This window comes from Rattus norvegicus, chromosome 2, assembly GCF_036323735.1.
Source record: "Rattus norvegicus strain BN/NHsdMcwi chromosome 2, GRCr8, whole genome shotgun sequence".
Lineage (NCBI taxonomy): Eukaryota > Metazoa > Chordata > Mammalia > Rodentia > Muridae > Rattus > Rattus norvegicus.
Genome location: NC_086020.1, coordinates 139,487,220 through 139,559,308, shown reverse-complemented (window position 1 = coordinate 139,559,308; position 72,089 = coordinate 139,487,220). Strand labels below are relative to the sequence as shown.

Here is a 72,089-nt window from a genome sequence, read left to right as displayed (position 1 = left end):
GATAAAGTTTGTTAGATTTTTCTCCACCCAGCCTCACTGTGCACAAATGATTTCTTATAATTCCTTAAGGAATTATTTTTAAGTTGTTACCTAGTTTTGGAAGAGGACAAATAGTCCAGAAAAAATTGGGTTGGATATTAGCATAGAATTAAAAACTATTCATTGCAGTTGGAGAGTATTAGCAATGTTTATTTTATCCGTGTGAGTTGTAGGCCCTTTTATTGAAATTTCAATCAATAAATAAATTTCTGAAAATATTATTAAAGATTATATAAAACAGGAAACATTTTGAGAGGCAAAAACGCTCTTCTACTTCATAAAAAGTGCAATTTGTAAGCTCAAAAGAAACAAGTGATAATCTAATTTAATTAAAGATTTGATAGACATATTATGTTTCATTTTCAATACTTTTAATTGGTTTTTTTTCTGATAATTCAGAAGAATGTTTCCCCAGAGGTTTAAACTATTTCTCATGCTTCCTATCTGAAAAATTTAATACTCTTTTAAAGGCAAAACCAGTTATATATAATTTATTTTTCATTTCTAAAGCAATGAAAATGGCTTTTGATTTCTGAGGAGTAGGTAGAAACACAATAAGGATGAAACAGAGTATCCAGGCCCACTAATATCCAAAGTTTCCAGCTTTATTAATGTCCCGAGTTCAGGGTATCCAGTCTGTCACTGTCTCAAGACCAGTATATCTAAACCCACTAATGTTCTGAGACCAGGATAGCCTCTGTTAATGTCCTGAATCCAGGGTATTCCAGCCATTAATATTCCTGATTTTTGTTAATCTCCCCAAAAATTTCCCTTACTTTATACATGAGGAAATGAAAGAAAAGTAACTTTTTAATCATGGCAGAACTTAAAAGCATGGCTCTCCAATTACCAACTGGATGGTCTAAAATACAGGTGCCACTAGCACCTGAGTCACCATGGATGCCACAGGCAAAAGGCTCAGTCCCAGGAAGCTCCCTTCTTTTCAATCCAGCCATTCCTGTCCCTGGTTTAATCCTTTGCTAGAATCACTCACTTCCCTGGGAACTCTCCCCTCAAAATCTCAACAGTTCTCATACGATTGTGATTGTCGATGTGTTATGAGGACTCCAGCTCATGGCCAGCTGAATGCAAGACAGACAGAAGACAAGGGACGGGAGGAGAGCCCAGCCCTCCACACTCTTCCCTGGAATGCTCACTCCCATGTGCTCCCTGACCTGGAAAAGTTCAGAGCCAGTCATGGCGGTGTTTAGATGCAGTCTGCTCTAACACTCAGGAGGCAGAGGTAGGTGTGTCTCTGTGAGTTCGAGGCCAGCCTCCTCTACATAGAGAGCTCCAGGACAACCAGAGCTATTTCGTGAGACCATGTCTCAACCCATGCCCCTAAAAGTTACAATCTTTTAACCATGAGTTAGTCTTTCTGGCCAGAGGCTTTTGTCCAAAAGAGACTCACCAGTTACGTCATAAATGTATAAAAGACACAGATGCAGAGCAGCGGAAATCCCAAGAATTTTAGGAGCTGAGAGTCTGGGGGGGGGGTGGTGGTGGTGGAATGTATTTGTTCCTTCACCATAGAGTCTTAGAAGGATGTGCTGTATTTAGGTAAGTTATTGGACATTATTACCACAGTGCACAGCGACAGTGTGGAGTAGGACAGAGATGCCCAAGGAGTCATTTTCCCATTGTCTTTACAGTCCTCGGTGTTAGCGGGTTTTCTCACCGATGACTTCACCCGCCTAGTGCTTTGTCTAGTCTGAAGCTGGTCAAAAGCACTCCTTCACTCTCTTTCTGGAGAGAAAGAGAAGAAATGGAAGAGGGGGCGAAGATTTGCTTCCGTGATTTCGTGATTTCGATTGTTGACTTTTTCATCTGAAAAGCTATTGTTTATGGCTGCATTTGTTCCTGGGTTTGGCCTACACATGGCAGGAGGATACGAAGAGGAAAACCCAGAAAGGCTCTTTTAATAAGGCGAGGAGTGTGTTCAACCAATGCCAATTACAGAGTTCAATCTTCCTGTTTTCTTCTTTCTCTGATGTATTTGTCTGGGCTTGGAAGGGTCTCTAAGTCATTCCTGTTTTTCAAATGTGTTTGCATGATGCCTGCTGCCAGCCTCTTACTAATAGCCGCTTCCTGGGTAAGCGACCCATATGTATGCACCACGGATACATCATAGCACTTCTAGAGCCATAGTTCTCTTTAGCCACCCACAGTATTGTGAAAATCTTGTCAGATAACTCACAGCACACAGTGACACTCAGCAAGTTGTTAGATGCTATACACAAACAAAAAATAGATTATGGAATCAATTTTCATTTCCTTGTTTCTAGGAAACTGGTGGCCACCCCTGATTCTCTAGTATGGCCCCTTGGTCCCCACTCTTGTGTCTCTGGAGTCATCTGTCTTTAGAGCACCTGCGTTTTGCTTCAGGGACCACAATTCATTCCAGGAAGGACCTCTCCTATGTGCGACAGGTGATGCTCTCTACATTTTCCTGGATTACCTTCTCTAGAGGCCATTCCTTCCAGCTTTCTCCATAGAATGCTGTGTCCCCATGACACCGTTTGACAGACACTGTTGCTTCTTCTGCTGCAATCAGAATCTGGCACAGGGTGCAGCTGTGAGGAGAGACTCTGGCTTTAGAACAGCAGGTGATTCTGGGCCTCTGCACCCAGCTCCATATTTTCTGGAAACACATTAAATGCGCACCAGCTTAGAGAGATCCTTGCTTAATGGTTTCCTAATTCTGTCTTGAATGCCAGATTGCATTTTCACGTACTTCGTTACCTACTCCTCTTCAAAGCACCTCGATGCTGGGGCTTCCTCGATGCTGGGGCTTCTGCCGAAGTGACCAAGTTGCCGGATCACCGTGGCCAATATGTGCCTGGTTCCTAAGCTATCCCACAGGCACTGCCAATCGCCGCACACCCACTTTTAAGGTCAGGAGGAAATGCAAAATGCTGTAAGCTATAGCTCCTTCCAAGATATTCATAAACCATTCATGTGATTGATTAAAAATGACTATATCCTAAGGTAAGGGGAAATCTATTTAACGTTGACTCGCTGTAACACGGATTGATTTGACCATAGGATCCTTTTGTCATTAAGAGCTGCTAACGAAGCTCAGTCCAGCACTAGTGTTCCAGGGAGCAGCTTCTGTGAGATGCCGCAGCACAGGGCACGGATCTAGTCTCCTTCACTTAAGATATTTTTAGAAACGGTGCTTCTGAAGTCACCACGAAGAGACAGTCGGCTTTATCCCCCCTGGAATGCATGTAAGATCAGTAAATTTAGCTCCTAAGTGGTTTACATGATTATCTGATAAATCTGCAGTGCATGCAAATTACCGCAGAGTCTGTGCAGCATTAGCCTGCTGTAGAAGATATTAAGCTGTGGGTGAGCAACTAAGTAGTTTAATGAAATCTGAAAGCAGAATGGATAGCACAATGCTACCGACCAGAATGTAATTCTCCCACCACACCATTATTCCTGTGAAACTGATGTCATGGTGTATAGTCTTGGAGTGAAGCCATGTACCATTCGCTTACCACCACCTGGATTTGTAGAGTGAAGCTCTAAGGGATGTGGTTTCCCAGGTTGGCATAAAGGATAACCATGGTGCTGGTTGGATTCCCGCTTTGCATGGTCAGAAATATGACATATCTCTGTGCCTTTAAGAGTATCTGAATTCTAAGGGGTACATGTGACTGCTCATATATCAGAGTGATAAATCTAAGCTTACAATTTGTTCATTTAGAACCGAACTGCTGCTTTTTAAAGACAAGTAGTTTTTTTTTTTCTACAATGAAGTGGAAATTTGTAGAGAGTGAGTACCCATGTCTGTGCGCTGCCTGATGATTTTCAGAAAGATATTCAGAACTCACAACACGTCACACTGTATCTTTTTAAAGTTTGCATTTTGTGTGTCTGAGTATTCTGTCTGCATGCATGTGCATGCAGTACCCACCAAGGCCAGGAGAGGGTGTCAGATCCCCTGGAAGTGGGGTTCACAGATCATTGGGTATCTATGTTATTTATCTGTATTTTTAGGTTCATGTAAAACTTTCTCTGATGAGAAAGGTTCTTGAATAGAAACAGAAGCCTTGCTCTGTCTGTGAACAGTATATCAGGCGGACACCTCTGCTTAGTTCAGGTCACGTGATTTATTCTTGGAAAAGTTTTTAAGTAATTAGATGTATAGTTTCTTAGGAGAATTTCTGGGATATTGTGAAATCCACAGAGTGCACGTCTTAGCTGAGGAAACAGCTGATGTCATCTACAGAGCCCAGGGATGACAGTGACGGAGTCATCATCTCAGAGGTTGTCTGGCGTTGCTATTTGGATGATTTGCCTCAACCTTTGCATGACTTGTGAATTCTTTCCTATGGAGGTAACTAATGAACGCTCGTGCTGGCCGAGGTCCAGGCTAGCAGAAATCACACGATGCTTTCTCAAATGAGTGGAGCCTCTTCGCTTTCTCATGCATCCCATTGCTTTTCATGCGTCCTATGTCCAGTAGAGCGTCGTAGGCAGCAGTGAGGTCCAACAGGAGGATACACGCTACCTCTTTCCAGGATTTCGTGCGCGTGGTTTACCACGGCTGCTTCTGACTCTAGAGCGTCACTGTCTTCTCCGCGTAAACTTGTTCATGGAAACTGAACTTTGTCCGCTTGAACCTCTGCTCATAGGTATTTCCTTGACTTGCCGTTACGATAGCTGTTCCCGGAACAGAGTCTACCGCAGTAGGCACTCAGCGAACATTGGTTGAATAAACACATGATAAACAGTGTAGGGTACCCTTCTCAGATCCTTCAAAACTCAGCTAAGACACAGACTTCCCGAAGCGTTTTTTCAAATCTCCCTCAAGTCTAATCAGACACACCTTGTGTGAAGCTCTCAGACCAGCGGGCTATTACTGGTTTGTGTCTCTCTCCCTGGATTGTAACTACCCATGGGCAGAGCATATTACAGTCACAGTGGCTCGGCGCCTGAGGGCTGCCTGTCCAAGGAGGCTCCCAAAGACAAGCGCTGAAAAGAACGTGGGTCCCAGCAACGATCTCCAGTTTATAACTCTTTAGTAACAAAGACCCTAAAACGTCTATTTCCCAGGTTCTCTAGATTCACAGGTCTTCTTGGAGGATTGAGTCACAGTTTTGATGCTTTTTGTTAGCCTTCTGGTACACGCCATGGCTAAATGTTTTGAAACTTTCAAGTCTTGACCTACTTCCCATAATTTGCTTAAATTTTAGGTTGGCATGCAAAACAATAGGTTTCATTATGGCCTTTTTACACACACACACACACACACACACACACACACACATACACACACATACACACACACACACACACACACACACGCATGCACACACACACACACGCACACCCTTTGTTTGTATTCATCTCATCCTGCCATCTTCCCGCGTCCCTGCCTGTCTCTTGCTGAGTCCCTCTCTTTTCCCAAGTAGTGTCTATCTTGCTTTCCGGGATTTTTTCTCTCTCTAAGTATTGGTGTTGATTTTGTCTTAACTAATCCATCTACCAATTTTGTCTGACAGACTTGGAAAACCAGCACAGGTCCCAGCAAAGAGAGCACTGTCACCTGAGATGTAGAGCAGCTCCTTCAGATCACCTGTGCATCGCTAACCGAAGCCTGTCCTCGCCAGGAACGTCGACGCCCTGACCCCGGACTGGAACTGTGCACTACTTCATTAAAATCTGTATGTCTTGCTTGCATTCTGGGTTCTGGTCCTGCAGAGGACAGCTGCCTCCTACTCCCCTGAGGGTGGATTTCTTCTCCACAGAAGTTTTCTGCCTCAGGAATTAAGTGGCAGGTCCTGTGACTTCTTTTCCTCCCAGAGATTCAGCCCCGTGGACAATCCGTCAGCGAATCCAACCACTGACTCTCCCTCGAGACACATCTGCTCTCATGTGAAAGGGCGGCTGTCAGTCTCTGCGTGGTTGTCAGTGACCTAGATATACTGCCTGCTTCCAGCACAGAGTCAGCTTCAGGCCTCACCCTAAGACCACTGGTAGAATAATAAGGAGCTCTGCATCTGTGAACACTCGGCCAGCTATGGCTTCGTGGTTATCAATTAGGGTATTGATAAGACTGGGAAAAGCACTCACATATGGGGGCCACAGCTGTCAGATCGGATTAATTCTCCCGATATGGAAGTGAGTGATTGTCAAATGCCTCTATGCACGCACGGCAGCACGTGTGACTGGCTTTGAGACGGAGGTTTCTGCCTCCCTCCTGTGCTGCAGAATAAAAGATGAATTACGCCACTTATACCTGTCTTCGCTTACAGCCTTCGTCTTCAGAGCCTTTTCGTCTTATTCCTATCTCTTTCTCCCACTCCGTACACACTGAATGCGAAATTACCCGTTTCCAATGAAGTTCCTAACACAACTGTAAATTAGCTACACTCTGACAGGATGGTAGTCGAAAGATGAGTGTAAGTGTATTTTCTAGTAAGGTATTACAAAGAGCATGCAAATCAGACGTTTGAATGTAAATGAAAGTTCTTCTTGGGGGAAAATGCGGTTCCTGTGGTTTGTGCAGGAAGGCTGAATGCTTCTCTTCTCACCTTCCGGAAACACGTTGAGCCTTCCCAAGCAGGAGGTTGTGTAAAAGCAGGTGGTTGTGTAAAAGGCCGCATAGAACAGGACATAGAATGGGCCTTTAGAGCCACTCCACATTGAGACAGCCTCCCAGTCACCTTTATTCATTCGGAGACAGAGAGCAGCTCCCTAAATCTCTCCTGATCAGCAACTTTCTTAGGACTCTGAAGAACAGAACCAGAAGCCAGGCAGAATATATGGAAACTGGTGAGGAGAACTGGCAACCAGCTATTCTTCTAGAGTTCTTGTTAGAAGCAGCTTGTCAGTGGCTTTCTAAACGTGGGTTGCACAGAAGAATTACAGTCTTCACCGATGACTTACCAAGATTCAGAGACAGAGTGATTTTGCTTTAAACTTTAAGACAAGAATACATCGTATCTGGTACAAGTTTGTTTAGAATAACACAAGATTTATTTCCTAGAAAAACCTCTTATTCCTCTGACCTGTAGGATGTATGGATTTATAGACGACTATCTACCCGTATCTTTGCAAACAAAGAGAATTGTACCGATGTTTGGAGGAAATCACTCCCCCAAAATGAACCTGTGAGAAACTGTACTAGAAAATAAGAATCACTTCTTGGAATTGTGAGGAGAGATTCTGAAGCGAGGACACATTAATCAGTTATCTTCCATTTTTAGCGATTTCACAATCCCCAGTGTGGTACTGTGAGTAGGAAAGGACCCCACGGGCAGACTCGTGTTTGGACATTAGGGAGTGGCACTACTTGACAGGGATTAGGGGGTGTGGCCTTGTTGGAGTAAGTGTGGCCTTGTGAGAGGAAGCATGTCACTAGGGATGGGCTATGGAGTGTTGAGTGCTCAAGCCAGGCCCAATGTCTATTCTTCTTGCTGCCTATCAATCTGGATATAGATTTCTCTGCTATAGCACCATGTCTGCCTACATGCCACCATACTCCCAGCCATAACTATAATGGACTAACCCCCTGAAACTGTAAGCCAGTCCCCATTAAATGTTTTACTTTATTAGAGTCATGATGTCTCTTCACAGCAATAGACACTAAGAAACTCAATCTCAGCATAGCAATTATTTGTATCTTATTGAAATTCCCATAACAAAAAATTTGTCTCTGTTCTAGGACTTAGGATAATTCTCAGCTGATTGCCAGAAACCAGTGAGCACCAGAGAGAAAATTCTGAGATGCTGACACAAATGCTGGTGTATGTGAACAGACGATGTGTAATTCTGTAAATAGTTCCCTTTTATGATATATTTTGGAGACTTAGTATAGTGTATTGCGCAACTCTAGTCTGCAGAGAGTTGAGGCAGGAGGATCACGAGTTCAAGGCCAATCTGGCCTACATAAGAAGATCCTACCTAACAAAACAAAGCAAACGTCATCTTTAATTCTTTTGAAAATGCAAACAGTTTGCTTGTCTACGTGCTGCCATTCTATTCTGTCAGGCGCTCTAGGGGAGACTTTGTTAAAGGCTCCCCAGCATCAACACTGCTCATATTCACTCACGTTCATTCAGCAGAGTGTGAGTCATGCTTCTGGGTGATCAGAACACACACACGCATATTGCTTTCAAAAATAAGCCATTTCCTAAAGTAAGAGCAGAAAGACATATCACTTTAAAAATAAGCTATCTCCTAAAGTTGCAGAAACAGGAGTATCTCATTAAATCCCCTTTTCTTTTCTCTTTGGTATATGGGTGATGTGACGTTTTCAAGGTCTTTAAAGAAAATACTTGTAACTTTGGAAGACTTATCCCAGAAGTCCCCCTCAGGAAATGTAGGTGAGGATAGGGGAAAGCAATGAGAAGGGAAAAGGAGAAGCAGTGAGAGTTCGTTATCTTTGTCTAACGAACTGTCTTCGAGAACACAGTCCTGTCTGCTTGACTAGACTGAGAGTTACCCAGATGAGTAAAGCACGGTGCAGGGATGCAGGGTTGCAGCGGTGCAGGGGCACTGGGGCGTATGGGTTCAGGGGTGTGCCTATGAGAGTGAAATTCTCTAGAAACTAGAGAGTAAACCCTCTCCGAATGAGAGCAGAACCCACGCATGGCATAGGTCTCTCAGTGGAATAAAAGGCAGAATACACATTCAGAGGTGGGACTGCATTAGCATAACCACTCAGGACCAGTGCCTACGCTGTTAAAACTCTGTGAGCTTTACACAGGGGAAAAGAGCACTCTGTGTGCTCAGTCCCTTTCAAGAAAAATTCTTTTCAAGATGTATTTTTCCATGCAGAAAAAATTTAACTCGGAAATTCATAGGAAGAGATGATGGCTCCGGCAAACCTTGACCCAATCATGTAAAGTGGGATTATTCACGCCTCTCTGCCCAGGAAGCTATTCCGGATCCTTAGATGAAAATAGACGTGCGAAGTGTACTTATAAATAAGTAAAGATTTTTACTGCTAAGATCAGCACAGAGGCACGTTGGGGCTTTTGTGTCTTGGAATTGCTGAGTCGGCAACATAGATGGTGTGTGAAGACAGTGTGAATCCTGAGAGAGCTACACTCCCCTCCCCTGGCGGCAGCACCCCTCCCCCTCCCTAGCTCCTCCGCAGTCGGGCTCGGAATCCTGTACAAAACTCTCTGCCTCACAGCAGGTGCATTGTAAGTGTCCTCTCTGCAGAATGGACTCCCAGCACATTTTAATATTTATTTTCAGCCATTCAATAAGAAATTGACCCTATGGGTGGGTCATATATAGTTGTCCATATATACAACTAAAGTTGGTCAAAGATCTTTTTAAATCTAATTTCTCTACCTTTTTTTTTTAATAAAGAAGGATGCATCTGGACTGGTGATCGAGAGAGCGCAAGGACACGAACACTTTGTGAGTGACGTGCAAATCATTAAGTTGCAGTCCCACCTCTGAATGTGTATTTCCTTTATTCCTTGCACTGGATGTTTTATAAAACAGAGTATCCTGGGATGATCTTGTACCAAACATACTGAGCCGATGAAACTGGACGGCGGCGTTTCCTCTTTCCTTTTTAAATAGACTTCAGCTAGCCAGCAAGGAGACTATAGACGTCTGTGGAGACAGACTTCAGAATGTATGGCTTACCTTCCGTAAGACCTTTTATCTCCGTGACAGAATACCTGGTGGAACAACTTACAGGAAAAGGAAGATTTATGTGGGCTCCTGTTTTCAGAACTATCAGCCCATAGTCCTTAGCTCTGTTGGTTCTGGACCCGAGGTGGACCAAAACATCGTAGTACTAGGAGCTGAGCTCCTGAGTTCGTCGTAGACAGGAAGTGGAGGAAGAAAATGCCTGTGCCAACCAACAACCCCCTTCTGCCTTTTATTCCACTGAGAGACCTATGCCATGCGTGGGTTCTGCTCTCATTCGGAGAGGGTTTACTCTCTAGTTTCTAGAGAATTTCACTCTCATAGGCACACCCCTGAACCCATACGCCCCAGTGCCCCTGCACCGCTGCTACCCTGCATCCCTGCACCGTGCTTTACTCATCTGGGTAACTCTCAGTCTAGTCAAGCAGACAGGACTGACTACCAGCTCTCATGCACTAAGAGCAGCCAATCAGAAGGGAATGCTTTGGGTCTGCGCAGGTCCAGTGACCACAAGAGAGAAGGTAGGCAAGGGAAACTGCTTAGCAATGACAAGACATTGACACCGAAAGTTGTTTGTGCCAATTAGTTTCCTTTTCCTGTAACAGATATCTTGGATGAGCAGTTTGAGGGAGGCAAAGTTTATTTTGGATAACAGTTCACAGTCAGCCCCTTGTTCTTGTATCTATGGTGAGGTAGTGCACCATGGCACAAGGTCCTGGTGGAGGCCTTCTCTGGTGGCCAGAAAAGAGAGAGGCTAGGAGAAACGAGACAGCCACTCTATCCTAGAGGGTCTATGTTTCTGATTTTGGAGCAGAGAAAAACGTTTAGGAGAAATCAGTGTGGTTTCTCACTGACAAAGGATGCATCTGTTGCTAATACTAAGATACATTAGGAAGTCCATGATCTATCTCATTTTCCTCAGAACCAAGGTAAGGTAAAATATCCCAGCTGTAGGATCACACACTGCTTAAAGTCCGTTATAGTTCATGTACCTTTTAAAATTTTTATTTCACATAGTTCAAGCACAAATGCCATTGAGCTTATAGGTGTCTGTTTCAAGCTCCCTGATTTTCTGACACCTCATTCAACAGCCGAGTTAATGACTTTTTTTTTCCCTAAGCAACTCTATGAGACAGCAAGAAGATCCCTGAACTTAGAGACAGAACTGGGTCTGGTGACTGCTGCTGATTAGCTATGCTGCTTTTATGGCTCATATAAAGTATAAAGTCATCAAGTCATACATAATATGGGGAAACCAGATAATACCCCTGAAAGCATTTGTATCAACTGTCAAGCAAGAAACAATTCTCTGTCTACATCAAACGTTGTTTTAATTAGCATTAAGCTGACCCTGGCACTGAGCTGGGTGCTTAATAAGTCAAATATAATATATATATATATATATATATATATATAGAGAGAGAGAGAGAGAGAGAGAGAGTTGCATATTTGACCATTGTATGAATGCTTCCTTTCAAAGTGTGAACTCTTCAGAGTGAAAACATGATTCTACATGCACATTTACTTGTGTCTTTAAAGGGGTATCTTGCCCTCGCGAATTAATTATAAAAAAGAAAAAAACCCCGAGTATTAAACAAGAGAGGCGAGAAAGCAGGTCCTCTTCAAGAGAGTGAAGTTGAAGGAACCCATCCCAGCAGGGGAGCCTGCATGTCTGGTAGCCAATGGGAGCTGGAGAACCTGCTCCCTTTCTCCAGTCATCAGAACAACTCACCAAGTAAGCTCCCCATCTTTTCTCTGCTTCCTAGGCAGAGAGTGTTGAGGAAGGGCAAGGAGCAGCCATGTTCCCTACAAGTCACTTTGTTCATTTGGGTCTAACTCTCAACTCCATATGTGGAAGGGACCATATGGAGGCTTTCAGAATATGTCTGTTCTCTTCTTTTTTAAAAGTTTACTTATTGTTTTTTATTTCATGTATATGAGTGTTTACATGCCTGCATGTGTGTGTGTGGGGGCATATATATATATACACATATATGGTATATATGACTATATATGCATCAGATGCATGAATACCCATGTTTGATGGAAGGAGATGTCAGATCCCCTGGAACTAGAGTTACAGATGGTTGTGAACTGCTCTTGAACCCCGGTCCTCTGTAACAGCAGTCAGTGTTCTTATCTGTTGAGCAACCTCTTCAACCCCTTCTGGTCTTATCTTTAGGGAATTTTCCATTAAAAACAAAACACTGTGTATCTTATACAGTACCTATAACCTTGCATTAGTGATAAAAATCTAACACTAGTGTCATGACCATTGAGGGTCCTTTTACTACTGCAGTGCTAGAGGCCCAAAGTCCAAAGTGCTAAGAGGACTGGTTTCTCCTGTGGCCATTTCTAATAGGCTTGTAGATGGCTGTCCCCTGTGTGTCCACATGGCCCTTGTCCAGTGCCTGTTTCTTTCCTAATCTCTTCTTATGAAGACAAGAGTCCTGTTGAGTTAGGACCCAATCTAATGATCTCATTAACTCAATTACCATTTCTCAACATAATATCATATTCTGAGGTATTAGGAACTCAGCGTTAATGTATGAATTGAAGAAGTGGGATTCAATTTGGCCCATAACTGTTATGATGTCCTGGATTTTAATATAGCCTGCTTTTTATAATTTCACATTTCCAAGGACAATTTACTGTTAAATCCTTCTGCAGGTTGGAGTTCAAACTCATCACAGTTCGACATTAAATCACCTTGCCCTAAGGACTTAGAATTTTAAAGTTCAACCTGAAAACTTGGGGGCTCTCAGAGACTGAACCACCAACCAAAGAGCACACGGGGGCTGGACCAAGGCTCCCTACACACAAGCAGCAGATGCACAGCTCACTCTTCACGTGGGTTTCCCCAGCAACTGGAGCAGGGGCTACCCCTAGATCTGTTGCCTGCCTGTGAAATCTGTTCCCCTAACTGGGCTGCCTTACCTGGCCTCAGTAGGAAAGGATGTTCCTAGCCTTGAAGAGACTTGATGTGCCAGGGTAGGGTAATACCCGGGGTGGGGGTGCCCACCCTCTCATAGGAGAAGGAGAGAAGGTATGGGAGAGGGAATGTGTAAGTGGGGAGACTGGGAGAAGAGGCAGCAATCACAATGTAAAATGAATAAATAAAATTAATGGAAGGGAAAAAAAGATATTTAAAGTTCAAGGTTCTTGTCAGGTTAAAACAAGTTTCTCTTCTGTGGTCTTCTGACTAAACAGAGCTTGAAGAAAGCTAAGAAGCTCAATTTCCAGATGTCAGATCCCCTGGAACTGGAGTTACAGATGGCTGTGCGCTGCCTTATGTGGGTGCTGGGAACTGAACCTGGGTCCTTGGCAAGAGCCACTTTGGCAGCTCCTTCTGGGATTTGATCTGTTGGAACGGTTGAACTTTCTTCAGAGCCTCAGAAATTATGACGTCAGATGTATCTCTGCTTCATATTTTGTGGAAACTATTGCTGTATCATCTTCTCATGTTTCTTCATCTTTTCAAGGTAGGACGTGAAGGGCAGACAGCCCTTCAAAGATTGTGCCAAAAATGTCCATGTATGTATATATGTGTACATGTGTGTATGTGCATGTTTGTGTGAGTGTGTGTGTTTTGCTTTATTTATGGTTACACGATTACCCATATGAGACCACATTTGTGGCTTTCCAGAGTGAAAACCTGGGCTTTTATTATTCTAATACACTTTACTTGTTTGCCAAAGTGTGGGACACCCGGATACTGAACTGTAAGCACACACCATTCTGAAAAGTTCACGTTTGTCCTTGGTTTCTCTTTGGTAAAGTTTGCAGAGCACTTTTGTTTTCAAAATCGATCTTCTTGATCTAAATGAAAACTTATTTTTAAAACGTTATCTACACTAACAATGGCCTTCTTCCTCCTTACCTCAATTCTGAATAAGCTAAGAGAGAAAATGGAAGATAGACCAGATAGACATACATGGAAGGTGGCTCTCAGTCCCGTCAAGTTGGCTTGACAGCTGCATACCAAAAATAAGCACAGCTCCTCACCCAGCTAGCACTCTACACTACCAGTCTGATTGTCTCCCCACCAGTCCTGCAGGGAGAAATCCCATCTTAGCCCTAGCAGAGTTGGGCAGAAGGCCTCCATGATGGTGGTGTTCCATGACCAAGGGACTGATTTGAGCATGCCGGGAGAGTGAGTCTTTCCGTACCTACCCACTCAAGATGATCTGTTAGCCTTGCCTTGAATTCTATCTTTGGGTGAGATGAAGGGCAGAGAAAGAACAGAAATCATATCAACTTCCTTCACAGAAAGAAAATGGCAAACACTGCGGTGGTGGGGGGGGGTGTTAGGCTCTGTAATGGCTATACTTGATTGTCAACTTAATCTGGAATTAAGTAAAGACTCAAGTTGCTGAGTATACCTGTGAGAACTTGGCCAGGAGACCCACCCTAAATCTGGACCACACTGTCCCTTGGCAGCCTACAGAAAGAACAAGGAAGAGAGCAGCTGTCACTCTTTGCACACCTGACCTCATCCCAGACTGGCATTAGAGCCTACGTCCTTGGGATTCTGGCCTATAGTGAAGACCAGTTCACACCCAGTCTTCTGGACTGAACAAGTACTGGGTTCTTGGACCTTCCACAGCTAGACAGTCATTGTTGAACTAGCTGGACCACAGCCTGTGAGCCATTCTAATAAGTCCCATACATATAAAAATTCATTCTATCAGTTCTCTGGAGAACCCTGACTAATACAAACTCCCTCGTGTTGATACTGTATTCATTTAGGACATTATTGTATTTGACATCTTTTAAAATGATGATGGTAATTTCGTAACCACTAAAACGATGCTATACAATGACAGGAAAGGGAGGAACTCATCGTGGTCCTTTTTGGATGCTCTTACATTGACCAAACTCATCACCCTCCCCATGAGCAGTTCTTCCAGTCAGTTTCAGCTCTACTTATTTTGTAAGTAACGTTTCCTCCTCCTCGGGGCAGACACAAGCTCCATCTCTTTCTTGGTCTATTACTGACTCTCCCTCCCCCAGGGGCCATCAATTATCAATAGCTCCTCAGCTAGAGTTTGTGACCCTCAGCATCCATGCTTGAGCCTTCCCTGGCTGGACCAGACCTTGTGCCTGCTCCCACACAGTCTCTGTGAGTTCACATGCTCTACATGCCTCTTGTGCCCATAAAACACTGCTTCACTGTGGTTGTCCACTACCCATGAGCTTACAACATTTCTGCAATGATCCCTGAGCCTTGGGAGGAAAGGATGTGGTATATATGCCCACTTAGGGCTGATCACTCCGCAGTCTGCTGATGGGCTTCTTTCTGCTTAAATTTTAATGAGCTGAATTGCTCCATTTATTTATTTATTGTTGTTTGTGTAGATGTAGATGTATATGATACATACGTACATCTATACATAGTGCACATCGCTATTCTTTGCCTCTTACTTTCCATATCTCTCTGACCCTCTAGCAGTTACTCTTCGTTTTCACATATAGCCCTCTTTGTGCTTTCCTGTCTCTGCCTCTCTGCCTCTCTGTCTCTGTCTCTGTCACGCGCATGCTCACGCACACACAAACACACACTCATAAGTTAAGTCGAGATTACATATGTGATATATTGCCTTTCTTGCTAACAAATAATCCTTGCCACCTTAGAATGTGCACACTTTGCTCATACCATGTCACTGTGTTGATTTATCAACCGATTTAATCTGCTGATACTTAATTTTTCATCCATACTTAATAGAGACAATGGTTTATAGTCTTTTTATACACATGATCACTTTAAGCATATTATATTAAATCTGAGCTGTTTGAGGAAGAGGGCTGTTGAGTTTCCTACCTTTTTCTGGTATTGAATGTAGTTTAATAAATGATAGGATATCTTTCTTTTAGTGTTTAAGTAAGACTCAGCCGTGAACCCATCTGGTTCCAGTATCTGTTTAATGGGAGTTCATTAATCGCCCTCTAGTCTCTCTGTGGCAATCGGTCTAATAAAGTTTATATTTTAATTTGAGTATTTTATACTTTTTTCAGGAACTCTTTTCTTCCATAAGTTTCAAATATTTTGCCCTGATGTTACATATATTATTTCATCCTTCCAAATTATTGCACTTACCTGGCTTTACTATCATATCCTATTATAATAATGTTAGAAGCCTGAGTAGTGGAATGCACAAGCCCAGATGTCCAGATGTTTCAACAAACCAACTGCTGTGCCCTGGCCCATGGCAGCCCAATTGCTAGCATAGCACTCGGCCCAGAGAACTAAGTAAGTTCATTGTCTCATGCCTGCTGTGCTAGTCAGCTCAGGTTGCCATGGCAAAATTTCATATCCTGGACCATAAACAAGATTTTCTTTTTCATGTCTCTAGATGCAGCGGTTCTCAACCTTCCTAATGCTGTGACCCTTTAATACAGTTCTTCATGCTATAGTGATCCCCAACCATAAAGCTATATTCACTGCTACTTCATAACTATAATTTTGCTACTGTTATGGTTATGTGAATATCTGATATGCAGGATGTGTGACATACAGCTCCAAAGACGTCACGACCCAGAGGTTAAGAGCTGCTGCTACAGGCTGTGAGGTCTAAGTTTAAGGAACTAGCTGATCCCAGTCTAGGAGGAGACCAGAAACATACTTTTTTTTTTAAAGCTTTTTTAAATGTGTATGAGTGATTGCCTACATGTGTGTATATGTACCATATGTGTGTAGTACCCACAGAGACTAGAGGAGAACATTGAATCCTCTTGAGCTGCAGTTACAGATGATTTCGAGAGTCCACATGGATGCTGTCCTCTGCAAGAGTAGTAAGTGGTCTTCACCACGAGACCATCTCACTGGCTCCTCATGCTTATCTTATAAAGGTATGAATTTCATCGTGAGGACCTGATCTGAACCCATTCACCACAAAAAGGCCTCTTATCCACACAACACTGTATCAGAGAGAGAACGTCCATCCTCGGGTTTGAGGGTGACACAATTTAGTCTAAAGCCACAGTTACTGTCAAACCCGCATGTTGTCTGCCTTCCTCCTGGTCTGTGTGTTCAATCTCTTACTCTTGATACTTATGAAGGGGGCCATGCCTGAGAGTAGCCGGCAGCAATGTGGGATTAACAAGTTGGATGAAGATGCTCTTGCTGATTGAGATGAAAATACCCCTCAGATGCCATGTGGCCCGCTGGAGCCTGCAATAGCGTGGGTTGGTGAATTTTTTTTTTTTTTAATATTTACTGCTACAGAACCCAATCCAATGACTTAGGACATAATGGCATGTGTGAAATCCTGGCACAGACACACACAAGCCAAGAATGTTATAAGACCACAAAATGCAGACTGGATTGATTCTCCACAAGCCCAGCTGAACCTGACAAATTGTCCCCAGGAACTCCAAGAAGAGGTGGACATGTAAGCACCTTGGCTGGGGACTTCTGAACTCTATGGTAAAAATTCATGTTGGTTTAAGCTGCTCAGTACTCTGTGATGGTGTTTCCGGGTGACTGACAGTCTCCACACCTGTGCCTTCTGTTTTATTGTTTTATCCTTGAATCATCCAGCCCCACTATTAAATGTGACTCATACCACATCTAGGTTTAAAGGGGCTAATGAGACTGTTTTCCCCCAGTTATCACAATGCTCATTACCCCCATTTTCAAGATCCCAGACAGCTGTAACTATTTGTGATACGGTCCCCCTTCCAATGAGGTTGAGATTTCTATTTTTTTTTTTTTTCGGTTCTTTATTTTGGAGCTGGGGACCAAACCCAGGGCCTTGCGCTTGCTAGGCAAGCGCTCTACCACTGAGCTAAATCCCCAACCCGAGGTTGAGATTTCTATTACTGCCTAGACACCCCATGTTCTCCTTCACTTTCATTTTTATTTCTTTGAGCAGCCTCCTGGCTATCCTTCTATCTCAACCTAATACTTTAAGGTCAAATTTAACATTACAACCAAGCTCATTAGTTAATCCAATGCTTCTTATCTCTCTTTCCTCTGAATGTGTACAAAACTTGTCAGCTGTATTATATAATCTACTGGTTTATTCTAGGCTGTTGGAATAGCTTATCTGTGTGTATCTTGGTGATTACTCTTTAAGGTGAACAGCATTCCCACTGCTTAGACTCCCTCAGGCCTAGCACAGTGATAAGATATGTAAAAGTCTCTAATTAGTTTGTGCCTACCCTAGGAATACTAAGTATTGTGCCTATCACATGCATAATAAATATTTAATTTAAACAGACAGGTGTGAATCCTGGCTAATGGTGGCTCTGTATGAACTCATTTTGGCTTTGATCTCATTCTTTTCATAGTTTATGACAAGGACAAGGGAAAGAAATTTCATCTAGTTAAAGGGGTAATAGTGTGTAGAAAACAATGACCCACAGGGTGAAATGTTGTAGGCCAGCAGCCCATTATCATATGGGGACTCAATGGAGCAATAGAGTTCCTCTCTGCATTCATAGAAGTCTCAGCTTTGCATGAAAATGGCTACTTCTATGCCTGCTTTCAATGTTCCCACCTTTGATGCTTCTCACTCATTGTGAGTTCGAGTCACTGGAGAGGAGGAAGCCTCACTGAGAAACTGCCTCCATAAGATCAGGCTATGGGAAGGCCTGATGGGAAATTTTAAATTAGTGTTTTGTGGGGGAGGAGAGGCCACATCCATTGTGGGTGGTGCCATCCGTGGGATGGTGGTCCTGGGTTCTTAGGAATGCAGGCTGAACAAACCATAAGGAGTAAGCCAGCAAGCTGCATCCCTTACCTCCACCATGAGTCTTCATGGGCTCCTGCTTGGCCAGTTTGAGTTCCTGTCCTGATTTCCTTTCATGATGGACTACTGTGTGGATTGAACCTTTTCCTCACCGAGTTGCTTTGGTCATGGTGTTTTATGGTAGCAATTGTAACCTTAGCTAGGGTACCCCTTTTCTAAGAAGGAAACATGGAATGAAGGACCCTTTAACAAGGCCTTCCTTCCTTCCTCCCCCTAGACCCGCACCTCAACACTGCTTTCCAGTAGCAGGCAGATAAAGAGAAACTGCTAATCTCCTCCAGGCTTTAACTTTCTTCAATCTGCCTCCCAGTTCAAGGTAACTCCTCAAGAAGACTGGGAGAAACCCATTTCCATACACCAAGTCCCTGTCCTGGAAAATGACAACAAAAAGTATTGCCACATCTAGAGATTTCTCTCAGCTCTCTCCACTTCAAGCTAATTAGCAGTGGACTCTTGTGACTCTGGAGCACCACCCAGATTGGGGCACACCCTGATTGGTGTTTTTTCTCTGCTCTTTCGACTCCTCTCACTCACTTCCCCGTTGCCCTCAGACAAGCCCACAAGCACTGCAGCTCCCTGTGGGGTGCCTTTCTTTTCTTTCCTTTTTTTTTTTTCACAAAGAAATATACATTTATAGAAAGATGCTCAAATGTACACCACAAAAAATGCTACCAGAGATTATCTCTGTAACAGAATGTGGTATTCTCTGCAGCTTTTTTTTCTTTATCCACACCATCCATTTTTTCTACAGTATAAATTATACATGTACAACATACCCCCCAGCATAGTATTTTATTAATTATTTGGGACTTTCATACAATGCACCCTGATCACACTCGCTTCCCATTCCCCCAACTCTTGTGCCCTGCCCCCTAAGAAACCTCACCGAGCTCAATTAGTGTTGTCCACACACTCACTGAAGTGTAGTCAAACTCTGAGTGGCCAGCCCCTTAAAGAGAACTGAGTCATGTACCTCGCCCAACCACCTTCCCCTGGAAGCCATCAACTGTGAAGAGCTACTCTTCAGCATCTTTAAATTACCCTCTAAAGAACCCTCTTCAATAACTTCCTGTCTGGACTATTTCTTTTTGGGTGTGAGGGGATGAGGGTGTCACAAAAGCCTTTAATTCTCAGGATTTAAATCTGCAGTCATAAACACCACTACAAAAGAGGCTTCCCTGCCCATAGCATTGGGTGGCAGCATGGAACATGGACTTTCACATGGGTTCCAGCAGCAGCACAGACAGATCATGGCCATCAATATGGTCTCCCATCAGCAGCCCATAGCACATGGTTTTCAACAGCGGCACAGACCGCCGGTATCAACATGCCTTCTGTCTAGAGCACAGATCTTATACATCAACATGGCTTCCAGGGGCAGCATGGACCACGGACTTAGACCACGGCTTCTGATGGCTGCACAGATTATTGACATCAACATGGTTCCAATATGGTTTCAGCAGGCAGCAAGTATCACAGACATCATCATGGCTTCTAGTGGCAGCACAGATCACCAGCAGTAGCATGGCCTCCAGCAGCAGCACAGTAGTGCCTCAAGGTGGCTCAATCCAGAAAATGATCCACTCTGACATCCTGCTCAGAGTCAGGCCTATCTTGCAGCTTGGCAGCCTGTCCAGGGGCGGGACCTTCGAGAGCTGCATCCTGTTTGCAGCCTTCAGTCAGCGCCTGGTGCTCTTCTCCCCGCAGCAGGGAGAGCAATGGGGGCAGTAGCTGCAGCTGTGGGTCCATGTGGCACGCCAGGCCTGATTTATCTGAAGCATGTTAAGACAATATTGATTAAACTTCTGTATCCCTCACGGCTCCAAAAAACCATTATACAGAAATAGCCACCACCGTTGCCCCGGTCACGCCGCCTGACGCCCGTGCAAGGCCTCGGCGGCCTCCATGCCCTCTTGCCGCCCTGCATCCCCCACCTGCGTCTGCCTTTTTTTTCTAGCTGCCCTCATGTCCCACTCTTTACTTCATACAGATGTCTCCTCAGATGTCACCCACCCCTGTGTATTAAAACACTTGAAAGGAGGCAGGGGTCTGACAAACACGAGATAGGAAAACCGTAGGGTTGTACCGGGTACAATGAGCAGGGAGTGTGGCAAGATCCTGTCTTACAGTTTCCAGGGAGCAAAGGCAGAGTTAGAAAAGCTTGGCTTGAATAACTTCAGGAAAGCTCAGTGTCTTAGTTAGGGTCTTATTGCTGTGAACAGACACCATGACCAATGTAAGTTTTATAAAGGCCAACATTTAGTTGGGGCTGGCTTACAGGTTCAGAGGTTCAGTTCATTATCATCAAGGCGGGAGCATGGCAGCATCCAGGCAGGCATGGTGCAGGAGGAGCTGTGTTCTACTAAGAACAGAGGCTAATTTTAAAACATATGGCAATAATAGCAAATATTTTTCGGGAGATGTAAGAATGTAAAGCTAATATTTCTAAACTAAATAACACTGTGATACAAATTATGTAAATCTGCATTCACAATCTTTTATTATTACTTCAGTTATGGTTTGAGATATATAACTAAACAACCCATCGAATATTATTTATGTCTCTGAAAATGTGTGTGATGGCTCATTTTATGCCACTTCTACTCAGGGTAGAATTGTCTGAGCAGAAGGAGCTCAATTGAAAAAATGCCTCTGTAAGATCCAGCTACAGGCAAGCCTGTAGAGTATTTGCTTAATCAATGATTGATAGGGGAGGGTCCAGCTCATTTTGAGTGGGGCCATCCCTGCACTGGTAGTTCAGGCTTTTATAAGTAAGCAGGCTGTGCAAACCATGATGAGGAAACCAGTAAGCAGCACTCCTCCATGGTCTCTGCTTCAGCTCCTGCCTCCAGGTTCCCACCCTGTTTGAGTTCCTGTCCTGACTTCCTTCAGAGCTGAACTATGAATGTGGAAGTGCAAGCCAAATAAATCGTTTTCTTTTCAAGTTTCCTTTAGTCATAGTATTTCATCATAGCAATCGTGATCCTAACTAAGACAATGTGTATATTCAGGTTGGACAAAAATAATTTGGGGAACATTCCATCAAGATTGCCTCACATTCAAGTCCACTAAAGACTTGAGTCTCCTTATGTCAGGGTATGCCGATGTCATACAAGAGACATTTTGCTAAAAAATACTTTTTGTTAAGTAGTACATTCCAGAATGGATGATGTCAGCCACAAGAATATTAGTTTCATAGCCAATGCCCCATTTTATTTTCTAACCATGAAAAAGAAAAAAAAAGGAGAACTCATGGTCTTCACACCAGGATAGATTGAAGGGTTGAACAAGCAGAGATCACCTAAGAGAGAGTTAGCGTCCCTGTGGCAACAACTACTCATGAAGAGTAGCTAATGGCCTCACTTTGAAAACTACGGAGAACAAAATGATGCTAAAAGCTGAAGCTTAGAGAATGTGAAAAAGAATGGTATGACCCGTGGGCTTGAGAAAAGGCTTGTGTTTGGGCTATTGCCTGTCTGATAACTAGATCATATATTTTCAGTAGGGTGTGCTACCCGAACGTCCAAATGGTCCTGAAGAAGGAATGAGCTGAGCCAAGTGGATCTCAATGCATCAACATCATCCTTAGGACATCCATAGGAGGGTTATGTGTGTCAACCCCAGAGGAGGAATTCAGCTGGTCTGGTAAGGCCATGGAATCTTTAAACAAAGTGTCATGGCTTACATTTTGCAGATCTTAGGAAGAAGTAGATACTAGGCTTGGTATATTTGAAGGAGTTTTTGGTACTCCATAGTAGGACAGCTGAAAGGAAAATGAGGTGCTGGTACCTTTAACAAGTCAATTAACTTTGTTCCCTGTAGCTTGATGTCAAGGCGATACATGACTGGGCAGTAGAGAGTTGGGGGTGGAGTGGGGCAAAGCTTTTGTAAGGTGGGAGAGAGGAGGAAGGAGGGAAATCAAGATGGAGACAACAGAACAGGATGATCCAGATTCAGGTGGATTGGGACGATTTTTTCTTGTCCCAGGTAGGCTGTTTAAATCTTTATTAATTGGCAGTGAATTCGTTGTGTGGATGAATTATGGATTGGGAATTTAACATGTGGATCTAATTGCTAAACTACACGTTTCTGGAACTTTGACTTACTGGGCTAAAGAGGACAGCGTGTGAAAGGAATGGCTGAGAGGCAGTGGGAGCCTGCAGATCTGGTTCTGTTGCTGGAGGTGAGAGCGAGCAAGGAAGTGCGAGTGCCAGGGGTGATAACCACACGGCAGAGTAGCAGCCGGAGCAAGTGGATTTGGCTCTTGGGAACTGATAATTTTTACCACAACCGTTCCCCACGCCCATTCCCCATTCGTTCATCTTTTTCAAATACATACACGACATTTCTTTATAAGATTGACGCGAGCAGATAGAAGCTGATGCATACAGAATGTTCAGAGCTGACTCTCGTCTTCCTTCTTTTCTAAAGTGAATTCTTGAAAACTGGTTGCTTCTAATTCACTTGGGCAGTGATTCGTTTATATTAGATACTTTCCCTTTTTTTATGAAAAAAAAGAAAAAAAATCGTGACGACTGGGCTAGGAAGATGGCTGGGTTGTTGAATCTTTGCTTCCCTTGCAAGAGCAAAGACCTGGGTTTGCGTCCCCAGAATCCTTATACAACATGTGAGTGTACCTGGTCAGAGCACAGAGAACAGGGGTCTGTGGACTGCTAAGCCATCAATGGGACACGTGCATTGTATCAGAAGCTCGCAGTAGTGCAGTGGTTCTCAACCTGTGGGTCATGACCCCTTTGAGGGTGAAATGACTCTCTCACAGGGATTGCATAGCAGATGTCTGATATATCCATATCAGATATTTACTTTATGATTCATAACAATAGCAAAGTTATAGTTACGAAGTAGCAACAAAACATAACTTTATGGTTGGGGGACTCCACAACAGGAGGTGTTAAAGGGTTCACAGTGTTTAGGAAGGCTGGGAACACTGCAGTAGACGGAGGCAGAAAGATCATGAGTTAAAGGTGGTGGTGGTCGGGGAGTACTATGCTCATATTCTCATGAACTCACAGCAGCTGTGGTTTTCTCAAAAAGGCTTGCACCAGATCAAGATGCATCCGCAGCTGAGGCAGTCAGTGGCTGGCGGAGGGAGAGCCAATTTTCTTCAGGCCCATAGTATGGATCGTGTGCCAGCAGATGATCCCATACCCCTGTGCATATACAAAGCACAATTAGATTCAGTGGATTTTCTTTTAAGTGTAATGAGAATATGAGGTAGGAAGGGAAATGTGGGTGTCTGGAAGAGTTGTAGGGGAAATGGAGAATAGATATAATAATACATTGCATTTATGTATAAAGTTCTTAAATAACTAAAGTATGTATTCTTAAAATCTGGGCATGGTGACAAAACCATAGTCGCAACCCTGGGAGTATGGAATCGAGTGAGTTCTTGGAGCTTTCTTGCCTGCCAGCATAGCCTGCTTGGTGAGTTTCATGTCAAAGAGAGACCTTGTCTCAAAAATAGATGGTGCTGAAGAATGACCCAAGGTTGTCCCATGCCTCCATATCATACATATCCACATACATGCACACTTTCACATACATGTACAATCACACACATGAAAACAAGAGTAATTATCAAGAATAGTTTTCTTGCTGATCCTGCTGCACATTAAGTTTTCTGGGGGCTCAAAGAGCAGTAACAGCCATCATGCCTTGACATGGTCTGTGACAGATGGTACCCATTTAAACTTCCAAGACAGACAGTAATTGCTTGTGACTCCAGATGGGCCGCAGAACTTACTTTTAAATACATACATATCTCTGTGACCTGCATGTGCATGAGATTCCTGTGAATTACATTTTTTATACACTATAGAACTCAAAATGCTTCATTTCCAAGCTATACACGTGATTCTGTTAGGAAAGTAATAATATTTCAAGCAAGGAATTGAATCTGTGTGTTTTAGCAATGAGAAAGAAAGGAAGAGGAAAAAGGAGAGGGACAGAAGGGAGGAAGAGTGAGAGGACGGATGGGATGGGGGAGGTGGGGAGGGAGGGATGGAGAGATGGAGGAGGAGGAGGAGGGAGAAGAAAGACCAATGAATTAGACTAGAAAGAAAAGCCTAAAGAGGTCTTTGGGTAATGTGTGGTAAAACTGCAGTATGAAAAGTCAGTTGAATTAAACATCTAATCTGCATATTTGCATTTGGAAATGTTTCTATTGGCATTCGTGTCTTGGCAAATGCTAATTTTCTCACAGTAGCAAGAATTTATCATCTGCAGCTCCAAGAAAAAGAGCCAAACACACGTGACTGGAAATCCCTTCTTACAGGCATTCAACTGTAACCATAGACAAAATTGTGTAATATCACCCAGAAATAATCATTGTTGCTGGTTCAGGTTTGACCTCTTAGTTTTTCATTTATTTCTACTTTCAGTGTGTTGGATTCAAGAGAAAGGGTCTCAAGACAAACACTGTATTAACTTTTACTGAAGGAATGTTTATTAGAAGATGCTCCTTCCCAGATCTTGATTTCTGTGTATTTCATGAGCAGAGGTACTGGCTTCTTTTATCCTGAATTATATTTTCAAGGTTTTTGATATAACAGCACCAAGGAAGCTAGAGATGCTATCTCCACCCATGGCAAAAGATAGATTTATTTATTGCCTGATATAATAGAATAACATGTTATGATTTTGTCCTTGTAATATCTTCTCATAGCCTACGTTCTGAAGCCTTGGTCTGTGGCATTCAGGGAGGTGGTAGCATTCTTAGGAGGTAGGAACTAGTGGAGAAAAACTGGGTCCATAACCTTGTGGAAGGGAGATTAGATCACCTGAGGCATGTCACTTTCAGGGATACTGGGGACCCGGCTGTCTCCTTTCTCTTCTCTGCTTTCCGGAAGACCCGAGTTCGTGAGCAGCTTTGCTCAGCGCTGTTCTCACATGGTGGGATTTTGCATCACCACAAGCTTAGGGGCAATGGGACCTGGCGATCAAAAGACAAAACAGCAGAGCACACAACACAAAAGAAGCTTTCTTCTTTTAGGCTGATTTATGTCCGTCATTATTTTACCACACCCACAGAAAGCTGACTATCGGGAAACATTAGCTTCCAATGGTTCAGGGTGTCCACTTCTTCCTGCATATCCACTTGACAAGCCTTGTAATTGTATCTTGTATATTACTTAAATTTCATCAGAAACTCTTTTTCAGTAAGAAACAGTTGTGTCAAAATGTCTTATTGTAATATTACCTAGATTTTAATTTGTTCATTTTTTTTGGGTTTCATGTATTTTGAAGTTACATGTGATTTAATTATCATAAAATATTTTATTTACAGCTGGGAAGGACTTCCTCATTAAATACGGCTATCTTTGTTATTAATACAGTGTATTTTTTACAGTTAGACTTTGTACTGTTGTGAATATGTCCCTATTCTTACATTTTAACTGTCAGATTAGGTTTTGTTTTTTAATCAGCACAGCTGTCTTTGTCTTTTTAAAGCAGTTTACATCTAATATAATTACAGATCTATAAGGTTAAAGATAGCATCTTACTATGGCTGGATTTAATACTCTGCCCCCACGTGTTTTATAATGAGCATGCTTAGCTCCCTCTTTGATTTGATTTGTGGGCAGTAGGCTCACAGAACTAGGCTTCAGAAGGAAGTGAAGTAGAATGAATGAAGGAAATGAAGACTAAGACGCACAAAAATTGTGTGGCCTGCGAGAATCATGACACATAATAATGAGGTTAATTTTTTTAAAACATCCATGTTGCCAGTGGTTTTTGAAGAGTGATGAGGACATGCTGAAGCACATGACCACATATGTTTTTGATTTTTCAAAAGAGGAACTTAACATTACTTTCCTTTTGATACGGGTGTTGGGGAAAATTCTGAAATTAATGTCTTAGAAAGAATGGCTTGTAAGGCAATCTTCTTGTAAGGAAAAATAAGTGGTGATTACCAAGCTTTAATGTGTTAATTTGAAATGCCAAATAAAGTTATCTACACTTTCTCTGTGAAAGGATCACTAGACCAGCAAAACAGAAAGTGATAGATAAATAATTCTGCAACTCAACAAGCTGTTTGACAAGACCCACTGGACATTCTGGAAAAGCACAGGCTGGAAGACATTGTAATTGCTCTCTTTTAAAGCTGATTAACCAATGGTTGCTAAGTCTGCCCATTCGTTATCTTGGACCTCATGTGGCTCGACACTTTAGGCAATGACTCGCATAAATATATAGAAATAATGCTATAAAACCATGTGAGGCTGTAAGGGAAGAAATATGTGTTGAGCGATGGAAAGGGATTCAAAAGGATCTTTCAGGTCACTCATTGTGCGGGGATCCATATATAAGTGGGGGTTCAGGCATTGCCACTCCAACCGTACAAACATTGATCTCAGTTAGGTAAGAACAGTTTATTAAACACGTACCTTAATACTGAATGTTCAGGACTGCAGAAGGACTGGAAGCCTAATTGAGGCACTAGTCTGCTCCCGGGATAGACTTTTTATAGGAGAAACCAGGTTTGAGAGTTTAAGGGGCAAGGAGGGGAGCAGTTGGCTCATGAGGCAAAGTATTATCAGCTGACCTTGAAGCTGATTGGTCCTGAGTAAGGTGAGGTGGGGGATGGGTGATGAACAGGGGAATTTCAGAACACTGAGATAACAGAACATGAGTATTATAATCATAACTTTTTTGGCTTATTAGTAGTCACTGTGTCTGTCACAAAACCATAGTGACCTTATATGTAGATGCAGGAACAGCTGCCTAGTGGTCAACTCTGACTCAAGATACTTTAGACTTAACAGTTCATATTGACCTTTGATGTGATGGGTCTTATGCAAAGCCTCATGGACCTTCTTAAGATTAGCAAACATCATACAGACGAAACAGGGTGTGTGGTTAGGAAGTCCTTGCTCTAAGCTAAGTCACTTCTCTATGTCAGTGACTGGCAGGCATGTTACAGCAGCAATATGAAATAGCTGACAGACGTAGAACAAAATGGCTACAGCTGTTCTGGGCGTGGGTGTCAGACCATAACTATATGTGTATATGTAAATGTATGCCAGGGATTCGTTCTTGCCCATGGGATGGGTCTCAGTTTGGGCCAGTCATTACTTAGCCATCCCTGTGGTCTCTGACTTAAAGCTCCCGAACACCAAAGAGGGCAAAAGGAAGGATGCTTGAATCTCACTTAGAAGAGGAAAGAAAATAGACATTGGAGGTGGATGGAGGGAGGGAACTAGGTGAGAGAGGGGATGGGGAGGGGAATGGGGAGGAAGAGAGAATGAAAATCAGCAGAGGGACTAGGAGAGGGGGGCATCTCTAGGACGTGGCAGAGATCTGGGACGCTCCAGGGAGTCTATGGGGGTGACTCTAGCTGAGACTCCTAGCAGTGGAGCCTAAAACAGCCACCTCCTGAAGCCAGGCAGGACGTCCAGTGGAAGGATAAGAACACCAACTCCCTCCCATAAAACTTTAGACTCAAAATGAGTCCTGCCTACAAGATGCGCGGGAACATAATTTTTAAAATCATTTATTACTAGAGGCACAAAAAATGTTTCTCTACTCCATTCTTCTTGTGGCCAATCCCCATTTTAGGCCTAATTTCCATTATTTTTAAAGCTATCTTTAGGAGCTATGTTGGCAACTTATCTCAAGATAAGGCTTCACTCTGTAAACTTGCTGTGTAAGCCAGACTGGCCCTGAACTTATGGCAATCCTCCTGCCTCCAAGCTGTGGCGCTCTCTCCACCTCCATCTCATTAGTGCTAGCGTTAAATGCATGGGCCACCAGCTGTGATTTCTGAAAGCCTTGGGAATTTCTTTTTGCTCCTTAAGCCCTCAAATTCCACATCTTACGATAATATTTACTTTATTTTTTCCAAGGGGTGATGTCATATCCCTTCCAGTTCACATTCTTCTCCTCTCATGGTGTCCACCTCTCTTGTGTTTGGGGTGAGGTGCTATCATCGTTCATTTTATTTATCTTTTTTTTTCTTGCATATTTTCTTTATTTACATTTCAAATGTTACACCCTTTCCCAGTTTCCCCTCTGGAAACCCCCTAGCTCATCCTCCCTCCCCCTGCTTCTATGAGGATGCTCCCCCACCCACCCACTCCCTCCTGCCTCCCCGCCCTGGCATTCTCCTACACTGGGCATCAAGCCTTCATGGACCAAGGGCCTCTCCTCTCATTGATGTCCGACAAGGCCATCCTCTGCTACATATGTGGCTGGAGCCATGGGTCACTCCATGTGTACTCTTTGGTTGGTGGTTTAGTCCCTGGGAGCTCAGAGGGTCTGGTTGGTTGATATCGCCGGTCTTCTTATGGGGTTGCAAACCCCTTCAGCTCCTTCAGTCCTTTCTCTAACTCCATCATTCATTTTATTAAGGCTGTGGTGCGATGATGGTGCTGAGGGCTGAGCCCTAAGTTCCACTATGGTTTGCATTGTTAATGGCCCCTGAAAAGCCCTTCTAATGTCTAAGGGTTGTCCTTGGCTTAAGGCATTGAGCAGAAATGGTACGTTACTAGAGGTGGAGCCTATAGGAAGGACTTCAGTAAAGGGAGCCCAGTAGTTTCCTCTCCTCTCTTTGGCCCTCTAACCATAAGATTGACAGTTTAGGCCTAACATATACTCCTACCATGATGTATGCAACAGGGCTAGAGTGATGGCCATCAATATGGACAAAAAACCACTGACTAAGCCTACACACCAAATACTTCCTCTTCGTAAGTAGGACTTAGGTATTTGCTATAATCAGAGAACGCAGACAAACACACTCCTTAACAATGTTTTTTGTTGCCTGGAGTTATAGGTGATCAGTTTTGTTTGCTTAATTTGCCATGTCAGTCAGTGATGTATCAGGGGCGACTGGAACAATCGCCCTCTGAATTAGCTGCCTACTCTGTCATGTAGCTTTCTGTTGAGATTTCTCTCCAGAATCGTCTGTTCTCTTGCCCCAGTCAGACCCGCTTTTCTCAGGGACTGCTCTTTAGCTGGGGTGGCAATATTGTTACCACCTCTGAGTCCCAGAATCCTCTTGGCTTCGCAGAACTCCGTTTTTCACTTGGCTCGCTTTCGTGGGCTGAAGCAGATGTTGCTAGGATCTTAGGACAAGGCCTAACAGAAGATGTTTTGAGGCCTTAAAAATGCCTTATTTTGTCTTCCTCCTAACCTCACACTTAATAAATTCAAAATAAAAAGTTATTTTCCCTTATCGACGGAAGGGAATTGCTGGGTTCCCTGTGACTCACACGTTGAGATGCTGTTCTGACTGTTGGTACATCTTCTCATGTCATGGGTGTTATTTTGTTGGTGAGCAGAGGGACTGGTCCACTGCGGGGCATTGCTCTGCAAACATGGTGGCTGTTTTATTTGTGTATTTCCAACTCTTTGACCAAGACATTTCAGTGGTCTGGTCAACTTTCCCAGAAATGGATCTTCCTGTCTTCTGCTTGTGGGGGTGGTGGTGGTGGTGGCGGCGGCGGCAGCGGCGTTGGTGGTAAAATATTCCTGACAGGCAGTATCCATGCAGAGGGCCCCCGCTATTGCTCAGTCCCATCCCTTCTACATAGTCCCCTCTTTACACGTCACCTCTCTCTGCTCTTCCTGATTCCCAAAGATCCAGTGTTCCTGGCTCAGTTTCTCCCTGGATTATACTCCCATCTTCTGCCATCTCAAAAGGAGACCATTTCCTACTGCGCAGGCCAAAGCGGGGCTCATTGGTCTAACTGCTGTTCACATTAAAGTGAAAGTCAATTTCCAGCTTTTATACTTAACCGTTCCACCAAGTTTAGAGACATTTGAACATTTACATTGGGAAACTCAGGCCTCAAATTAATCCGTTTGTTCTGTTGCTAATTTGTATTTGTATAATCCCTCCCTATTGATAATTTAATTACAAGTTCACTATAAATTATAAAATAAACTCAAATTAATCCCTCCGTAGTGCTAATTTATATTTCTACTTTTGTTGGTCTAGAACATTTAAAAATCAATCACTAATTTGTCTGCTTTGAGGCTTCCAAGTTGTTGAGGCCATTTCACATCTACTCTTCACTCCTGTTTCGCCTGTCATTTGTCCTTTAAAAAACCTTTCGATGACATTTTAATAGCAATTCACAAGACAACAGACATAGTGTGTGTGCATGTTTGGTTTGCTATGTTTTCTTAAATGGTTTTCATTTGTTTGTTTTTTTTCTGTGAACTTCTCAGGACCTAAATGATGCCTAATTTCTTTGTTAAAAATAATCTGAGAATGACTTTATTTTTTTTTCTTGGTGCTATAACAAAATACTTGAAGTGTGGTACTTCACTCAAACCAAGGAGGTTTAGGGTTTATTTAGCTCACAGTTTGGAAGGTGGAAAATCTGACCAACACAGGGCTGATTCTGATGAGTCAACCTTCCTTAGTATAATAGATGATGTCATTGTGTATGACTGTGTGGTATAGAAAGACAGACATACAGACAGATAGGCAGAGAGATATAGAGGGAGAGGAAGAGGGAGAACCACAGGGTCAAATAAAGAAAGCTAGAAAGAAACTCCAAAGTTAGGCTAATCTTTTAAAAGAATATCCCACTCTTGTGTGGGGTAAGTAACATTTGCAAGTTGATTCACTTTTACTGGTGGCGTCTCAAATTAACCCTGAACCCCTAAATAATCTACTAACTCAATATCACCATATTAGGGCTATCTCAAGCTTAGGAATCGTTGGGATGAGGGCTATCTCCAACTCAAGCTCCTGGGGGGTTTCCTTTTGTTTGCTAACACTGCTGTTATTACAAGGGGTCTCTAGATTTCTTTAGTTTACAGCTTGTTTCCTGTCACACTTCCGAGGGCTTTGAACCATCGTGGCTCTGAGCGGCGCCTTTTCCTTCCTGTGTTGTTCTGGTGGCAGATCTAAATCGGGAAAGGAGGAAACATCTGAGCCAACGGCAGCTCCTGTTTTGGGGTTACTATTGCACTGTTAGGTGAAGCATGCCCCACACCAAGTATGCAGACTGTGGGATGTGCAAATGTTTGCTTCTCCTGGGACAGCGTGCCTCACCAGACAGTTGTCAGGGACACGTGCTGCATGTGTAGGGAAAGAAGTAAGGGAGAGTTGAGATCAGCTCTGTTGAGCGTGAAGTCCTTTTTAAATCCAAGTTGCTAGTTCCTTGTAGGGTCCGTATGGTTAGGAAAATTATTTCTATATGTGTCAGGCCTATGATTGATAAGGAGTTGGGGTTACATAAATGTAAAATGTTCAGAGTCTTCCGGCCTGACTCCGCAAGTCACTGGGACGTGCTACCTGGAATCTCAAAAGGCCTGAGAAACACTGATGTAAGCCCACATGTTTCCTGGTATAGGAACAAATAGGTCTTCCACCCTAAGTAGTTTGGGATAAAAGCAATCTGTATACAAGTTTTCCTTTACAAAGTATTTCAAAGTAATTTTTATTATTGTGTAGAAAAGAATTTATATCTAGGCACACCTTTAATTCCAGCACTTTGGAGGAAGAGATGGGCAGATCTGTGTAAGTATGAGTCCAGTATTGGTCTACAGGACAGCCAATGCCACACAGTGAACCTTGTCTTGAAAATCCAAATATCAAATATATAGGAAAGTCTCCACATATTCTAACACCAAGTAGATTTGCTCTCAGAATTTTTCTGTGGGAGAATTAATGATTATAGTAAAGAGAAACAAATAAGTACTTATATTAAAAGACAGAACATAAAATTAGGCTTTCTAAAAAAACAAGTTAAGGGATATTTCACACACTTTTAAAAAACAAATGAAGATGGGGCTGGAGAGATGGCTCAGGAGCGAAGAGTACTGGCTGCTCTTGGGGAGGGCCCAGCCTCAGCTCCCTGCACATATTTGGAAGCCTATTATAATTTGTAACTCCAAGTCCAGGGTATTCCATGCTCTCTTCTACCCTCTGTGGGCACCGTACACACATGGTACACATACATGCAGGCCAAAACGCATACACATAAGATAAATATTGAAGATACGATTTTCTAAAAAAGAAGAAAGAAATGTTTTCTTTTTAAGGGCAAGGTATCTGATATTGTGAAGTAGGTATTTGCTGGTTAACTTGGCAGGCTTGGAGGCTACACTGAGCTGATGTTATTGGACAATTCCATGGTGTTTCCACCATCCTGTGGAGGGAGGGCTGTTTGCCTCATCCTTCAAAGAACCATTTTCATCAAATGCAAAGAAATAAAAAAAAACCTTTTTATATCAAAACACAGACTCTAGGAAATAACACAGACTCTGTGGGAGACATGCTCTATTGTCTGTCATCAGAGGACCTCAAATACTTTTCTATGCAATCGGGATGATAACAACTTGGTCATGTGACCAGCGGCCATGATTGATATAATTCCTAGCGAGAACAGTGGCACCAAATAGGAGGGACAATCTCATCTGTAAGCCTAGAAACAGATGTTGGTGTACAAGGACCCTAAAGCACAACACTTAATGTCTTTTTTTCCCCATATTTATTAAATTGGGTACTTCTTATTTACATTTCAAATGTTATTCCCTTTCCCAGTTTCCAGGCCAACATACCCCTAGTCCCTCCCCCTCCCCTTCTACATGGGTGTTCCCCTCCCCATCCTCCCCCCATTACCACCCTCCCCCCAACAATCATGTTCACTGGGGGTTCAGTCTTGGCAGGACCAAGGGCTTCTTCTTCCACTAGTGCCCTTACAAGGATATTCATTGCTACCTATGAGGTTGAAGCCCAGGGTCAGTCCATGTATAGTCTTTAGGTAGTGGCTTAGTCCCTGGAAGCTCTGGTTGCTTGGCATTGTTGTTCATATGGGATCTCGAGCCCCTTCAAGCTCTTTCAGTCCTTTCTCTGATTCCTTCAACGGGGGTCCCATTCTTAGTTCAGTGGTTTGCTGCTGGCATTCACCAATGTATTTGCCATATTCTGGCTGTGTCTCTCAGGAGAGATCTACATCCGGTTCCTGTCAGCCTGCACTTCTTTCCTTCATCCATTTCATCTAATTTGGTGGCTGTATATGTATGGGCCACATGGAGGGCAGGCTATGAATGGGCGATCCTTCAGCCTCTGTTCTAAACTTTGCCTCCCTATCCCCTCCCAAGGGTATTCTTGTTCACCTTTTAAAGAAGGAGTGAAGCATTCACATTTTGGTCATCCTTATGAGTTTCATGTGTTCTGTGCATCTAGGGTAATTCAAGCATTTGGGCTAATATCCACTTATCAATGAGTGCATACCATGTGTGTTTCTCTGTGATTGAGTTACCTCACTCAGGATATTTTCCAGTTCCATCCATTTGCCTATGAATTTTATAAGGTCATTGTTTTTGATAGCTGAGTAATATTCCATTGTGTAGGTGTACCACGTTTCTGTATCCATTCCTCTGTTGAAGGGCATCTGGGTTCTTTCCAGCTTCTAGCTGTTATAAATAAGGCTGCTATGAACATAGTGCAGCATGTGTCTTTGTTATATGTTGGGGCATATTTTAGGTATATGCCCAAGAGAGGTATAGCTGGGTCCTCATGTAGTACAATGTCCAATTTTCTGAGGAACCTCCAGACTGATTTCCAGAATGGTTGTACCAGTCTGACCCCACTAACAATGGAGGAGTGTTCCTCTTTCTCCACATCCTCGCCAACATCTGCTGTCACCGGAGTTTTTGATTTTAGCCATTCTGACTGGTGTGAGGTGGAATCTCAGGGTTGTTTTGATTTGCATTTCCCTTATGACTAAAGATGTTGAACATTTCTTTAGGTGCTTCTTAGCCATTCGATATTCCTCAGCTGTGTATTCTTTGTTTAGCTCTGAACCCCATTTTTAATAGGGTTATTTGTCTCCCTGCCTACTAACTTCGTGAGTTCTATGTATATTTTGGATATGAGCCCTCTCTCAGTTGTAGGATTGGTAAAGATCTTTTCCCAATCTGTTGGTTGCCATTTTGTCCTAACAACCATGTTCTTTGCCTTACAGAAGCTTTGTAGTTTTATGAGATCCCATTTGTCGATTCTTGATCTTAGAGCATAAGCCATTGGTGTTTTGTTCAGGAAATTTTCCCCAGTGCGCATGTGTTTGGGATTCTTCCCCACTTTTTCTTCTGTTAGTTTGAGTGTATCTGGTTTGATGTGGAGGTCCTTGGTCCACTTGGACTTAAGCTTTGTACAGGGTGACAAGAATGGATCGATCTGCATTCTTCTATATGCTGACCTCCAGTTGAACCAGTACCATTTGCTGAAAATGCTCTTTTTTCCATTGAATGGTTTTGGCTCCCTTGTCAAAAATCAAGTGCCCATAGGTGTGTGGGTTCATTTCTGGGTCTTCATTCTATTCCACTGGTCTATCTGCCTGTTTCTGTACCAATACCATGCAGTTTTTATCACTATTGCTCTGTAATACTGCTTGAGTTCAGGGATAGTGATTCCCCCTGAAGTCCTTTTATTGTTGAGGATAGTTTTAGCTATCTTGGGTTTTTTGTTATTCCAAATGAATTTGCAAATTGTTCTGTCTAATTCTCTGAGGAATTGGATTGGTATTGTGATGGGGATTGCATTGAATCTGTAGATCCCTTTTGGTAAAATGGCCATTTTTACTATATAAATCCTTCCATCCATGAGCATGGGAGATCTCTCCATCTTCTGAGATCTTCTTCAATTTCTTTCTTCAGAGGCTTGAAGTTCTTATCATACAGATCTTTCACTTTCTTGGTTAAAGTCACACCGAGGTATTTTATATTATTTGGGATTATAATGAAGAGTGTTGTTTCCCTAATTTCTTTCTCATCTTGCTTCTCTTTTGTGTAGAGGAAAGCTACTGATTTATTTGAGTTAATTTTATACCCAGCCACTTTGCTGAAGGTGTTTATCAGCTTTAGTAGTTCTCTGGTGGAACTTTTTTTTTTTTTAATCTTTTTTTTTATTAACTTGAGTATTTCTTTTTTTTTTCCTTTTTTTTGTTGTATTTCTTAAAAATAAATTTTACATACTGCAAAATTTACCCCCCAAACAGAATTTAAACATACTCAAATACATCACCATGATCAATTTTAGGACTTTCTTTAACCCCTAAAACAAACCCATACTCCTTAGCGTTGTTGCCTATTCTGACACTGTAGGCCAATATTTACTTTCTATTTGTACAGATATACTTAATTCAGGATATTTCACAGAGCCCAGAATAATCGTGACTGTTTTCCCCCTGCTTAGCATGTTTATAAGGGTTACTCATGACAGCATGTCCCTTATGCATTTTTACAGCTAGTGATAGTCTTTTTTTAAAATAGATTTATTTATTTTATGTATGTGATTACACGGTAGCTGTCTTCAGACACACTAGAAGAGGGCATCAAATCCCATTACAGATGGCTGTGAGCCACCATGCACTTGCTGGGATTTGAACTTAGGACTCTTTTTTTTTTTCTATTCTTTTTTTTTTCTTTTTTGGAGCTGGGGACCGAACCCAGGGCCTTGCACTTGCTAGGCAAGCGCTGTACCACTGAGCCAAATCCCCAACCCTGAACTTAGGACTCTTTTTTTTTTTTTTTTTTTATTTTTTATTAACTTGAGTATTTCTTATATACATTTCGAGTGTTATTCCCTTTCCCGGTTTCCGGGCAAACATCCCCCTCCCCCCTCCCCTTCCTTATGGGTGTTCCCCTCCCAACCCTCCCCCCATTGCCGCCCTCCCCCCATAGACTAGTTCACTGGGGGTTCAGTCTTAGCAGGACCCAGGGCTTCCCCTTCCACTGGTGCTCTTACTAGGATATTCATTGCTACCTATGGGGTCAGAGTCCAGGGTCAGTCCATGTATAGTCTTTAGGTAGTGGCTTAGTCCCTGGAAGCTCTGGTTGCTTGGCATTGTTGTACTTTTGGGGTCTCGAGCCCCTTCAAGCTCTTCCAGTTCTTTCTCTGATTCCTTCAACGGGGGTCCTATTCTCAGTTCAGTGGTTTGCTGCTGGCATTCGCCTCTCTATTTGCTGTATTCTGGCTGTGTCTCTCAGGAGAGATCTACATCCGGCTCCTGTCGGTCTGCACTTCTTTGCTTCATCCATCTTGTCTAATTGGATGGCTGTATATGTATGGGCCACATGTGGGGCAGGCTCTGAATGGGTGTTCCTTCAGTCTCTGTTTTAATCTTTGCCTCTCCCTTCCCTGCCAAGGGTATTCTTTTTCCTCATTTAAAGAAGGAGTGAAGCATTCACATTTTGATCATCCGTCTTGAGTTTCGTTTGTTCTAGGGATCTAGGGTAATTCAAGCATTTGGGCTAATAGCCACTTATCAATGAGTGCATACCATGTATGTCTTTCTGTGATTGGGTTAGCTCACTCAGGATGATATTTTCCAGTTTCTGATGGAACTTTTGAGATCACTTAAATAAACTATCATGTCATCTGCAAATAGTGATATTTTGACTTCTTCTTTTCCGATCTGTATCCCTTTGATTTCCTTTTGTTGTCTGATTGCTCTGGCTAGAACTTCAAGAACTATATTGAATAAGTAGGGAGAGAGTGAGCAGCCTTGTCTAGTCCCTGATTTTAGTGGGATTGCTTCAAGTTTCTCTCCATTTAGTTTAATGTTAGTTACTGGTTTGCTGTATATGGTTTTTTTCTATGTTTAGGTATGGGCCTTGAATTCCTGTTCTTTCCAGGACTTTTATCATGAAGGGGTGTTGAATTTTGTCAAATGCTTTCTCAGCATCTAATGAAATGATCATGTGGTTTTTATCTTTCAGTTTGTTTATATAGTGGATTACGTTGATGGTTTTCCATGTATTAAACCATCCCTGCATGCCTGGGATGAAGCCTACTTGATCATGATAAATGATCATCTTGATGTGTTCTTGGAGTAGGTTTGCAAGAATTTTTTTGTTATCTTTATTAACTTGAGTATTTCTTATTTACATTTCGATTGTTATTCCCTTTCCCAGTTTCTGGGCCAACATCCCCCTAACCCCTCCCCCTACCCTTCTATAGGTTTGCCAGAATTTTATTGAGTATTTTTGCGTTGATATTCATAAGGGAAATTGGTCTGAAGTTCTCTTTCTTTGTTGGGTCTTTGTGTGGTTTAGGTATAAGAGTAATTGTGGCTTCATAGAAGGTATTCGGTAGTGCTCCATCTGTTTCAATTTTGTGGAATAGTTTGGATAATATTGGTATGAGGTCTTCTATGAAGGTCTGATAGAATTCTGCACTAAACCCATCTGGACCTGGGCTATTTTTGGTTGGGAGACTTTTAATGACTGTTTTTATTCCTTTAGGAGTTATGGTGTTGTTTAAATGGTTTATCTGTTCCTGATTTAACTTTGGTAGCTGGTATCTGTCTAGGAAATTTGCCATTTCCTCCAGATTTTTCAAGTTTTGGTGAATATAGGCTTTTGTAGTAGGCTCTGATGATTTTTTGAATTTCCTCTTATTCTGCTGTTATGTCTCCCTTTTCATTTCTTATTTTGTAAATTTGGACACACTCTCTGTGTCCTCTCGTTAGTCTGGCTAAGGGTTTATCTATCTTGTTGATTTTCTCAAAGAACCAACTTTTGGTTCTGTTGATTCTTTCTATGGTCCTTTTTGTTTCTACTTGGTTGATTTCAGCTCTGAGTTTGATTATTTCCTGCCTTCTACTCCTCCTGGGTGTATTTGCTTCTTTTTGTTCTAGAGCTTTTAGATGTGCTGTCAAGCTGCTGACATATGCTCTCTCCTGTTTCTTTCTGCAGGCACTCAGCGCTATGAATTTTCCTCTTAGCACAGCTTTCATTGTGTCCCATAAGTTTGGCTATGTTGAGAAGTCTTTAATTCTTTCTTTATTTCTTCCTGACCAGGTTATCATTGAGTAGAGCATTGTTCAACTTCCATGTATATGTGGGCATTCTTTCCTTATTGTTATTGAAGACCAGTTTTAGCCCGTGGTGTTCTGATAGGACGCATGGGATTATTTCTATCTTTCTGAATCTGTTGAGGCCTGTTTTATGACTGATTATATGGTCAATTTTGGAGAAAATACCATGAGGTGGTAAGAAGAAGGTATATCCTTTTGTTTAAGGATAGAATGTTCAATAAATACCTGTTAAGTCCATTTGGTTCATGACTTCTCTTAGTCTGTCTATGTCTCTGTTTAATTTCTGTTTCCATGATCTGTCCATTGATGAGAGTGGGGTGTTGAAATCTCCTACTATTATTGTGTGAGGTGCAATGTGTGCTTTGAGCTTTAGTAAGGTTTCTTTTATGTATGTAGGTGCCCTTGTATTTGGAGCATAGATATTTAGGATTGAGAGTTCATCTTGGTGGATTTTTCCTTTGATGAGTATGAAGTGTCCTTCTTTATCCTTTTTGATGACTTTTAGTTGAAATTCGATTTTATTCGAAATTAGAATGGATACTCCAGCTTTCTTCTTCCGACCATTTGCTTGGAAAGTTGTTTTCAGTCTTTTATTCTGAGGTAGTGTCTGTCTTTGTCTCTGAGGTGTGTTTCCTGTTGGCAGCAAAATGCTGGGTGCTCATTGTGTATCCAGTTTGTTAATCTATGTCTTTTTATTGGGGAATTCAGTCCATTGATGTTGAGAGATATTAAGGAATAGTGATTGTTGCTCTGTCTTATCTTCATATTTGGAGGTGAGATTATGTTTGTGTGCTTGTCTTCTCTTTGTTTTTTTTGCAAAACGATTAGTTTCTTGCTTTTTCTAGGATGTAGCTTGCCTCCTTGTGTTGTGCGTTACCATTTATTATCCTTTATAGGGTGGATTTGTAGAAAGATATTGTGTAAATTTGGTTTTGTCATGGAATATCTTGGTTTCTCCATCTATGTTAATTGAGAGTTTTGCTGGATACTTGGGCTGCCATTTGTGTTCTATATGATATCTGTCCAGGATCTTCTGCCTTTCATAGTCTCTGGTGAGAAGTTTGGTATAATTCTGATAGGTCTGCCTTTATATGTTATTTGACCTTTTTCCCTTACTGCTTTTAATATTTTATCTTTGTTTTGTGCATTTGGTGTTTTGACTATTATGTGACGGGAGGAGTGTCTTTTCTAGTCCAGTCTATTTGGAGTTCTGTAGGCTTCTTGTATGTTTATTGGCATCTCTTTCTTTAGGTAGGGAAGTTTTCCTCTATGATTTTGTTGAAGATATTTATTGGTCCTTTGAGTTGGGAGTCTTCACTCTCTTCTGTATCTATTGTCCTTAGGTTTGATCTTCTCATTGAGTCCTGGATTTCCTGTATGTTTTGGGCTAGTATCTTTTTCCGTTTAACATTATCTTTGACAGTTGAGTCGATGATTTCTATGGAATCTTCTGCTCCTGAGATTCTCTCTTCTATGTCTTGTATTCTGTTTGTGATTCTTGTATCTACAGCTCCTTGTCTCTTCCTTTGGTTTTCTGTAATTGGTTTCCAGGGTTGTCTCCCTTTGTGCTTTCTTTATTGTTTCTATTTCCATTTTCAATTCCTTCACCTCTGTTTTCCTGTAATTCTTTCAGGGATTTTTGTGTTTCCTCTGTAAGGGCTTCTGCTTGTTTACTTGTGTTTTCCTGCATTTCTCTAAGAGAGTTCTTCATGTCTTTCTTAAAGTCTTCCATCATCATGATCAAATGTAATTTTCAATGTAGATCTTGCTTTTCTGGTGTGTTTGGATATTCAGTGTTTGCTTTGGTGGGAGAATTGGGCTCTGATGTTGCCATATAGTCTTGGTTTCTCTTACTTGGGTTCCTGCGCTTGCCTCTCGCCATCAGGTTGTCTCTGGTGTTACCTGGTTTTGCTATTTCTGACAGTGCTTGACCTTCCTATAGGCCTGTGTGTCAGGAGTGCTGTAGATCTGTTTTCCTGTTTTCTTTCAGCCAGTTATGGGAACAAAGTGTTCTGCTCTCAGGCGTGTAGTAGTTCCTGTCCACTGACTTTCTGCTGTTTCCGTGGGCAGTAACCAGAAGGGTCTGCCCCTCCTTCTCCTGGGTCCCTGTGCACAGGGGGCTCAGATGGTGCTAGGCATTTTCTTCTAGAATCAGAAATCTGGACAGAGAGTAGTCTCCTCTGGTTTCCCAGGCATGTTTGCCCCTCTGAAGGTCTAGCTCTCCCTCCCATGGGATTTGGGTGCAGGGAGCTATTTGACTGGGTCCGTTCAGTTCCAGGTGCAGTCTGGACCTCAGGGCTCTTGCAGCTTGACTGCTCCTATCATCCTGTGCCCAGAGGCCCTATACAGTTTCCTCTTGTGCCAAGGATGTGGGCAAATGTGGGCAAAAGTGGTGGTCTCTCCTGCCTTGCAGTCTCAGGATTACCCACACGTCTAGGCGATCAGCTCTCTCTCCCACAGGGTTTGGGAGTAGGGAGCTGTGACTTAATTTCTTTCTACTTCCTCAATAGTAAGTCTTACAGAAGCTGAAACCTCCTTCACATAGATACTTGAGACCAGTCATAGAGGATCCTGAGTGAAAATTACACTCACCCTCTTCAGGGCACTTGCCTGTCTGTCTGACTTCTGATGCTTCCTTTAAAGGAAGCGTTATGCAACTTTAATCAAGTCTGTGCTGGAGAAAACCTAAGTGCTCACTAAGTGAATGAATAAGGAAAAGATGGCCCGTGTACTGAATGGAAGATTAAGCGGTCATAGAAGTGTTACATCCTGACATTGCAAAGGCACAGATGGAGCCGGAAATCACTATGCTTAGAGAAATAAGTGAGGTCCAGCTTAGTGCCATCACTCACGTAGAATCTAAAAACAAATCAGCTCCTCATGCCTGTGCGACAAGTGCTTTATCCATAGAGCTACCTCCTAAAATTGTCAGAATTTAAAGCTCATTGGTGTATGCCACGAAGACGGAACTGTGACTTGCAGTTTCTGTAGAAAGGTACAATGGAAAGGAACTCTGGGGGGTTGGGGATTTAGCTCAGTGGTAGAGCGCTTGCCTACCAAGCCCAAGGCCCTGGGTTCGGTTCCCAGCTCCGAAAAAAAGAAAAAAGAAAAAGAAAAGGAACTCTGGGACCAAGTCAGAGCAGGGATATGAATGGCATTTTAAACGTTGTGCTGGACTGCATGGGTAAAGTGGGGTAGAGGCAGACTCTAATGTTTTGGGTGGCTTCTCTGTTGCAGGGGATCAGAGCCCAGGCAGGCCGTTGTGGTTGTGGAGCAAACACTTTTCTATGTCATGATGATTTTACTCCCCAACAATGAGGGCTCCGAAAAAGTGGAGGTTTGTTCTTCAGAAGTAGAGAATAGGAACCAACTGGAGAATGCTCTGCTTCAATTCAAGTAGTCCTGTCCATTCCAGTGGCAGTATATGGAACATAGTATACGTTAATGTAGTATACAGTTACATAGTATACGTTAATGTAGTATACAGTAACATAGTATACATTAATGTAGTATACAGTAACATAGTATACATTAATGTAGTATATGGTAACATAGTATATGTTAATGTAGTATACAGTAACATAATATATGTTAATGTAGTATATGGTAACATAGTATACATTAATGTAGTATTCGGTAACATAGTATACATTAATGTAGTATATGGTAACATAGATATGTTAATGTAGTATATGGTAACATAGTATACATTAATGTAGTATACAGTAACATAGTATACATTAATATACTCTCTGCCCAGGTGCCAGGCTGTGCTTGTCAGTTAGCAGTTCTTGCCTGAGGGACTTGTGACAAAGCCACCACCAAAGAGGACACATGGGGGACCCATGTCTCCAGCTGCATATGTAGCAGAGGATGGCATTGTCTGGCATCCATAGGAGGAGAAGCCCTTGGTCCTGTGAAGGCTTGAAGTACCAGTGTAGGAGAATGGCAGGGTGTTGAGGTAGGAGTGGGTAGGTAGGAGGGGGAGCACACTCATAGAAGGGAGATTACATTTAACATTAACATTACATTTAATTACATAGCATTTAACATTACATGTTACATTTAACATTTGAAATGTAAATACACAAACTATCCAATTAAAAAAAAGAAACTTGTGGCTGCAGAAACCCTGTCTAAGAGGATTAGGGGCAACTTCCTCCTGTACAGGCTTGGTGAATCTCACAAGTCCTCATTTAGATTATGGCCTTTCTATCAATGTGGACCAGTCTACTATCTTTAATTATGATGCTTTGATTCCTGATCCCAGTGTGATAATGACATAAGCTCTGAAAACCCCACTCACACTGTGTCAGACCAGGTGTCTACATGTGAGCTGGATCATGCGTATATGGGTCGGGAGCCAGGCAAGCCAGCTGCTTCTGTGAAGTTAACTGTATCATTTATTATTGCTGTAGTAGTAAATTACCACAGTTGAGTTTTAAACCATGCCAATTTATTATACTCATTCCTGTAAGAAGTCACAGAATAGTTAGGCTCAACGATAGCCAATCTTTGCTACGTTGTGGCTTCTTATTTTTCTCATCCTTCATCTGTAGTGATTCTTATCCTTCATCTCCCCAGATTCAACCCCTATCACTAGATAGGAGAGAAAGGTGTGTGTGTGTGTGTGTGTGTGTGTGTGTGTGTGTGTGTGAGAGAGAGAGAGAGAGAGAGAGACAGACAGACAGACAGACAGAGACAGAGACAGAGACAGATCACTGTATCTACTTTCCTTTTTTGTTCGTTTGTTTCTTCTTTGAGCACGATTACTAACAAACCAGCACCAACACCCCTGCATGACTGCCAACTTTCTCTTGGGTCCCTAAGCACCTACATACTATGAAAAGTTCCCAGCATTCCAAACATCACCCAATCACAGAAATTATCTGCAGCTGGCAAAACCATGCCTCTGCTAGAGCATGAGGCAAATTATGGTCAGTCGCTGCTGACAGTCCAAAGCAGCCCCACATCCCTATACCTGGGATTAAAATGACTAAAAGGGTCACTAGACTCACCCAGGTTTTCATATAGAATCTCACGGTCCTGTGGCAGCACAGTTCAGCAAGGCTTAGAGCCCACTTCCTTGATGGCTGCTCCTTCCTGGAATCCAAGTCTCGTAGTTCTTCCCTGTCAAAGTCAGCATTGCTGGTGTTTTAGTCAATGTTCTATGGCTGTGAAGAGACACCATGACCATGGCAACTCTTACAAAGGCAAACATTTAATTGGGGTTGGCTGACAGGTTCAGAGGGTTAGTCCATTATTGTCATGGTGAGGAGCATGGAAAGCACTCATGTCAGCAGAGATGCTGCTAGACAAGGGGCCAAGAGTTCTACATCTGCATCAGCAGGCAGGAGAGAGAGAGAGAGAGAGAGAGAGAGAGAGAGCCACTGGGCCTGGTTTGAACTTCTGAAACCTCAAAGCCCACCCCCAGTGACACACCTATTACAACGAGGCCACACCTCCTAATTCCTATCCAGTAGTGCTAATCCCTTATGACTAAGCGTCTAAATACATGAGTTTCTGGGGGCCATTCCTATTCAAACCACTGCAGTGGTTAACACATATATGTGTGTGCCACCGTTATGCCTTCACTTAGGGCTTATCTTGCAATGCTTGCTGTTGTGGCTCATAGGCATCACAGCCAGGTAGGACTATTGGTTACTTCACTTCCATAGCAGTTTGTATGGCACTGTCCAGTACCAAGAAATCTGGTCCCCACAGAAAGAAGCTTTCAGATCGGATCCAGCTTGGATCCTCTGAGTCAAGTCCAGTGTTAGACATGAATGGTGTCTTTGGCAATGGAGATCACCTTCATCTTCTGGGAGGCAAACAAGGTTAGCAGCAGTAGCTTGTGTTGTTTTGGGAGACTCATGGACTCCCCTGACGAAAACATGCTTAAGATGTTGGGATATTTGTTAGATTGTATGATTTTTGTTTTTAAAAGGCAGAACAGATCTTTCAATAAGCAGGGGCGACTGGCCTATACCTGTGGGTGCAGGAATGAGAACCCCAGAGCCGTGGTACACAGTGGAAAGAAATCTGAATGTTCACTAGGACATATTATTTTGTTCTATTTAAAGCAGTGGGACAAGAACGAGAGGTACACATTACCTATTCTAATCAATAATATGTTCAAAAGCATTGTGTTATAGTTGGCTGATTCACAAAATTAAACTAATGAAACAATTTGTATACCTAAAAGCCAGTGATAATAGTTCATATTATGTTAATAGTATTATTGAATAGCTAAAGACTTTCTTGGTCAAAAGACATCGTATGTATACGTGAAATGGAAAACTTAAGATGATTATGCAGTTTCAAAAGCACACTAAACACAATTATGTGTTAACCAATGGTGGTGAGAGTACAAAGGAAATTATTTCCCATCCTCAAGCCACTTGAAACTTAGTAGAGCAAGTTAACCCAGGTAGCAAGAAAGAATTAATAAAGCATCGCAGATCAAAATGATGTGCTTTGGCTCCCCTCCTGTGAGGCTATTATAGAGAGATCTTTCAGCAGTAAAGAGATAATTAAGGTTTTGACCCTCTCTGATGCTAATAACTCCCATGTGAGAAAGAAGCTCTTCTTGTTCCGGAAGCTCTCAGCCACCGACAGTGACCACAGACTCAGAGCACGGTCAGAGTGTTCTGTTCCCACACAGTACACAACATGGGTGCAGAGAGGTCCAAAGGCCAGTCCTCAGTGGTTCAGCCAGGAGGACGGCTGTGCGTCAGCATGACTGGCGTTAGAATCCTGTGGAGACAGCTCTGGAAGTGTTTGTGAGGATGTTTCCAGAGGTGTTTAACTGCAGAGGGAAGACTCTCCCTGAGCACGAGCAGCTCCCTGTTCTAATGGGTTGTAGTCCTGGTTCGAATAAAAGGAAAAGTCAAACATGGCCCCAGCAGTCAGCTTAGCTTCCTGACTGTGGATGTGGTACAATCAGCTTCCTCACACTTCCTGCTCCCATGCCTTCCCTTCATGGTCGTACTCTCAGACCCTGAGACAAAATAAACCTTTCCTCACTCAGTTGTGTGTGCGTGCGTGTGCGTGTGTGTGTGTGTGTGTGTGTGTGTATAATATACACTATATATTTTTCCATATATATGTATAATATGTGATGTATATATATGCTGCATGTATGTGATGTGTGTATGTATGTATATATGTATGTATGTATGTATGTATGTATGTTGTAGGGATCATAAAGGACTCATCTGGATGGGGGCATTAGTAGGATAGGTCTACACATAGTCTACAGAATGCTTTCATGCAAAGGAATTGTCCTAGAGAACATCTCTAAAACTTCCAAAGCCGCGGGAGAACAACCCCTGACAAAAACATTCTGGCAGAAGGAGCCCAGCAGGAGATAGATCCCCACCATTTTAGCTGATTTTTATGTGTAATAAGTCTTGAGATTTGTGGCTCAGCCGATCAAAGGAATCTCTGAAATAACGTTCCCTGGTGCACATTTTTTGCTACATTCTACATTGATTTATACCTACTCTGCTGACTCTTGAAATTTAATAAAACCTTCAGCTTTGGCTTAAATTTTGAATTATAAAGAAATATGGTCAATAGTTTATTTAAGACTTGAAGTTCTTTTCTAAAAAAAAAATTAAAAAAACAGGCTCTCCTCAGATGCATAAATCAGGGTCAGCAAACTGAGCTGTGAATCATAGCTACCTCTCCCCATTATTCTGTAAATAAGTGTAGGTTTTGTCTGTTTGTTTTAATATGGCTTCTGCCGTCTTTCTCCGTACTGTCTGTGGCTGCATTAGCACCAGACCTGTTAAGTACTGTAACTGCCGGAGGGACTAAACAGCCCATAATATAAAATATTTACTTCCTATCTGTGTGAGAAAAAAGAAATTGCTGAACTCAGAAAGCACAGGCGAATGCTGCAGCAGGAAAGAGCATTTGACTAAGTGAAAGAAGCCATTCTCAAAGGACCAGTTATCACAATTCCCTTCAGATATGTGTGGTGTGGGCAAACCTATGGAGACAGCGTGTTAATGATGGCTTTAAGACTAGGGCTTGAGAAAACTATGAGTGACTATCCCTTAACATGGTGGGCATTGTTGTTGGTTTGTTGGTTTGTTTTTAACAAAATGGTCTCAAGGTTGAATATTGATTAAAAAAATTTGGAAACTTCTGTGAATACACCCCAACAACTAACTTGTGGCTTTTAAGTGGGTGAATTTAGCCGCTGACATATATCTTATGTTTTATCTTGAGACGAAGTGTGAGGAGTTGCTAACTTCTCATTGAGATTCATGGAGTCAGAGTCCCAAAATATAGAGCAACTTGTTCTTATTAGTTATGTGATTGTATCAGAAGCGATTAAGGTTACCACCGTCGGGCTGAGTGAGCTCTGAATGTGTCACTGACTGCATGGACTACTCTGTGTTCACCTATGACTTGACATGGTGGCAATAAAGACCAGGATCAGCTACAACTGCCCACTTGAAGACATCCATGTGACATAGCAATGTGGCAGCACAGGGAACTCATGATAACGAGCTTCAGGGAACAAAGCAGCAGCAGCAGCAGCAGACTCTCTCACACCCTCCTCCTGGTGCCTCACACCATTCCTACTCCATGGGAGGAAGTGCAATGGCCACCCATCTCCCATGCTCTGTCTTGTCCATAACACAGCTCCTCACAAGTCAAAGCAACCACAACAGAATCTAACCAAAGAATTGATGCATTTAAAGTTGCATGGAAATTAGTTACATTAATTTCTCTTTGCATTTTACCATGCACGTTTGTTCTTACAGCCTATGATGCTGGAATTTCCAATACTCTCATTTTTATTTTGCATACATATTAGATGTCTCAAGCCATCATTCTTAAAAACAACAGCAGCAGCAGCAAACACCAACCTTTAATTTAATGCATATGAGTGCTCTCCCTATATCGATGTATGTGTATCACATGCATGCCTGGTGCCCATGGAGGTCAGAGGAGGCCATCGGATCCCCTGGAACTGGAGTTATAGATGGTTGTGAGGTGCCCTTTGGATTCTGGGAACTGAACCCATCAAGTGCTCTTAACTGCTGAGCCATCTATCTCTTCAGCCCAGCAAGCCATCATTCTTACTGCATTTATGGAGCAGCCAAAAGAAATTTGCTGTTTTCTTTCATGGGAAATAGTTCCTCTAAGCACAGAAAGGACTTTAGCTGTATATGGACGTAGTTGGAGCAATCTGAAATAGAAACTGACAGCTATATGCTGCCTTCTCTTTTCTTTTCAAATAGAAATACAATTGGTGTTTACAGCTTTTTGAAGATTTTATTATTGTGGGTGTGCACTTGTGTCTGTGAGCATCTGTGTCCTGGGGGGGGAGGTTGTGCCAGGTGCAATGGGGTTACTGTTCCAGACAGTCGTGAATTGCCCATGGAATCTGGGAAGCTACATCCTCTGGGAGAGCAGCAAGTGCTTTTAACCGCTGGGCCATCTCTCAAGCCCAAGTGTTTACTTCTTTAAGTTATATTTACTCCAGATGTGTGGGAAAGCCCACACTGTGGCGGAATTTTTAATAGTGTGTGCTTTGCCAGATCCAAGTGGGTGGTTGTACCAAGAAATGTAATGAAATGTAGAGCAAGCTTTTATTGGTCCTCCCGTGCCAAACAGATGTGGGAAAATGTGAAATAAATGCAAGGCCTCCTACCAGGGCTGAGGCAGGAGGTCCCAGAACAAACCGCTTGTCTCACTGAGCCACAGTTCAGAACCAGAGTCAAGACAGAGTTTTTGAAGGTTAGAAATGAGAAAGATCATGACTGTCCAAAGGAGAGCAAAACTGGGACCTATTTCAGAAAATTCTTTTTGTGAAAAAAATGATAGAAAATTGTGTTTTTTAAAAAAACTTATGTTTCCTCTTTAAAACATCAAAAGAGAGAACTTTTGAATACTGCTGCCTGTAGGTTACTTTGATAGACACGGCTGGGCTGTAAGGAGGGAGAGTGGCCAGGAGAATCCTTGTTGGAGGATTGGAATGGAATCAGACTTATTTATCTTAGTCGTAAGTGCTTGCACCAACCAGCTCATCTGGGGCTACGTTAAGATAAATAGCATTGTCTTCATTTAAAAAAGATGCTTTCTAAAACAACGTTCAGACTAATAATCAATATGGCAATTTTCAAATTAACATACATGTAAATATCATATATTTTATATATTCTTTATAATAATGATCTGTTTGGAAATTTGACATCCCATAGCCCATTTTCATTCATTTCATTTTTTTAAATTCTGTTTATATATGGAGGGTGGTGATAGTGCACGTGGCTGCAATGCTCATGGAAGCCAGAAGAGGGTGTTGGAACTTTGAGAGCCGGATTTAATGTGATTGTGAGGTGCCAGATGTGGGTGCTGGGAACTGAACTTGGGTCCCCTGTAAGAGTAGCAAGTGCTATTAATCTCTGTGCTATCTTTCTAGTCCAAGTTTTAAAATATAAACTACAACAGATGTTAAGAAATTTTCATTAAACGTTGAAGAGATTGCTCAGTGATTAAGACCCTGTCTTGCTTTTGCAAGGACCCGAGTTTGGTTCCCAGAACCTGAATTCCACCCATAACTCTGGTCCAGGGGATCCAACATCCTATTCTGGTCTCCATGGACACTTTCATGCATGTGTACAGATGCATGTGCAGACATGTTAAAAAATCAAAAACAAACCCCCAACCAACCAACAACAACAACAAACACCTTAAGAATACAATAAAGTAGAAGAATTAACACAAAACTTGTTTTTAAAATACAAACGGGATCATTGAATCAGACTTTCTGTTCTGAGGTTGTTAATCTTAGTGAAAAAAATTCAAATCCGGCAAAATATATACTCTGAGGCTGAACTCAGAGCTGCTTAGAAAGGATTCATTATGAAAGAATCCTATTCATATCCCCTGTGCAGGGAAGATCCTACCGCGCACATAACACACATAAATCGCTTCATTTGTCTTCACAGCCAAATGAGTCAAGAATTTCCCCTTCTGTTCTCTGGTTAAAGAAACTAAAACCCTAAGAAGATAAGGCTTTTTCCCCCTTTCCTTTAAATGCTTGACCATTCAGAGCTGAGCCAGGACACTGACTTTACCTCCCAAGGCTCATTCCTGGCACCATCCACACATTCCCATCTTCTCTATTCTGCGCATGCCCGTCTGTCTCTCACATTGGGTTTGCTTGCCAGAGAGCCTTTAACCAGAGAGACTTCTGTAAACACCCAGTCTGCACTGATCTCACCTGTCTCAATATCTAGAACCACCTCAGGAGTGAGTAGCAGATTTGGTGTGCTGTTCGCCTTTCCCATCTCTAACGCTATGTGCAGGGTCTATGCTATTCGCCAGCCTTCTGTAGCAGACAAGTGCAGCCTCGTTACCGTTTAGACAGCGTCTAAATCACTGTTTTGAAGCCTGGAGACTGCCCTCCTTGGCCTGAAAAGGCCCTGGCTGCTCTTCTCCTTGAGTCTTGGTTATTTTTCTATGTCTCAGCTCCCATGACACCTCCGTTGTAAAGGTGTTCTGATCCACCAGGGAAACCTTTATGGTGTCTCGCAACATTAGTCACCAGCGTGCAGATTACCTGCTGCCTCTGCTGCCTCACATCCAGGAAGCCGAAGCAGCGCTCAGCCATCAAAACAATACTAGCCTCAGTTTCAAACACTTACATGCTCCTGTGTGATTGCTGATGGGATAATTATTAAACCACCATTAAATTACAAACTGCCGCGGGGGGGCACTTCTGAGTGGATATTGGTGGGGTGAATATAGCTTCAGAAAATAAAACGACTCCAGATCCTAAGCAGTGAGAACATTCCCAGTGGAGTCCATTCATCACCAGAGGAACAAACTAATCACACAAAACCCTTTCTTGAAAATCACCCATTTTCAGAGAAACTTTATAGACTTGATTTTTTTTTTTGTTTTGTTTTTTTATTTTGTTCACAAACGAACCATTACACTCACTCTGTGCTCTGTGAATGTATGGCACAGCCCTGTTGCAGGAAGCTGGGGTAAACAGAGAAAGCTGGCTAGCACATTTCTGTAGTAGAAAAACACGATGTAAATATTGTTGAAATGCTAAGAGGAGCCCTGTGCCACATGAAGATTTTATCTAATTTCTAAAATATATGAATCTTGGCTTTCTGTAGCACACTTTACATTCGGGAAAATGAAAAGTAATGAGCTAACTATAGATCCTTATAAGAACACGAATCCGACGATCATTATTCATCTTGAACATTAGGATCTATTTTAATTACATCTTAGTAAATTTACTCTAATGACAGCTTAGTGGGTTTGCTAGTGCTAAAAAGTATTTTGGGTCTTTCATCTGCAATAGACATGCTACATATGTGGCATGGACTTGCGCAGAAGTGAATGTAGGAGGGAGGGTTCCAACTACAGTATCAGGATTCTGTGTTTTTAAAATAGCCAAGGATATGTTCTACAGAGCATGGCATGGTGATGTGGGAGGGGGGTACCTCAGCAGGCTTGTGCAGAGACATCCCTAATCCCTGAGGTACCAGCCGTATGATGAGTATAGTATAGAGTGGGGACATGGGAAGGGGAGTTTAGAAGGGAATAGAGGTAGAAAGAGGGGGCTGGGGAGAGAGGGGGGAGGGTAGAGAAGAAAAAAGGCTGGCCAGGAACACATGGGGGGAGGGGGAAGGGGACAGAAGGGGAAGGGGTCAGAAAGAGAGAGAGAGAACCAGAGAGAGAGAGAGCCAGAGAGAGCCAGAGAGAGAGGGGGGGGGGAGGGAGAGAGAGGCCAAATAGTCACTCTTATAAGAAGCCTACCTGGCTGTTGCTAGGTAACTATTGGGCAGAGTATAAAAGGAAAGCCAACATTCCTCCATTTTGGTTTAATTTTTAAAAAGGAGAAACTAGAAAGAGGTGGTGAAGCAGAAACAGTGTCATCATGATCTTTAGTTACTTGCTGACTTTGGGGCGACGTGTCTCTGGGAAACCTAGGAAAATGGGGATGGGGATGGGGATGTTGGTTTAGTCTTATGAAAGTTGGCTGTTTTCTTGCTGTCCAGGGTCTGTAGAACCATCTGTGGGTTGGAAAGAGCAGGTCCAGTAGTAGCATCTGTGTCTGTGAGAGAAGATTGGAGCATCTGTGGGCTGCTTTGCTGGTGTCCTCCTGGATGTAGCTGTTAAATAAATGCCTTGACTTGGCAAGATGCTGAAACACACATACACACACATACACATACACACACACACAAGCACACACACATACATACACATACGCACGCGCACACACTCACACTCACACTCACACACACACATTGGAGGTTGAAAATAAAGTTAAGTAGGTTTGAGAGAAAACCTTTTCCGTATGTACCTTTGAAACCCTTAGGACTTGATGGTTGGGGTTAGGTGGGTCCCAATCCCAGGAACAGGAGAGGAGAGGAATCCCACCCTCTGGAATAGGCATCAAGTAAAAGCTTAGGCTATTGACAAGTGTACTGATCCAGATGGAGTCTGTTTGGTCCATGAGAAGTAGATTGGAGTAGATTTCCTGTAGCTTATAAATTCACAAAAGAGATAAATTTGTTAACAACATGAACAGTCTTTAAGGTGAGCTTAGGAAGACAAAGACATTTTGTGGAGTAGAAGAAGCAAAAAGGGCTTTTCCTTCTATCTAGGATACTGACTATAAATATATATATATATATGTATATATATGTATATATATATATATCACAATGAGAAGTATTTTAAGCTTATATTTAAAAGACAAAGGACTCTAGAAAAATCAACCTTGTGAATATGATAGTTGATCATATAGTTTAGCATGAAAAACACCTTAAGTCTTAAAAGGCAACCAAAGGGAACTTATATTTGTAACTATGAGAGCCAAGAGTATAGATTTAGCAGGAGAAACACTTTGAGTCTAGAGTTAGGAAACAATTGAGGGAAGCTTATAATTTGAACTTGTGATTATCAAAGTTGGATCTTTCAGTGGAATGTTTTATAGAGCTAAATTAATTTATAAGAACTATTTTAGTTAATGTTAGGACTTCGGCACAACAAGCATTTAGCCACTGGAGACTGAGTTCAGATAGGGAGGTAGCAGGTTACATCTGTGAAAGGTTACATTTGAACTAGTACAATTCTTTATCGTGAAGCCTGTGAGCAAGGCGAACCTGTCTGTCTCTGAGAAGAGATCTGAAGGTCTTGACTCGTTAACAAATTGATCGATGAGCTAATATGATGGTGGGTTACCTTGGGGTAAGGAGCTAGGTCTGTTTTTGAGCTGTCAAGCTATCAGTTAAGTTAGCTTAGCTGTCAATGTAATCAGAAAACTGTGAAGAATAAATTATCTAGATACCATATATCAATTAATATGACGGGGGTTGGTCTATAGTCCACTACTTAAAACAGTTCTCCCAGGGCCCTGTGATCTCCACTGTAACTTGGTCAGAGTTAGTCTGGCTCTCAGGCCCAGGAGATGAGAGGCTTTTTTTCCTGTGGAGTTAAGAACTTGGGAGGAACGACTTACCTTGTCTTAGGCAATCTGAGACATTTAACTCTCTGTATCCTCTGTTTGTCCACATTGTAGGACAAGCCCTGGCAGCAGGCAAGGCAATGGAGCAGTGTTTCTCAGTGGTTATCACACCACAATTCAGGAAGAATCTTGTCACTATGCCCATATCTTCTCAGAGACCTTGCATGGGTCAGGGTTAGGATTTGGGGTCTCCATCAGTCATAAGCTAAAACATTTAACATTACATTTAGCAGACTTCTAACAAGATTGACATCCATTAAGTATATCTGAGTTAGACAATATGCATTTGTTTAATTATTTGTTCTAGAATTTATCTAGCAAATAAAAAGAGTACATTGCAACATAAACACAGTAGCAAAAACAAGGCCAAACATATGTTTAAGGCAGTGTTTTTAACCTTTTTAATCATTGTAAATCTTTAATATTAAAATTGTTTACCAAGGCAGGATAGAAATCATATGAAAACCATACCTTAAAAGTGTCTTTAGAGAACTTAAGTCAGGCTGTTCTAAAGTAAGAAGGCAGTGAAGTGGGAACTGCCACAATTAAGATGGCAGATAGCCTTGAGACTGCCTTCAACCAAGATGGTGCTGAAGCTACAGCCAGCCAAGGGACCGCCCTTACCAAAGATGGCGCTGAAGTGATCGCATCACATATGGAGGAAATCACGTTATACCTTAGAATGGAACAGCAGAAGTGTTGTTATGCATCAGCCGAGACGAGTAGACATGTTTTGTCTGTTAGACAGGAAGGAGGTCTTTCCCTGGCACCTCAGGCAGCCTCTGTCACTGTGCATGGAGCACTGGGTCTAAGCTGTACACAGAGCGCCTCAGGTGCTCTGTCTGTGCTGCGCTTAGGGATCCCTTCTCCTGCCGCACCTGGCTTAGAGCTGGCAGACCAGAGTGGAAGGGAATCATAGATTAGAGATAAAAGTTTCCCAGAAATAGAAACTCACGACTGCCTGCTGGAGCAAACAGTTGGCACCTGCACAGGTGGGCGGCGCACAGGAGCATGGAGGCCGAGCATGTTTAGTCGGAAACAAGATCTGGAGAGCACTGTTAAAAGGCAAAAAGACAGGGAGTCAGGAGCAGGGAGCAGAGGAATAAAGCGGTTGGGGGAAAAGGTGGGAGAAAGCCTACATAAAAATCTTTCTATTTTTCAGATTGCTGGGTGCAAGTCGTAAAAAGTTTTTTGTTTTTTTTTAAGCTTCATGTCTTAGGGTTTTACTGCTGTGGACAGACACCATGACCAACACAACTCTTATAAGGACAGCATTTAATTTGTGCTGGCTTACTGGTTCAGAGGTTCAGTCCAGTATCATCAAGGCAGGAGCATGGCAGCATCCAGGCAGGCATGGTGCAGGCAGAGGTGAGTTCTGTGTCTTCATCTGAAGGCTGCTAGTGGAAGACTCAGTTGCAGACAGCTAGAAGCAGGGTGTTAAAGCCCACGCCCACATGGCACACCTACTCTGAGAAGGCTATACCTGCTCCAACAAAGCCACATCTCCAAATAGTGTCACTCTCTGGGCCAGGCTTATACAAACCATTACACTCCATTAAGTGGCCATTCAGAGTTACTACCTAGTGGGCATTAGGGCCAAATTTAGCATGTGAATTCAGAAGCCTTTAAGACATCACAGTAGGGAGCGTAGAAGTAGTGGCAAAGACATTTTCTTTTTGGGTGAGAATAGAAGTTATTAATATTATCCCTATTGGTATCTGGAGGATAAATTAATAACAAGAAACAGACAGCCAAGTCATATCACCAGGTTGTCATTTAATGAAGTGGGGGCTGAGCTCTGGGCCAGTGTCCGAGAGGAGGAGGGAGAATGGTTTATCTAGGTCTAGGATTTCCCAGCAACAAGAAAGAAACTGTCTCGAGGAAAAGAGAAAGGCCTCACTTAAGGGAAGATGTCCTAGAATAAAGGGTCAGCAAAAAGGCCAGTCGTAACTGTGAAGACTTCCATCCTCTAGGACACCAGAGGGTGGTTGAGAACTCAGCAGCCCTTCCTCGAGACTGGGGTCATTTATGCTGACCAGTGGTAGAGGAAGTTTACCAATTTGCCAGTGTTCGGATGGAGTTCTAGTGATCCAATGGCAGGAAAGTCCATGTGGTGGCAGAAGAAATGAACCTGTGAGTTTCTAAATCCAAGTCTCAGTGCCAAATGTTGTGTTTTTAAAAAAGCCATGGACATGCTTTATAGAGTTCAGTATGGTGAGGTGGGAGGGGGCACCTCAGTGGGCCCATGCTGAGACATCCCTTCCCTCTCAGGTACCAGTCATACGACAGGTGTAGTATAGAACGGAGTTTGCTTGGGACATGGGAAAGGGAGTTGAGAAGGGAATAGAGGCAAAGAAAGAAAGGGGACAGAGAAGAGGAGAGAGAGAGAGAGAGAGAGAGAGAGAGAGAGAGAGAGAGAGAGAGAGAGAGAGAGAGACAGAGAGACAGAGAGACAGAGAGACAGAGACAGAGACAGAGACAGAGAGAAAGGAGGCTGGCCAGAACATGTGGAGAGAGGGGGGAGGGGGCAGAGAGAGAAAAGGGGCAGGAGAGCGAAAAGGAGCCAAACAGTCTCTCTTTCATAGCAAGCCAGGCCTACCTGACTATTGCCAGGTAATTGTTGGGTGGAGCCTACAAGGAATGACAACACGGAACAACCTGGGAAACTGTTAAACATGTAGATATACACCTGTGGTGGTTTTAATAAGAAACCCATAGGCGTCTCTCCCCACAGGTGCAAGCATTTGAACTCTGATGTTCAGCGGGCATTGTGGTCTGAGGAGTTTTAAGTGTTGGCGCCTTGCTGGAGGAAACAAATATCTGAAGGAGGGATTTGAGGAGCTGAGCCCTCTCCCAACTTCTACTCTACTCTGTTGCAGTTGAAATGTGACCTCTCAGCATCCTGCTCTAGTCACCCACTGCCATGACCGTCTAACCCTACCACAACCAAAGTGGAAATAAAACTGTTTCTTCTATAAGTCGCTCTTGGTAGCCATATTTATCACCACAACAAAAGGTAACAAATACAGTGTTATAATGGGCCCCCAGGCCAAGAGATTCTGAATGAACCTCTGTGCTTTTTCATTAGTGATAAAGATTCTCATTCAAATGTTGGAAACAGTGGCCTAGAAGGCTCGCTTCACTAGGGACTGAAGCTGGCTCCTATTGGCTTTCAAGAGCTAATGAACTGCAAGTCTTCGTCAGGGTGGTCATCTCTACAGCAGAATGGTTCATGGCTCACCAGCTCCCTGCTGGCTAAGATACTCATGCTTCGGTAAAAAAAAAATGTGTAGGATAAATTGTTTTGGTAGAAGTTCCCTGTTGAACCTCAGAGCACTTAGGAACACACAGGCACTCAGCTGCCAGACTCGGCAGCCTCCCCAAGTGAGAGGAAAAAAAGTTAAAGACTTAAGGAAATAATTGAACAGACATTTGAAGAGCAAGGAAAATGAAAACTTTCCCATGGGGTAGAAATTTTAAGGGTCTGGAGTCTGGACTTTGCTGTGGAATGGAGATAAACACACGTGTACAGACCTACTTGGAGAAAGGTCGTCATTAAACCAACTGAACTGTACTTTAAAAAAGCAATCCAGACTAATGCAGTCCAAATATGGAAATCTCCCACACCATACTCCCCCACTGTATTTATAATAATTGGTACACACACACACACACACAGAGAGAGAGAGAGAGAGAGAGAGAGAGAGAGAGAGAGAGAGAGAGAGAGAGGAGAATAAAAACCTTGAACCTAGAAGTAGATGGAGGCCACCATCCTTAACAATTTGCCAGTTACCAAGGGCACGGGAGATTTGAATGTCGGGTCACCAAGGAGAGCCTCTGAATTAGAGACAGGCTCACACTCTCCATTGTTGGGCATAATTTTCAGGTGTGAAAACCACTGCTTTAAGGGGGAGGGGAATCTTACAATTTCACCCATTTATATGAATAAAAAAAATCTTTAAAAAGAACATGGACTGGGGAGATGGCTCAGCGGTTGAGAGCACCAATTGCTCTTCCAGAGGTCCTGAGTTCAATTCCCAGCAACCACATGGTGACTCACAACCATCTGAAATGTGATCCAATGCCCAATGCCCCCTTCTGGTGTGTCTGAAGACAGCGACACTGTACTCAGATACATAAGATAAATAATTTTAAAAAGTGTGGAACAGCCTGGTTCACAGAGGAGATGTGAAGTGTTCTTCTGTCTACAAGCAGTGGAAAGATGTACGGAGAATGGCCCTGTGGTTGGATCTGCAGTGTGGACAGAGTGGGGGAGTCTTGTGGCGACATCAATGATTGATATTTTCTTATTATTTCGTAAAGATAACTCTCATAAGGAGTAAGTAACTTTACAAATCACAATTTAAAACATCCTTCTGCCCCAACTTGAGATCTAGGGAATACACTTCCACGAAGATTTACTGATAGCCTATGTTCCATATATCAGTAACAAACACTTTAGAAAGAAATCAGATGGGGGAAAAATCCCTTTGAAAATTAAATAAAGCCTAGCAATAAATCTAAAGATAAAATATCTCTATACTGAAATCACTATATCCAACCCATAAATTACTGAAGAAATTAAATACCCCAAACACCAAATCATTCAATCAATAAATGGGCAAATAAGTTGAGCAGTTTTCTAAAGACAAAACACAGTAGTAAATGTAAGAAAAATAATGAATTTTCTTTTGTGCGTGGAATGTAATTTAAATAGATATATGCATGCTTATATGCACTTATATGTAAAGAAGAAATACAAATGTATATTTTATATATACATATATACATATACACATATACATATATCACATATACACACATACACATATACACATACACATACACACATATACATACATACACATATACATATATACATATGTCTTAGTTAGGGTTTTATTGCTGTGAACAGACACCATGACCAATGTAAGTTTTATAAAGGACAACATTTAATTGGGGCTGGCTTACAGGTTCAAAGGTTCAGTTCATTATCATCAAGGCTGGAGCATGGCAGCATCCCGGCAGGCATGGTGCAGGAGGAGCTGAGAGTTCTACATCTTCATCTGAAGGAAGCCAGGAACAGACTGAGCATCCCCAGGCAGCTAAGGGAAGGGTCTCCAAGCCCACCCACAGTGACAGACTTCCTCCAACAAGGCCACACCTTCTAATAGTGCCACTCTCTAGGCCAAGCATATGCAAACCATCACAACATACATAACACATTTACATGTATGATGAAAATAGAGGACTATTTGGGACCAGCAAAGAGAGGGGCTAGGGAATGAGGGAGGAGAGATTAAGAGAGTACAATGATATTTATGTATGAAAATCTCATACGTAAGGCCACTATTTCATATGGAAAATACAGGAAGTTTATGTATTCATTCAAAAATACTTATTATACACTTTTTAAATGTAGGGGTGCTTTTGCTGCATGTACACCTACGTGCCAAAAGATGGTCATGAGCAGCCATATGTTTGCTGGGAGTTGAACTCGGGATCTCTGAAAGATCAGCCAATGTTCTTAACCACTGAGCCATCTCGCCAACCCTTCAAAGTGTTTTTAAAAGGAGAAAAATGAAAGGATAAATAAAATGGGATGGGAAAACGGAAGTAATCCATATATGCGGGACTTACGGTAGTAACTGGCATGCTCCAATCTCTGCCTAATAAGAGAGTCTTAGGGTGTATGGTTTGAGAATGGAGGCGCTACATGCAGGGAAAGGTGATTGCGGGGTAGGGGGACAGGCACTCTGGGTAATCGCTACATGAACAGTGAGATCGCCTGGCGTCCAAAGAAACAGTACCTGTGGCCAGATGTGACTTCCGGCCTCCGATTTCCCACGGAGGCATTGCAGGAAGTGTCTGCTTTTGTTATCAGGTGATGACCTGTGGTGAAATTCAACGCAAATACTCATGGGTCAACCTTTCCCAGTTGTATGTATTCGATTATCATGCCTTACAAGCAGGATCATTCTTAAACTTAGACATCTAAGAAGGAAAGACCAGGGACTAACAGTGACTCACAGGAACTGCTCCTAGTTCGCTCTCCCTTGAGCTCTCTCTTCTTGTCAGAAACAACGCAGCACTTGAGTCCTACCCAGGCTCCGAGGGACCCTGCAGCACAGCAAACATGTTGGATCTGGTTTTCATTCAGTATTTCTCCGCTTTTGATCACTAAGGCCCTGCTTAGATGATCTGTCTTTGTGAGCGGACAGAACAGTTCTGAAGGCTTTGTAGACTGAAGCCCAACGCCAGGGTAAGGATCATCCAGGTTACATACTTACCTAAGAAGGCACACGGGCAGTGAGAAAGCTCTGCTCTCATGACCTAGCTGCTTATCAAAAGCCTCAGTTCCTACCACTGTCATATTGAGAAGAATGTTTCAACATGAATTTGGTGTTAGGGAAGGAGCACAAAATTAATTGGAAATAAATCTTGTTAATTAAAAAAACCCACCTTTTTTGTAGCCCTTTAATTCTTTTTGCTGAAAAATAGATACTTTTCTCATACAATATATCCTAATTATAGTTCCCCCTCCTTCTATTCCTCCTCCCCAACTGCCCTCTCTTTCAGATCCACTCCCTTTTGGTGGTTTAGACTCAGGGTCATTCTCTGCACACTGACAGTGGGATGGTCCCATTGCCGAGGACAGTGTCCACACAGAACAGGATTCTGAGGGATAACAATCAAACATGCCCAAATAAAATGTAAGGTGAAGCAAAAACTATAATATTGAAGTTGGACGAGGCAACCCAACAGAAGAGTCCTGAGGGCAGGCACAGAGTCAGAGGCCCATTCATTCTCACAGTCAGTAATCCCATAAAAATACTGTTAATAGCTGTAGTAGATAAGGAAGGACCTGGTGCAGACCCGTGTAGGCCACTGCTTGCTGCTGCAGTCTCTGTGAGCTCATGTGCCTTGCTTAGTTGTCCTAAAGTCCTCTACCTTCTCTGACTCTTTCAAGGTTTCCACCTCCTCTTCCACTGGATACCATATTCACCTTCTAGGTCTCGGTTACCTCACTCAGGAGTTTGTCCAGCTCTATCTGATGGAACTCTCCCATTAACACTTTCTCTCGGAATTACTTCTGACTATGGTGGATCTCTGCATCTGTTTCCATCTACTGTCGGGGGAAGCCTCTCTGATGATGACTATGGCAGAATATCATTAGGAGTCATTTCATCGGGGATATCTAGTCTCAGCTTCTTGATCACTCAAGCAGTGTCTGGCATGGTTCTGTCTCATGGAGTGGGCCATAAGCCAAATCAAATATTGGTTGGTTACTCCCAGACAGTCTGTGTCACAATTGCCTTAACATATTTTTCAGTCAGGACAGATTACAGGTCAACATTTTGTGGCTGAGTTGGTGTCTGTGTTCCTCTTTCAATGCCCTTCTATCTCAGTTAAGATTTTTATTGCTGTGCTGAAACACTGACCAAAAGCAGTTGGGGAGGAAAGGGTTTATTCAGCTTACACTTCCATATTGCTGTTCATCACCAAAGGAAGTCAGGACAGGAACTCCAATTGGGCAGAAATCTAGAAGCAGGAGCTGCTGCAGAGGCCATGGAGGGGTACTTCTTACTGGCTTGCTTTCCATGGCTTGCTCAGTCTGCTTTCTTATAGAACCCAAGACTATTAGCCCGATGGCACCCCCCATAATGGGCTGGGTCCCCTCCATTGATCACTAATGAGAAAATGCCTTACAGCTGGGAATCATGGAGGCATTTCCTCAACAGAGACTCCTTCCTCTCTTTTGACTCTAGCTGGTGTGTCAGATTGACACACAACCAGTAAGAATATCTGCCAGGTACCTTCCCACAGCAAAGAGACTGAACTGTAGGCACCAGTTTAACTTCTCCATATTCAATGAGTTGTGCAGGCATTGTCCTGGGGCAGTGAGGCCCCTCAGTCAATTTGCAGAGAGCAACCCTGTTTCTTAGCAACAGCCTGGGCCATTTGGAAATCTTTATGGGATTCTTTTGGCTAACAACTCATTTGAATGTAACCCCATTCCACCACTGGAAGCTGCATTTGGTAACAAGAGATGGCCAGCTAGTTAAGATTCTATACAGCCAACCCATTACTACTACATATACATACCCTAATCTTCATTAGAATAATCTCCACATTCCAGGAAGCTTCCACTGCACTAGCTTTCCATATCACCTGCAAAATGCACCCCCCACGAATCAAGTTGTCTCTCCCTGTATTCTCTCCTTGAACCCCATCCCCTACTACCATCCCCACTTTCCCCCAATCTGGGACCCCCCTCCCAGGGAGATCCATGTGTCTCCCCCCCATAATTTACTTAATGACTATTATCCACTCATAATTGAATATATACCATATTTATCTTCCTGGGTCTGGGTTACCTCACTCAGGATGATTTTCTCTTCTAGTTCCATTCATTTGCCTACACATTTCATGACGTCATTCTTTTGAATATGAGTAATGCTTCATTGTCTAAGTGTACCGTATTTTCTTTATCTACCTTCTGTTGAGGGACATCAGGGCTGCTTCTAGTTTCTGGCTATTACAAATGGAGCAGCAATGAACATAGTTGAGTAAGTGTCATTGTAGTAGGGTTGAGTGTCTTTTGGATATAAGCTAAGATATAGCTGGGTCTTGGGTAGGTTGATTCCCAACTTTCTGAGGAACCACCATATTGACTCTACAGCCATAGTGCACTCCCACCCGCAATGGAGGGGTGTTCCCATCACACCATATCCTCGTCAGCATGGACTGTCACTTGTGACAGTGACCTTAGCTATTCTGACAGGTGAAAGATGAAGTCTCAACATAGTTTTGATTTTTATTTACATGATGGCTAAAGATATTGAACATTTTATTGTTTCCCAGCCATTTGAGATTACTCTATTTCAAATTCTCCATTTAGATCTCTCCCCATTTTTTTTCTTTTTTCTTTTTTTCAGAGCTGGGGACGGAACCCAGGGCCTTGTGCTTGCTAGGCAAGCACTCTACCACTGAGCTAAATCCCCAACCCCCTGTAGGCTGCTTCTTTGTCCAAACGACAGTGTCCTTTGCCTTACAGAAATTTCAGATTCATAAGGTCCTATTCATTAATAGTTGATTTCAGTGCCTGCACTAATTAGTGTTCTGTTCCTATGCTAATGAGTTCAAGGCTATCCCCCACTCTATCTTCTATTGGGTTAAATATCTGGTTTTATGTTGAGGTCTTTGAGTCACCAGAACTTGAGTTTTGTATAAGGCAATAGATATGGATCTATCTGCATTCTTCTATATGCAGAAATCGGTGTGACTAGCACCATTTATTGGAGATGCTGTCTTTTTGCCCCAGTGTGTATTATTATTTCTTTATAAAAATTCAGATGTCCACAGATGTGCAGATTTATGCCTGGGTCTTCATTGATCAATAGGTCTGCTTCTATATCAATACCATGCTATTTTTTACTACTGTTCATCTCTAGTACAGCTTGAAATCAGGAATGGCAAGACCTCCAGCTGTCCCTTTATTGTCCAGGATTGTTTTAGCTATACTGGGATTTTGTTTTTCCATATGAAGTTGAGAATTATCATGTCAAAGTCTGTAAAAAAAAAACAAACTTGTGCTGAAATCTGGATGAGGGTAGCATTGACTCTGTAGATTGTTTCTGGTAGGATGGGCATTTTTACTGTGTGGAGTCTATTTATCCATGAGCATGAGAAATCTTTCCATCTTCTGATATCTTCTTGAATTTCTTTCTTCAAAGATTTGAAGTGTTTATCATACAAATCTTTTACTTGCTTGGTTAGGATTACCCCAAGATATTTTATATTATTTGAGGCTATTGTGAAAGGTATTCTTTTCCTGATTTCTTTCTCAGTCTGTTTGCCATTTGTATATAGGAGGACTACTGATTTTTTTTTTTTAGTTAATTTTGTCTCCAGCTACTTCACTCAAAGTATTTATTAGCTATTGGAGTTCCCTAGTGGTATTTTCAGGGTCACTTATGTATACTATCATATCATCTGCAAACAGTGATGCTTTGACTTCTTCCTTTTCAATATTTATCCCCTTGAGTTCTCTTTATTGCCCTAGCTAAAACTTCAAGAACAATATCGAATAGATATGAAAAGAGTGGACAAACTTGTCCCTGATTTTAGTGAAATCCCTTTGAGTTTCTCTCTAGTTAATTTGATGTTGAAGCCCACTTATGTCAGTCAACTATGGCTTTTTATTTGTTTGTTTCAGGGAAGAATAACCTTGTAGTTTCTTTTTATGTATACTTAAAAATTTATTTATTATGTATACAGTGTTCTCTCTGCACGTATGGCTGCACACCAGAAGAGGAGACCAGAACTCCTTTATAGATGGTTTTAAGCCCATGTGGGTGCTGGGAATTGAACTCAGGACCTCTAGAAGAGCAGCCACAGCTTTTAACCTCTGAGCCATCTCTCCAGCCCCTTATGTATACTCTTATACAGGAGTACTGTACCAGTCCAACTGAACCATGACCTGCGTTGCTGGACTCACCAGAAAGGCATACTTCTTTCTGGTCTGTAGGAAAGAAAGCTAATCTCCTCTGTCTAGAACTTAATGCTAGCACTCCAGGGATGGCCCTGTGGCTTAGCCTCCAAATTCCAAATGACAAATCATACTTAAGGACATCGATTTCCTTTACTGGGAAGTTTTATGACCCCTGCATGTGCTTCATCTTCACTGTGTGTTTGCTTATTGAGTTATGCTCCTGGCTGTTTTTCTTGCCAAATTATTTCTTTAAAAAAAAAAATCCTCTCAACAAGGTCATCATAGGTCTTCATCCCTAATCTTGTGTAGTCACAGGCCAAGCTTTTCAGCAATAAAAGGGGGGCAACTACTGTGAATAGAGCTGTAGATTTTAAAGGAGCCGAGGGACCATAGACTCTATCCTGAGGGCGGGAGGAGGATGCTGATCTTCAGGGTTTAGTCTGAGGGTTCTGGACTGGAGCAGATCTCTTTTCCTTTTGTTATGCCTGAGATTCTCCTCTGGTCCCCCATGCTTGAGTTGATCTTCGCAGTACTTGTGCGTCTACTTGGCAAACACTAAGGGAAAGAGATGTCTACAAAGGGGAGGAGCTGTGAGGAGAGTCTAGTGGACATTTGAGGACTGGGCACCTCAGGAAGTCTGTGTCAGTTGATGTTGGAACAGTGCTGGCATGTCCAGCAGAAGTTATGAGGTTTCCTGGTTTGCAAGGCCTCGGTGGGAGAGTCCAGCATACATGCACAGGAACACTGGCATTGCTATGAGTATACAGACAGAAGGAACTCTGGCTGCTTAGAGAGACCAAGCATGATTAACCTCAGAGAAATGGGGCTCTAGAATGATCCCTGCTTTTGGATACCCTTGCTCTGGTCTTCCTCTAGCTGCACACACACATACGGGGGAGGAGGATGTGAGAAGTACAAGGCATTCAGTTATATCATGTGTCGCTAACCATCTGGAATCATAAAAGTACCCCCCCCCTTCCCTGGGAATTCCAAAGGCTCACATCACTGTCAGATCAGCAAAAGGGCAGCCCATCTCTAGTCTTGAGTTGCCAAGCACTGGCAGTTTGAAGGACGGGAGGAAGCGCAGGCTGAGCTGTACCACACTTGCACATGTGATGCACAGTGACAGACAGCACTGAGGGCAGGAAGAACTCAGCTCTAGCGCTGTATATCATGGAGAACTGTCCATCAGTTGACATCTGTCATGACAGGCATCGTGGATCACTGGGCAGGGAATAGCTCCATAGACTTCCAGAAAGGCTTTATGCATTAGTGGATAGAGAAAAAAGAAAGAAAAAAGAAATGAAATGAAAATAAATTTTATAAAAACCACTAGCCTTTAACGAGTGCCAAACTTTGTGTTAAGACTTTTTTGAATATTTTATTTTATTTACCTAACTGTTATACATAAGAAATAGGATTTCTACAGTTTTACAAATAAAGAAATCAAGACTGAGAAGTAATGTCTCCTGATAGCACAGAGTGTAAGAGGAGACTGGGAGTTTAATCTAAAATCAAGTGCATTCTATCACCACGCTATCTCCCCATTTTCAGGTGAAAATTTTGGTGCTCTGAAATGGAACAAAAATCTCTAAATACATAAGAAAGAGGACAAGAAATAAGCAGGAATTATCAAAGAAAATAAGTGGCTTAGAAGTGAGAGGAACAAGACAGAGGTCAGGCTTTTAAATGGTTCAAAACCAAATTACTCTCAATTGCCCAGCTTTCTCACAAACAGCTACACCACAGAGTCCAGAGAAGGTCTACCTTTCAGATGTCCACGAACTGTTAGCTATGAATCACTTTGTTCTAATGAGGAGTTATTTTTTTTCTTTCCCTTTCTCTTTATGACCTAAATATAGTTTATTTGTGAGTGACCCTTGTCCCTTGTGATGGATTCACTACAGTCTTCACAGCTGGGGCTGTTCCTTCTATGTTGTGTACAGGATTATGCCACTGAGAATCCCAATTGTAACAATCAGATAAATCAAGGCAGCCAAGCACAAAAGTTCAGCTGAGAATTTTTGAAGAAAAAAAATATTTTAACCAGAAAATGTTGATTCTCATATTTGTTATCCACGGTGCTGTGCTTAAGGGTACCGCAGTAAAAACAACTCAGACAGTTTGTTCTCTCAGAGGTGCTAGTTTTTGTGACAAGAAACAAATTGAAAAATAAAACTGCTCTTTCCAGTCAATACCGAGTGACGGATATCTCTCGGGGCAACTGGCAGAAGAACCATAAGAGAAAGCCATACCAGAGGAAGCGGAAGTATGAGCTGGGATGTGGCCCTCATAATGTTCACACGGTCTGAGTTCAAGGATGCGGTAAGGAGCACCATGCCCTGAGATGGGATGTGGGAACGTCTCCTGCAGCTCTGAGTGTTATACTCACAAAGCAAAGATTATAATTGTTGTCTACCATGGATTCCGTAACAAGCTGGTCTGCACCAAGACTCTGGTGATCAACTGCATTGTGCTTATTGATGGCACACAGTACTGACAGTGGTACAAGTCCCACAATGCACTCTTGGGCTGCAAGAAAAGGGCCGAGCTGACTCCTGAGGAGGAAGAGATCTTAAAAAAAAAATATATATATATATATGTATATATATATGTATATATATAAAATAAATATATATATGTATATATATAAAATAAATATATATATTTATATGATCAAAAAATTTCAAAAGGAATATGATAAAAGTAAAAAGAATGTCATAATCAGCAGTTTTCTGGAGGAGCAGTTCCAACAGGGCAAGCTTGTCTGTGTTACCTGAGGACCAGGCCAGTGTCACGGACCAGTTGATGGTATGCTTAGAAGGCAAAGAGCTGGAGCTCTATCTGAGGAAGACACAAATAAACCATCTCTCCAGGAGAAGGTGTTTATTGTTCTGTGTGAGGAAAGAAGAAAGGAAGGGAGGAAGGAAAGAAGGAAGGGATTAGTTATGCTAATTCCAACCCTGACCAGCACTTTCTTCTACATCCTTGCCAACCTTCTTATGTTTGCCTCTTCTATTGTAACATTCTTAGCATGCACAGGGTGGGATCCCATGGTGACTTTCCTTCTTCATGGTGGTTAGTGATATTGGGCACTCCGGTCTCTTTGTATTTTGTCTTTTGAGAAATACTTTTTCAGGACATCTTAAATCAGACACTTTGCCTTTGTCAGGGTTTCTATTCCTGCACAAACATGACCAAGAAGCAAGTTGGGGAGGAAAGGGTTTATTCAGCTTACACTTCTACTTTGCTGTTCATCACCAAAGGAAGTCAGGACTGGAACTCAAGCAGGTTAGGAAGCAGGAGCTGATGTAGAGGCCACAGAGGAATGTTACTTACTGGCTTTTTTCCCCTGGCTGGCTAAGCTTGCTTTCTTAGGAACCCAAGACCACCAGCTCAGGGATGGCACCATTCACAATGGACCCTCCCCTCTTGATCACTAATTGAGAAAATGCCTTACATCTGGATTTCATGGAGGCATTTCCTCTAGGGAGGCTCCTTTCTCTGTGATAACTCCAGCTTGTGTCAAGTTGACACACACAACCAGCCAGTACACACTTTGCTTCCTTTTACTAAGTTACTTGAGCTCCTTTTGTATTTTGCCTATTAGCCACTTGCCTTAGGTAGGGTTTTATTTCTGTGAACAGACACCATGGCCAAAGCAACTCTTACAAGGACAACATTTAATTGGGGCTGGCTTACAGGTTCAGAGGTTTAGTCCATTATCATCAAGGGAACATGGCAGCATCCAGGTAGGCATGGTGCAGGCAGAGCTGAGAGTTCTACATCATCATTTGAAAGCAGCTAATGGAAGACTGACTCCCAGACAGCTAGAGTGAGGGTCTTATACCTACACCCACAGTGACACACCTACTCCAACAAGGCCACACCTCTAAATAGTGCCACTCCCTGGGCCAAGCATATTCAAACCATGACACCCCTCATCAGATGTATGGCTCATTGGTATCTTCTCTCACTTTGTAGGTTTTTTTATCCTCTTTTTTCTGCTCTACATAAGATTTTGTTTTGACTTGAGTATTATTTGTTGTTTGCTCGGTTTTTCTATTTGTCCCTTTGCTGCCTGTGTTTGGAGTCAGATTCAAAAATATCTTACCTAGATCGATGCCAAGAATCTTTTTCCCTATGTCTTTTAACGATGGTCTTTAAAAAACTTATTTTATGTGTTAGTGTCCTACCTGAATGTAGGTAAGTGCACCTCGCGTATGTCCAGTACCCACAGAGGCAAGAAGAGAAGGCATCAGATCCCCTGGAAGTGGAATTGTAGACGGCCATGAGCCATCAGCCACAGAACCTGCATCCTCTGGAGGAGCAGTGAGTACCCTTAACTCTGCAGCCCTCTCTCCAGCCCTGTAATGATATAATAATCTTAATGGAACTCATAATTAATAAGAGATTAGCACATGCCCTTTATCAAATGGAACACTGGACATGTTATGTTATGAATAGCAAGTAACAGAGTGATGACTTTGTATGTCGAGGGCATAAACCTCACAGGCAGAAGAAAGAACATACTGTTTGGCTTTTGTTTTAAGCTGCTGAGATGGAGTCATTAAACACTTGGGGTTCTCTGAAACGTTAGAGTCTTTTTTCTATTCGTGTCTTCTGCTTTCTAATAAAGTAACTTACTCAGGAGAGGCCTCTAGATAGTTCAGGATGGAGGCTAGCCATGCTAGAAAGATCAGTTCTGGGAACACAGAATGGCAGAGCTGTGAACCATGTAACCTTTCCAGATTTACCTCATAGATGAGTGGACACTGATTCCACTTGACCAAGGATTCGATCCATGTGCCCAGTGATGAAATATACCCAGCAGAACTCATACTGAAGCTCAGTTGGACGCGGAGAACACAATGGTATGGGGGAGAGTGAGGTGACCGGCATCATACGGTGGGAGTAGGAGCTGTGCGTTCTGGACTGGTGGCCCCAGACCCTGTCCTCTGTGACTCTTTTTTTTTTTTTTTTGGTGGCTCTGATTCATTTTCCTTGTAACAAAATACGATGTAAACTATAACAATAGCGCTTGAGTGGCTTCTTTGATTTGTTCTAGCTACTTACAAACGGTCAGGGCTTATGTTATAAGGACTCCTCAGCAGTGTCTGGCCAGTCAGTCAGAGGTGCAGGTGGCCGGGCAGTCACCAGAAGTAAGTGAAATCCTTTTATTAAAAAAAGATATCTTTCCTTAAGTTTTTACGTGGGTGGGTGTTTTGCTTGCGTGTATGTCTGTGCCCCACGTGTGTGCTGTGCCCGAGAAAGCTAGAAAAGGGAGTTGGATCTCCTGGGACCTGAATCACAGACAGTTGGGAACTACCATGTAGGTGCTGGGAACCAAACCGAGGTCCTCTGGAAGAGCAGCCAATGCTTTTAACCTCTGAGCCACCTCTCTAGCCCTGAAAACACCATCTTATTGAGCTCCATGCCTTCAGCCTGCGTGACTAACTTTGGGTAGTCGGTGTCAGAACTGAGTTGTAGAATTACCCCGTAGCCTCGTCTTGATACTCGTGCATTATGTTTACTGTGGTGAAGGGCTTTACTGACATTTGGACATGTTAGACACAGAAATGTAAATTTAGGAAACAGGAAATGTGGGAGCCTGAAGATGTGGCTCAGTCAGTGAAGTGCTGGCCATGTAACCGTGAGGACTGGAATCCAGATCTCTAGAAGCCATCAAAAACCCAGGTGGATGTGGTAATCCTAATGTTAGGGAAGCAGAAATCAAAGTGTCACTAGAGCTCACTTCAGACCACAGGGCAAAAGAACTTGCGAGGTGGGTGTAGCACAGGACCTAACATTCTCCTCCATGCTAATGAGGCATCTCAATAGCCTTAGCCTTCAGCCAGTGACCTTCCCTTCCTGGATATTCTCACACACTTTCCCAAAAGTATATAATCCCTGCTTCACCCTGAATAAAACGTGTGTGTCCATATCCACCCAAATAAAGAAACACGAACAAGCTGAGATTGTCTCAGAGAGCTGCTTCATTAGAGATTGCCATTGGATTCCCATGGGGAAGGCCTTTGCATAAAAGAACCAACCCAGAGAAGGCCTTTTTCCTTCTTCCACTCGTCTGGTACTCTGCATTCACTCCCTATAGGACCAGATCCTGATTGTCTCATCCCCTCTCACCGCTTCAGGCCTGGATTATATAGAGGGGCACTCTGATGCCCCAAAGGAGACTCAGACCACCAACCTCCATTCCTGACTTTCTCTCTGGGTGGTGCCAGGGTACATTGGGAGGAACCCAGGAGCCACAACCTTTGTTCCAGACCCTGCCTTCCCTTCTTGTTCGGCATGCTGGGTGCTCTTATGCCTGGAAGACAACCACAGACTTCAGACTCCCCACTCTGGACTTTACACTGCCTTCCCTGAGTTAGTGAATTGGCTATGTCCAGACACCGCCAGGGGAGAGGCAGAATTTTGTACCATATCAGATAGTTGCCTAGTTGAATTGGCAAGCTTATATGTATATGTGTATGTGCATATGCATATGATATATGATATATGTATATGATATGTATGTAAGTGATATATATGTAAGTGATATATATGTAAATGATATATATGTACGTGATACAGATATATATGTATATATGTATATATGTGTGTCTATGTATATATAGAGATACACACATATATATGACAGACAGCAATAGAGGAGCAAATTGTGGAAGATACTGGGCATAAACCTCTGGCCTCCACACACACATATGAACAAGTACTTGTGCATATACTACACACAAGCACATACATGTGTACTTGCTCACACATACAAAGGACAAATTTGAATTTGAGGACTCTGTTATTCATCTTGCAATAGACTAGAAAAACACTGTTGACTCTGTTAGTAACAAAGTATGAGCTGAGGGCTCCAGGAGGAACGTCACTGTCCCATCCCACAAGCACTTTGCTCAGGGACAGCAGTTGGCATCGGTAAATGGTGGCTCATTTTAATCTGCTGGTGATAGTAAGTGTGATGTCTGCAAATCAGCCAAAAATACAAATGCATTCAAAGCTAAAGTCAGCAAACTAGATAATTACGAACGTGTTCAACTGCTGATTCCATGGAACTTGTCTAAATGCTGTGTCTTGGCGTGTTTAAAGGTGTCACCACTGATAGGCCAATGTTTCAGAGTTTAACCATCTCCCGGAAGTATAAAACGTTTCTCTTTACAGGGAAATTAAAAAGGCCATGAGTAGGATATATTTTAACACCACCTCCACATGGCACAATGGAAGTGGAAAAGTGAAAGGCTTTGAGAATGGGATATGATCAACAAAACAAGACAAAACAAAACAAAACACCTCAGGCTCTTTTATCAGAGGCTCAAGCCCTGCCTATCCTCTACTTTGCAGAGGTTTAGAGGCATCTTCCACGAGGAGCCAGCCCAGTAATTCCAATGTCCTGGCATTGCCTTGAGAATTAGTGAGCAGTCACCAACCGCTTGCTTCCCCGCAGCTTCTGGTTTCTAGTTTACTACAAATCATGAGTAGGAGGTGATGTGTAGCAGGCGAAAGCTGATGTGACTGACAGGCGGCTGGTGGTATTCCAGTCAAGCTATAGTGGCTTAGAAAACACTGTGTTCAACCGATATGTATTTACTGTTTTAAAACCACCCAGAATTGTTTTCACTACCAATAGCAATTGTATTCCTTTTGTACTTATGGACACCGACAGTCTGTTTGCTGGATGCCAATTAACTTAGCTTCAACTTTCAAAATTGTAATACTTCACTGACTAAGATTTGGCCAAGGGCAACATAAGGCTAAGTGGATGATCTCTGGAGAAAAATTAACTGGTATAAAATATAAAAACAAAACAAAAATATAATTTACTATTCCTGGATTTTTTCAAGAGTAAATAACAAGTGGAAAATATTTAATCTCGTTAATAAATCCTGCTGTGGATACTGTAGCATTCGGGTCATGACTGTCCCCATCACTCCACTCTTATTCTAGTTCCAGTTCATCAGAGAATGACTGCAGTGGACACAGGACATGGTCTCTCCTGCTCTCCCTTGCCGCTAGTCTAAGGCAACAATTTCAGCTTACAAAGAACAGGCCACTAGCACCGTCCATCAGCTGTGGGTTCATATTGTAAAGCCTCGGTTCTGAATAGGCATGACAGTGGGAGCTAAGGTGTTTTCCCAGTCTTCCCAGCTGACACACGCAGGTGAGAGCTCAGGCCCATGTGCTATGTAAGCTGAGCACTTATGGTCTCTACTGTGGCCCGCTCATAGGGGACGGTTTCCGTGCCAGTGAGTCAAGCCAACACAGAAGGTCATACTGTCTTGCTGGGTGTCCTAATAGAATACAAAGGGTACATGGCTAGCAATGGAGTGTCATCCCAATCCGCACTCTGGTACTGAGCTCTGAGGTTCTTTTCAGGGTGAGCTACACATGATCAGGATGAAGAACTACGCAGTTCTCTCTGAATGTGGAATAGTTCCTGTGTCAAAATCGATGACAGTATTGTGGACCAGCATTTGTGAGGGGCTTGATAGCTCCATAGTTGCAGAGCAGACCATCCGACGGATGAACTGAAGTAATTAGTGCCAGGGTCAGCCAAGAGCAGTCCTGATGTGATACAAAAAATAAAAAATAAAGTTACCCCTGGGGGTCTGCAAGGCTATGTGTGGGTGCTCCTGGCTGTATCCACACAGGAGGGATTAAGGTAGGTATGTGATGAGCTAGTCTATCAGCGAAGGTACCTGAGACTTGTGGAGTGAGAGACTTAACACAGATTCTGACCAAGCTCTACTCGAAAGGTAATTTCCAGGGATATGAAAGAAACCCATTGTCCTCTTAATGTGCCTGGAGTATGTATGGATAAGCAA

The 72,089-nt window shown here is 42.6% G+C and overlaps 1 long non-coding RNA gene across 2 annotated transcripts; it reads right to left on the bottom strand.

The window, feature by feature from the left end:
• Positions 1 to 37,694: 37,694 nt before the first annotated feature.
• Positions 37,695 to 60,947, bottom strand: LOC134485911 (uncharacterized). Of its 2 annotated transcripts, XR_010064278.1 has the most exons (4): positions 58,773 to 60,947; positions 58,553 to 58,634; positions 51,576 to 57,808; positions 37,695 to 51,381 (listed from the first exon to the last, which is right to left on the bottom strand). It is a non-coding gene; the product is annotated as an uncharacterized LOC134485911 (long non-coding RNA). The 2 variants fall into 2 exon arrangements; XR_010064277.1 differs by having other exon boundaries at positions 37,695 to 57,808.
• Positions 60,948 to 72,089: the final 11,142 nt, after the last annotated feature.